This window comes from Neofelis nebulosa, chromosome 8 (genome assembly GCF_028018385.1).
Source record: "Neofelis nebulosa isolate mNeoNeb1 chromosome 8, mNeoNeb1.pri, whole genome shotgun sequence".
NCBI classification, from domain to species: Eukaryota; Metazoa; Chordata; class Mammalia; order Carnivora; family Felidae; genus Neofelis; species Neofelis nebulosa.
This window is the reverse complement of record NC_080789.1, coordinates 27,350,410-27,422,498: the sequence shown is the minus strand read 5'-3', so window position 1 is coordinate 27,422,498 and position 72,089 is coordinate 27,350,410. Positions and strand designations below refer to the sequence as shown.

The following is a 72,089-nucleotide window of genomic DNA, read 5'->3' as shown; positions in this document are numbered from 1 at the left end:
CATGTAGGGAGCATGAATAGGATATTAGAACTGTAATTCCACTTGGGTCTGATGTGTGGAATCTCAAGAATAAATATGGCAACGAGAATTTGGAAAGGGTTGTTATCTGGGGAGGAAAAATGAGGCACATTCTTTTTTTCTTTTTTAAATATTTTTAACGTTTATTTATTCTTGAGAGACACAGTGCAAGTGGGGGAGGGGCAGAGAGAAAGGGAGACACAGAATCTGGAGCAGGCTCCAGACTCTGAGCTGTCAGCATAGAGCCCCACATGGGGCTCGAACCCATGAACCACGGGGCAAGGACCTGAGCTGAAGTTAGATGCTCAACTGACTGAGCCACCCATTCACCCCAAAATAAGGCACATTCTTCTTTTTTTTTTTAATTTTTTTATTTACTTTTGAGAAAAAAAGAGCACAAGCAGGGGAGGGGCATAGAGAGAGGGAGACACAGAATCTGAAACAGGTTCCAGGCTCTGAGCTGTCAGCACAGAGCCCGATGCAGGGCTTGAACCCATGAACCATAAGATCATGAAGTGGGCCAAAGTCAGACGCTTAATGACAGAGCCAACCAGGCACCCCAAAACGAGGCACATTCTTAAGAAGAAATAGCAAAGATGTGAAGATGTCCAAATTAGAAAAGGGAATGGCCTTTCTCTTTCTGGGACAGACATGCAATCTGACTTGCTTATTTCAAAGAGAGTAGCACTTCTGCCTCTAATTTGCTGTATGCCCTGAGACAAAGTCCATACCTCCCTCCACCCCAGATTGTCTTTTCATAATATTGGAGAGGTTTCCTGTCTTGCTGATTGTAGCACTTAGACATAGTAAATTGACATCAATCTCACATCCATGCCTCTTATCTTGCCTGGTGTCCCCTGTTCTACTAGCTTCTCTACCAATGTCAGCTGCCTTCGATGGTTCAGGAATCTAGGGTTTGAGTAGACTTAGAGCAGAGGCAGTTGAGGGACCTCATTCAAACTTTTGTTCCTAGAGACCAGCTTGAAATTGCTGGTTACCTGGAGCAAAACACCAGCCAACAACTCCAAACCTGGATAGTATTTGATATTGTTATGAGAGTTACTACTTGCCACGTCTCTGCTGGTTAGAGGTGGGGGTAGTGCAGAGAAAAGTTCCAAAGGGTAGTTAATATTTGAAAAAGCACTTGTGCGATCCTCAGATGAAACTGCTTGCTATCCCCATTGGCCTGCTGGCCAGCTGTATTATCCACACTCTGTGGTTGAGCACTGATGGTTTCCTGACACAACCATGATTCAAGTCAGTCCGAGTGATGTCTTTTTAATACCACGGCTGGAGCTGACCTTGATCAATCTCCTGCTCCCTAACCATCTACTGTCCTCCATGGAATAAGCTCAAGAGAGTATGTTTGACAAGAATTTGCCCTAACCAGTAAATGGTCCAGTGTGAAGCACCATTTATTAGAAAGGCATGCCTATGTTTGCAGATGGTTTCATTTACACTGCCTAGCATGTTATCAGGATTCAGCCAGAAATGAGACTTTATTATAATCTCCTACATCAGGGAAAAGGCTGAATCTCACTCATCTTTGCATTCCCAGGATCTCATACAGGGCCTGGCCCCTGGTTACTCCTTGTCATCCTGTAGTTCATTCACTCATAAAGCTGATTGGGCTCACAATGTGAACAAGGCACTGTCCCGGGAAGGGGCGGGGCAGCAAAAGCAAAACACCAGACAATTCAGGCCCTGCCCTCAGGGCACTTCCAGCCTAGCAGAGCCTCACCTCTTGCAGGAAGCTTCCCTTTCCCCACCATCTCTCACTGATGCTCACTGAAGACCCAGTGCCCATCCAAGAGACCGCACTCACTACATTCTATCATAATTACTTGTATGGATTTCTCAAGTATAGGATTGGAAATTACTCATCTTTGTAACCCTACTACCTAAAGAAGCAATTGGTACTCTGCAAGTGCCCTACAGATGCTTGTTAATCATCGAACCCACGCTTCTGCTGACTTCCACTAAAATGCACAGAAGACTTGGGGCGCCTGGGTGGCGCAGTCGGTTAAGCGTCCGACTTCAGCCAGGTCACGATCTCGCGGTCCGTGAGTTCGAGCCCCGCGTCAGGCTCTGGGCTGATGGCTCGGAGCCTGGAGCCTGTTTCCGATTCTGTGTCTCCCTCTCTCTCTGCCCCTCCCCCGTTCATGCTCTGTCTCTCTCTGTCCCAAAAATAAATAAAAAATGTTGAAAAAAAAAAAAAAAAAAAAAAAAAAAAATGCACAGAAGACTTGCAGTATGGAATGCGGGATGTTGCCCTCTTGGCTTGTTTATCCCTTGTGCTAACCAGCTGCTTGGTAATTGCCCATTTACTAACCTGGTTACCCTACTAGACTATAAGTTCCCCAAGAGCAAGGAGCAGACCTTAAGCAAGGACCATACTTTGTCCCAACATACAGGAAAAAACCACGTCATAAATGTAAGATTGTTGAACACATAAGTTGAATTAGGAATAAAATGAGAGATGTTTAGATATAAAAGTAATGCCCAATTATATATAATGATAGCATCCTGAAGAGTGATTACCATCGTCCTAACATCTGTAATCCATTGTTGGAGTGATGGTAGTGGTGCTCCTAATTTACAGCAAAACCTCACCAGAGAGATGCAGAAATCTGTCAACAGTTGAACCACTATGGTTCCCATTATCACCTTATGCAGTGAAACACTTCAACCCATCTTTACTTAACCGACTTATCAGATTAAAACAGGTTGTAGTTTCCTCTCTAAAATACACTGATGTTTCACCATAGACCCACTGAAGTAGTACAGTTGGAAGGACTTCCATTTGTCTGAATGCTTCGACTCCTTTGAGCTCAGCTGTGTGCTTTCCAAGACTTAGTTGACCTTGTTCTTGCTCCTGTTTATGTCCAATGTATTTGCTATTATAATTTTGTATTTTAACTAAATACTGCTGATAAAAATAGGAATGCAAAATGAGTTATTTTCATAAAAATTATGTTGAATGTATTGGGAAAAGGTGATAAAACCCATCGTTAAAAATATTCTCAGATTAGATGTGAGTTGGTAAACTCTAAAAGTTTGGGGAGAGAAAAATCTAAGATTCCACCCTCAAAATTAGGAAATATAAATAATGCCTTATGGAAACAGTTTGTGCAAAAAGGATGAAGTAAAACTTGAATCAGATGACCCATACTGACACAAATCCTTAGTTTTGAGGTCTACAAAACTAGACAAATGAATGTACATTCTATATTGTGAATTACATAAAAAAATATTTAAGGTTTGAAGGCATTTTTTTTTAATGTTTATTTATTTTTGAGAGAGAGACAGACAGACAGAGTGCAAGTGGGGGAGGGGCACGGAGAAAGGGAGACATAGAATCCAAAGCAGGCTCCAGGCTCTAAGCCATCAGCACAGAGCCCAACACAGGGCTCGAACTCATGGACCACGAGATCATGACCTGAGCTGAAGTCGGATGCTGAACCAACTGAGCCACCCAGGCAACCCTATAGTCATATTCTTGATGATCATAAACTTTGACGGAGATTTTCAGTTTACTGATTCCTGGGCTATGGACATGGCAGAGATTTTTCTACTGCATGTTGGATTATTCAAAGGCTTCATCTGAAAATAGAAACGGACCAGGAAGGTCTCTGTAATCCCATCCTCTGGGCCTCCTAGCCTAATGATTAGAGTACTGTAGGATGGTTCTAGCCACATTTCAAGCGTCTCACTTTCTCTAAGCCCCGAATAAGGCAGTGAATGTAACCAACTAGAAGGTATTTAGATATCTATTACCATATCTTTCTAAAAGGTTTTTTACTCTGACATAGTGAAAACAAGAAACTAGTTTCTTTTTGTTTCTGTTTTTGTTTTTTTAATGTTTCTTTATTTTGGGGAGAGAGAGTGACAGAGCAAAAGGGAGAGGCAGAAAGACACAGAATCCAAAGCAGACTCCAGGCTCTGAGCTGTCAGCACAGAGTCCAACGCGGGGCTTGAACTCACTAACCGAGAGACCATGACCTGAGTTGAAATCAGACGTTTAACCAACTGAGCCCCCCAGGCACCCCAAGAAACTAGTTTCTTAAACAGAAGCTGTCTCTGGATTTTTTCAGGAAGGGAAAATGGGGAACTGATTTTGTTAAGTACCTTCTGAGAGCAGTTGGCTTTTCATACCTAATCTCATGTAATCATCACAAATACCCTGTGAGCTTGAGCTCACTGGCCTCATTTTACAGATGAGGAAACTGAGGACTCGAGAGGTGAAGCAAGGTCACACAATCAGTACTAGAGAAGTGGTATGTTACCCACTGTGAATCAATATACTTCCTAAGCCACCAAATTACCCCTGATGATTTGCCCCAGATCTGACATCCAATTTTTTTTTTTTTTTCAGACATAAAGCACTATTGTGGCTATGTAATGCTTCTTTCCAAGAAGTTCCAGCCACTTCAAGGGGATTTTTTCAGTTTCATTGTTGGTATGTGTCCAAGCTAAGCAGCTCCCCTCTCTCCTCCAATGCTGGCTGAAGCTGCCTAGGGCTTATAAAAAGCCTCATGCTATGCTATATTCCAGCTACTCTAGAAATTCTCCAGGCTACCTTCCACTCCTCCACTTTTCCCTTTCTCATTCTCTCTCTGTTGTGGGTTTGAATTCTGTGCCCCCAAAAGATACCCAACTCCTATGAATGTGACCTTATTTAGAAAATAGGATCTTTTGGGAACCTGGATGGCTCAGTCAGTTAAGCATCTGACTCTTGGTGTCGGCTCAGGTCACAATCTAATGGTTCTCAGGATCAAGCCCCACATCAGGTTCTGTGCTGACAGAACGGAGCCTGCTTGGGATTCTCTCTCTCTCTGCTCCTCCCTGCCTTTCTTTCTTTCTCTCTCTCTCTCAAAATAAATAAACTTAAAAAAATAATAATAATAAAGAAAGAAAATAGGATCCTTGCAGATAATCAAGTCAAAATGAGGTCATTAGAGTGGGCCCTGATCCATTGGTATCCTTATAAAAATGGCAAATTTGGACACAGAGATAGACACAGAGGTAAGTCAGTATGAAGACTCCAGGATGATGCCATCTACAAGCCAAGGAACACCTGAGGATACCAGAAGCTAAAAAAGGCATGGAACTGATTCTCAGTGACATCCCTCAAGTGGAACTACCCCTGATGACACGTTGATCTCAGACTTCTAAACTCTAGAACCATGAGATACTACATTTCTGTTGTTTAAGCCATCCAGTCTATGGTGCCTTGGGACAGCAGCTCTAGGCCTCCCCTCAAGCCTCTGTCTCTGCCTCTGGCCCAGTTTCCATGGATTACAATTCACCCCACCTTGAAGCACAATGCTGCCGCACCTCCCCCCTTCCCCGCTCTGGGACACTTGCTCTTTCCTGCCAATAAACCAAGCTCCAGCACACCAAGGTCCAACTCAGGCCTCCAGTTCAGAAGGGGTACACCAGGGGAAGTGATATTGAGCAGTATTAGAACGGTTATTTGTTTTTTGTTTTTGAACAGAATTATAATGCATGGCAGACACTACTGTATAGAATGTTCCTTTTTCACACAAGTTGACTATTATCGTGGCTATTCCTTGCTGACCAAATCTCTTCTATTTTGTGTCCTCTATTTTTATCACATGATCAGGCTCCAACAAGCCTTTCCCTGAAATTGTCAGGAGAATCACAAAATTAATCAAAAACTGCAAAGTACTCAAGTTTCTATTACAAAATTCTTTGGTGTCATCTTGACCGAATCCCTCAGACATTCTAACTGAAGTCAGGAGTGAGGCATAAATCATTGTCTCCACATTGTACCATATTGGGTTTTAGTATTTAATCACTTATCATTTGAAAGATGCCTGAAGGGGGGGGGGGGGTGGTTAATGCGTCTTTATAAACACATCAGAAATTCACATCCTTATTTGTTTTAAATGGGACCATACATAATTCCAGCTTAGTCACTTATCAAATATTAATCAAGTATCTACAAAACGACAGGCACTTTTTTAGGCACAGTGGCAAACAAGATAAAGCTCCTGTCCTCCTAGAGTTTATTATAGTTTCCTATCAGAGGTAGATGATAAATATATATGTATATATAATTGAATCTCAGGTCATTATAAATATTATGGAGAAAAATAAAACTATAATTATTTGTTCAACTGTCTTCCTTTTAGGTTATGATGACAATGGCCATGTCTGTCTCAGTGCTAGCTCATAGTAGGCATTTAAGAATACTTGTTAGGTGGATGGACAGATGGATGGATGGATGGATGGATGGATGGATGGATGGATGGGGAGGGGAGGGAGTTAGGGAGGGTGGTGCAAGAAAAGAGTCCCAAGGGAACTGAAACTTGAACTAAACCTTGAAGAGACTGTCAGTCAGGTCCAGACAAGGGATTCCAGGCACAGTGACCAGTACGGGCAGAGCATGAAGATAGGAAAGTTGAAGGACAGCAAGACAATCATTTGGTCGGATAGAAACAAAGGAATGGCCTCTGAGGCTGGAAAGTAAGGCAGGAGCCAAATGTTGATCTGTCTCATCTGCATATGTCAGCTCTTTCATTGCGGAAATCTGATGAGCTTATCAGACAGGTTCTAAAGGTCAGCAATGCTGAATGATTAGGGACATTGAAGTAGATAAATGAGTCGTTGCCTAGAAACCTCGTTTGGCACAGAAGCATCTTTTTTTCTCCCATGCACTGCTTTGTTTCCACCCTGGCGGGTGTCAGATTCTGTGTCCTCCTATGACTGAGAACCACAGACTGTTTCCCAGGCAGGCATAGGTGAGGCCACTCAAGTGGCCCATTTGTCCAATTGCAAGCGTGCTAATCCCAGATTCAAATCTGCTTGCCTGCGCTGCGCCTCACTGCCACAAACCTGCTCCACTGGTTTATGCTAGCTGCTTCCAGAAAGGAGAAACATTTAGTCACTCATTGGGGGAAGAGGGAGTGCTCTGCTGGTCTTTAATGAACTGCTTGCAGAGAAATGCTACCTACGGTATGTTGCTTTATACCTTACAATTCAAAAGAGGAAAACACGTCTTAATGAATTTTATTCATTACTTCATAACTTTACAAAGTTAATTGTGCCCCAGGATTTAAAAGAAAAAAAATTTTTAATAGTCATTTATTTTTGAGAGAGACAGAGAGAGCACAAGTGGGGGAGGGGCAGAGAGAGGGAGACACTGAATCTGGAACAGGTTCCAGGCTCTGAGCTGTCAGTGCAAAGCCCAAGAAGGAGCTCAAACTCTTGAACTGTGAGATCATGACCTGAGCCGAAGTCGGAAGCTTAACCATTGGAAATTAGAGGAAATACAGAGAATAAAGTTAAAATTACAGTAAAACAATTACTTAGAACACTTGTTAATATTTGGGAGTACTTCTTTCTAGTCTTTTTTCTATGAACACACATATACATACATATACACATAGAAATTTATCTCTCAGCACCTGCCACAGTGTCTGAAACATCTATGTGCTAATAAATGTTTGGTAAATAAATATTTTATTTTTACACATTTAGAACAATACTTATATGCAGTATGGAATTTTGCTTCTTAAAATTTTGCTCAGTGGGGCGCCTGGGTGGCTCAGTCAGTTAAGCATCCAACTTTGGTTCAGGTCATGATCTCACAGTTCATGAGTTCAAGCCCTGTATCGAGCTCCTCGCTAACAGTGTGGAGCCTTCCTGGGATTCTCTCTCCCTCTCTCTCTTTTCCTTCCCCACTTGGGCACACATTCTCTCTCTCCTCTCTCTCAAAATAAATATATACAAATACATACATACATACATTTAAAAATAAAATAAAATTTTGCTCAATATGGTGGGTGTATTTTTCTATGCCACTTTTAAAGCATTTTTTATGAATGCACAAATACTACTGTGTGGATAATGCTGACCTGAACATCCAGCACATAACCCTACATTTGCATCTCTGAAGACTTCCTTAGGCTAGATTCCTAGCTATGAAATTAACAGGTGAAAGAGAATCAATTTTTTAAGGTTGCTGCTGTCAGTCAGTGTTGAGCATTCCAAATTGAAGTGATGCTTCATATGAAAATGCAACCGGACCTCTGAAAGTGCTCTGGCGGTCTGCAAGTAGCTGCTTCTGCCTGCTAAAGGAATAACCCTCTCTGATGGTCTTTGGTCCCATAAATCCTCTCACATCCCAGATAACCTCCCTCTTCCAGCCCCCCAGGCCCATCCTGGGCTGGACCCTACTGGATTCAGCTCCAGCCCAGCTGCTCTGGTCCTCCACAAAGGTTCAAGGGACAAATCTAATATTCGGTATTGCATACCATTTAATTTTCACTTAAGGGTTGTCTTTACTATTTTCCTACTTTGTTCACTGTATCTATTCTGAACAAACTCTGCGTCGCAAAGCCACTTCTGTCTTTCTTTTTCCTGTATTGTATCTAGTTTCACTGGGGGGAATGAAATGGGTGGCTTTATCCTCCCTTAGTACAACATAACTTTGTACTTAAAAATATCATTTTAATTGTATTCTGGGTCTTTAGTGACACCATGATATATGCCATTCCAACTATGCTGTGACCTGGAAAGGATTTAAAAAAATTTTTTTTTAATGTTTATTTTATTTTTGAGGGAAAGAGAGAGACAGAGGGTGAGTGGGGGAGGTGCAGGGAGAGGGGGAGACACAGAATCTGAAGCAGGCTCCAGGCTCTGAGCTGTCAGCACAGAACCCAACGCGGGCTCGAACTCACAGACCTCATGACCTGAGCCGAAGTCGGATGCTCAACTGACTGAGCCACCCAGGTGCCCCAGGATTTTATTTTTTAATGATTAAATGTGTGCCTTACAGAACTCAGATCCACCACTATGATGTCTTGGCCCAACTGTTATTCCCCTGGGAGCCTTTCTTTACTATTCTATTTACGTCTACACTCTCCTTCGTCCTCTACTTAATTCTTTTCAAAGTAGTTGTCACCATCTCACCAACTGTACATCTTATTTGTCTTAACTGTACGTCTCATCCACTAGAAGCACAACCAGGACAAAGCAGTCCATTAACTAATTAATGAATTAATAATAAAAAATTCAGTATTTACAAAACACTTCTAGGTGTCTAGAATTGTGATAAGCATGGGGTTGGGGACAACAAAAACATCTAAGACTGCTTTCTAGGAGTTACAACTGAATTAGAAATACCAACCAGTTAAGCAAAGATCTAAAGCAAGTTGTAATCTTAAAACATTAAAATAAATGAGGCAGGACAAAGTAGGTGTGCTCTAGAAAAAGTGGGAAGAACAGACTGTGAAGTGAGGGTAAAAGCCAGTTAAGAGAAGATGAGGTTCAAAGGCAGGTTGGAGCTTGATGAGGAATTTACTGTAGAAACATTTGGCTCATCCTGTAAGCGGTGCAGGTTTTTGAGCGAGACAGTAGCATGATGAGATAGTTTATAAAAATGATCAGTGTACAGAGAGTGAAAATGAAAACGATGGTGACCGGCCAGACGAGGGGACACTGTTTGGAGAGATCAGTGGGGCCGAGGTGGGGAGGGACAAGAGGAAGGTGGTAAATGAGGAAGGATGAAAGGGTGGAGGGCAGCACCACAGAGGCACAGCTGAAGCACTCTGGCCTCCAGTCAGGCAGTTCTCAGAATGTCGAGATCACCAGCCACTCAAGAGGACCTCGTTCCTGGTGGCAGGAGACTGAGGCTGGCTGCCTAAAAGGGGAGGTGGAAGTGGAAGACAGCATACAGCACAGGACAGAGACAGCTGGGGTATTCTATGCAAAGTTAAACTGACTTACAGAGCCCAGATAAAGAGAATAAAAATGAGAAGAGGGAAAAAAATAAGAATCTCTATTTTAGATAAATCCCATATGGGTTATGCTCTTAATTTACTTAGAGCAGATGGCTGGACCTGGGACTGCCTAATTTATTACTGTCCTGCCATTCAGAGCCAGAGCTTTCCTTAGGTTCCTAAGCAACTCTGATGGAAATGTCAGATTGCATGAAATTTTCTGATTAGACCATGTGACCTAAGCACATTCCACAGAAAATGATTCAAATACTCAAATTCGCTTATCCTAGACCACAGCTGCCAGGTCTATTCCCTCCCAACTCACAGCAGATGGGGGGGTGGGCCTTCCACTATGTGCAGACAGTATGGTGGGAGTTCTAGGAATAAAAAAGACCAAAATAGAGGGTGGGAGAGGATTTGGAAGGAAGCTTAAGAATCTGGTATTTCAGATTCTCTCCTGTTATCCTATTGCTTTCCAAAATTTTCTGTAAGGAAAGGAAAGTAGCAAAGCACTTAAAAAGAAGCATTCAAATTTCTCAGGCAATTAAGCAGCCTCTGAGTCAGCAAACTCATCAACGAAACTGAGTAACATTTGAGACAGCATGAAGAGAATTAAAAAAGTATGAACAGAATCAGGAGCTAGGTTGGTTTACAACCTGAAAAGGAAAGCACAATGATTTTAAAAAGCTATAATTAACATTTTTGGAGGAAGAGTCACCATGTGCCAGGTTCTGTAGGAATTATTATTGCAGATGAGAAAAATGAGGATTTAAGTTCAGTCCTACAACCAGGAAGGGTACTGTTTCAGGCCAGTCCTATGGATCTGTCAGAACATAAGAAAGGAGTTGGCTAGAAAAGTGAAGGGCAGAAAGCCACAAATGCCAGAAATAAAGAATGCAAGGTGTTCCTCTGTGACATTTCTTTGGAGAAGAGCACACAGTTCAGGCTAACAGAAGTGACTGCTTAGGGCAGAAGAGAGCATTTGCCAAATGCAGCGGGGTACCCGGTATTGGATCCTGCAACAGAGAAAAGACATTAGAGAAATATGAAAAAAAGTCTGGGGTTTAATTAAGAGCAATGTACCAGTATTGGGTTCTTAGCAGTGATAAAGTTACCATAGTGATGGGAGATGCAGGTAAGGGATATAGAGGAACTCTCTGTACCATCTTGTAACTTTTCTGTAAATCTGACATAATTCTAAAATAAAATTAAAAGATTATTTAAATATATTTAGGGGGAAAAAAGAGTACTTGTGACATGTTTACATTTTTCAGAACAGTACCATTTTTTTCTTAAAGATTTTACTTTTAAGTAATCTCTACACCCAATGTGGGGCTCAAACTTAACAACCCTGAGATCAAGAGTTGCATGCTCCACTGACTGAGCCAACCAGGTGCCCCCCAGAACAGTGCCATTTACATGCAAGTGGCAACGGCAGCGTTTTTTGTGGCTGTTCATATTTCTTGGCAGACAAGATTATTACTAATGACAATCAGAATGACTAACATTTTGGAGCACTTATAATATCCAGCCTTTGTCCAGCAGACATTACACACATTCCCACATGTCATCTTCAAGACAATGCTTATAAACTAAGTAGGTGCTATTATCATCCTAACTTACAGATTAGAAAAGCCCTTAGAATAGTGCCTAGAATCTGGTAGTCAAAAATCAGGGATATCTATCTACCTATCCATCTATTTTTATTATAGAAGCTAAGAAACTGGCCAGCCTGAGAACAACACAGTAACAATTCAAACCAAACTCTAAAAGGCTTCCAATCCTGGCACAAAAACAGACACTCAGATCAATGGAACAGAATAGAGAACCCAGAAATGGACCCACAAACATATGGCCAACTAATCTTTGACAAAGCAGGAAAGAATATCCAATGGAATAGAGACAGTCTCTTCAGCAAATGGTGCTGGGAAAACTGGACAGCAACATGCAGAAAAATGAACCTGGACCACTTTCTTACACCATACACAAAAATAAACTCAAAATGGATGAAAGACCTCAATGTAAGACAGGAAGCCATCAAAATCCTAGAGGAGAAAGCAGGCAAAACCCTCTTTGATCTTGGCCACAGCAACTTCTTACTCAACAGTCTCCAGAGGCAAGGGAAATAAAGCAAAATGAACCATTGGGACCTCATCAAAATAAAAAGCTTCTGCACAGCGAAGGAAACAATCAGCAAAACTAAAAGGCAACCGACAGAATGGGAGAAGATATTTGCAAACAACATATCAGATAAAGGGTTAATATCCAAAATCTATAAAGAACTTACCAAACTCAACACCCAAAAAAAACAAATAATCCACTGAAGAAATGGGCAAAAGACATGACTAGACACTTCTCCAAAGAAGACATCCAGATGGCCAACCTACACATGAAAAAATGATCAACATCACTCATCATCAGGGAAATACAAATCAAAACCACAAGGAGATACCACCTTAGACCTGTCAGAATGGCTAACATTAACAACTCAAGCAACAACAGATGTTGGCGAGGATGCAGAGAAAGAGGATCTCTTTTGCACTGCTGGTGGGAATGCAAGCTGGTGCAGCCACTCTGGAAAACCGTATGGAGGTTCCTCAAATAATTAAAAATAGAACTACACTATGACCCAGCAACTGCACTACTAGGTATTTATCCACGGGATACAGGTGTGCTGTTTCGAAGGGACACATGCACCCCAATGTTTATAGCAGCACTATCCACAATAGCCAAAGTATGAAAAGAGCCCAAATGTCCATCAATGGATGAATGGATAAAGAAGATGTGGTATACACACACACACACACACACACACACACACACACACACACACACAAGAGTATTACTTGGCAATCAAAAATAATGAAATCTTCCCATTTGCAACTACATGGATGGAACTAGAGGGTATTATGCTAAGTGAAATTAGTCAGAGAAAGACAAATATCATATGACTTCACTAATATGGACTTTAAGACACAGAACACATGAACATAAGGGAAGCAAAAATAATATAAAAACAGGGAGGGGGACAAAACATAAGAGACTCTTAAATATGGAGAACAGAGGGTTACTGGAGGGGTTGTGGGAGCGGGGATGGGCTAAATGGGTAAGGGGCATTAAGGAATCTACTCTTGAAATCATTGTTGCACTATATGCTAACTAATTTGGATGTAAATTAAAAAAATAAAATTAAAAAAAATTTTAAAAGCTTCCAATCCCAACCTTGCCACTTACTAATGCTATGGTTTGGGCAAGTTTGTAAACAAAAGAAAGCTAATATCAGGGAGTGGATTTAAAGTTTTTTGAGAAATAACGAGTGTTGGTGAGGATGTGGATAAAAGGGAATGCTTCTGCACTGTTGGTGAGAATGTAAACTGGTGCATCCACTCTGGTAAACAATATGGAGGTTCCTCAAAAAAATTAAAAATACAACTACCATATGATCTAGTAATTGCACTCCTGGACGTTTATCCAAAAAGAACAAAAACACTAATTGAAAAGATTTATACACCCCTACATTCATTGCAGCATTATTAACAATAGTTAGATAAGGAAGTAACCCACTGATAGATGAATGAATAAAGAAGATACCATATACACACACACACACACACACACACACAAATACACCACACACACACACACACACACACACACACACACACGAATATTATACAGCCATAAAAAAGGATGAACTGTTGCCATTTGTGACAATATGAACAGACCTAGATGGTATTGCGCTAAGTGAAATAAGTCAGAGAAAGACAAATACCATAAGATTTCACTTATATGCAGAATGTGAAAAACAAATGAACAAACAAATAGAAACAAACTCATAAATATAGAGAACAAACTAGTGGTTGCCAGAGGGGAGGTGGGTAGGGGAATAGGCGAAATAGGTAAAGGGGACTAAGAGGAACAAACTTCCAGTTATAAAATAAGTAAGTCATGGGAATGAAAAGTATAGCATAGGGAATATTGTCAATAAAATTGTAATAACTTTGGGGGCACCTGGGTGGCTCAGTCGGTTAAGCGTCCAACTCAAGATTTTTGGCTCAGGTCATGACCTCATGGTTCGTGCAATTGAGCCCCATGTGGGGCTCTGCACTGATAGCACAGAGCCTGCTTGAGATTCTCTCTCTCTCTCCCTCTCTCTCTCTCTGCCCCTCCCCTGTTTGTGCACTATCTCTCTCAAAATAAATAAATAAACTTAAAAAATAATGAAGATAATTGTTTATTATATATTTTTAAATTTTTTATTAAACTTACTTGAATAATATGAAAACACCCAGGCTACTATAGTGTTGTCCTGGGGGGGTCAATAAAAAAATTCCATATATACCTTTCTTAAGAATCCTTGGCTACATCTCCAAATACAAGAACAAAATAAGAGCAAGCAGAGACAGTAAGGGAAACTATTAGCCCCCAGTAAGCACAGAAGCCACTAGGAAAAGAATGTTTGCAAATTTCTTTAGGGGTCAAATGCCTACAGTTCATTGGACCAGGCAGATTCCCATAACGACAAGCATTTCCTTAGGAGGGGAAAGTGGAAGAGGCAAATTATGAAGACAGTCTTGTGATGGCTGGGGTGGAAATGTCAGCAGGCAGAGGGGGAAGATTGGTTGGTGGTCAGCAGCCTTTGTTCATCTACATTTAATTCAACCCAACTGCTCTTTATTCAATATTTTTAGTGTCAGGATGATGTTAAACTCTGAGAAAGACACAAAGGTGAAAAAAGTAAAACAATGCCTAACTTCAGCAAGTTTACATCTAGTGGTATATTTCACCAGAAGAAAATAAGCAAACATGTGGCACAGGGGAATACCTTGAGTCTGAATCTTCTCTCCACCTCTCACTCCACACCTGGCCCAAGTTGTAGACTCTCTTCAGACCTCAGTAAGAATAATGTAATTAATACTTGCCTTGGAAGATGGTGAATACTGAAAAGGAGGAAAATGTCTATAATGTCTGACACAGAAAGAAGAGTTCCATCATAACTCAATATTTTTTTTTACCCAACAAAAAGAGACAAATCTCTTATACCCCCAGTCATCCAACTCTTCATTTCAAACTAGACCTTGTCTCAAATGACTAGAAAGGGAGGTCACAGCAGAGTGGTAAGAGAAGAATTTTTGGTTTCAGAGATTGTAGGAGCCCAGGTTCAAAGAGTATAAAGACTACTGAGTGGGGACAGTAGTTCAAGAACGGACTTTGGGGGGCACCTGGGTGGCTCAGCCGGTTGGGCGTCCAACGTAAGCTCAGGTCATGATCTCATGGTTTGTGTGTTCGAGCCCCACATTGGGCTCTGTGCTGACAGCTCAGAGCCTGGAGCCTCTTCGGATTCTGTGTCTCCTTCTCTCTCTGCCCCTCCTCCACTTGTGCTCTGTCTCTGTGTCTCAAAAATAAATAAATGTAAAAAAAAATTTTTTAAATGGACTTTGGAACCTTTCCACATTATTATGTTATCCATCTGCTCCCAACCTATCCCCAAAGATGGAGGTGCTGAGATCCAAACTATACATTGCTGACACAAAGCTGCTTACAAACTTAAAAAGTGCAAGCCCTTTCTAATCTATCTGCATAGAACTTCCCCACTCCCTTGCCTGCCTAAAATGTGATACCTAGCACTTCTGGACCCAAAACAGGTTGAGAAAACAACAAAACCCTAAGCCTGGAGGCATATAATTTATTCATTGATTCAACAAATATTTATTCAGCCACTACTGTGTGCTCTGGAACATTTTCTTCTCCCTGCATTCCTGGGGCTGCCTCTCTCTATTCTACCCTTGCTGACCCTGCAAACCTCTAGTTTATAATCTATTTACTGTTCCTTAGCCAATATCTCACCTCCTGACATGCGGGTTTACCATCCCTTTCTTCCACAATAGAATATTGTTCTATTACACTCCTGTCCCCCAGACTTTACTTCTTTCTTCCTGGCTTAATTCAAAGCTCTTAATCCCTTCATTATTCAGCTCCTCTTGGTTCTCTGCCTGGTCTCAAGTCACCCCTACCACAGCCCCTGAAAAGAGCAAATGGGGCTGTAATTCATTTGCTTGTGATGAGCCAACTCATGAGCAATCTAACTCAACAAATTCTGTAAAAGTAATAATAGTAACAATAATAGCCAGCACTTAAGACTGAGATTAGGAACAGGTTACAGTCATTAGTAATGACTAAGTCCAAGAACTAACTGTGGGAGTGAGTACATGAGGTAGGGTAGGGGCAAGGTCATTGGAGAAGGGGAATCTAAAGAAAACCAAGATAATGAAGAAATAACTTATGAGGATAAAACAATCATCAAGAAGTATGGCAGAAGTAGTGCAGGATGGAGGGATCTGGAGCTAAAATTTTAAGAAACAAGGGTGTGTGTTAGAAGAAGGAGGTAATAGAAGACTACAGGTAGGGTATAGCCTGATGACTTGAGAGTCAGAATTGGTTAGGAGCTCTGAGGGGTAAGGGGAATGTTCTGGAAGCAGTAATAAGGATAACCCCCTGTCTTAGTCCATTCACTCTGCTGTAACAAACTACCATTGACGTGGTGGCTTATAAACAACATTTATTTCTCATTGGAAATCCAAGATCAAGGCACTAGCAGATTCTGTGTCTGGTGAGAACTAGTTTCCTGGTCCATGGATGGCTATCTTCTTTGTCCTTATGAGGCAGAAGGGGCAAGGGAGCTCTCCAGAATCTCTTTAATAAGGGCACTAATCTCATTCATAAGGGCTTCACCCTTATGACCTAACCACCTACCAAGGGCCCCAGCTCCTAAGAACACCCCACTGGGGGCTAGGTTTCAACATTTGAATTTGGAGAGAGACAAAAACATCCAGTCTGCAGCACCCACCCTGCTTGTGGGCCCATGATATGAGGAGTGTGGGAGGAAAAAAAAAGCCATCAGGAAAGGAACCAGTGTTCTCAAGAGAGCCAGGTCACCACTGTAGCAAGAAGCTGAAGAGAGTATCCAAGAAGTGAGGTAGAGGGAGGATGCCATGAAGTCACTGTGGAAGGGTTTCAGAAGTTGGGGAGCAGTGAGACATGGCATCAGAAAAGGGGCATAGGAGGCCACGTGGAGATCAGAGTCCAAAGAATGAGAGATGACCTGGCAGACCAAGGCTGACATTAAGGGGAGAGAGGCATGATGGGATTAGTACAGGCCCCCAGGGCCAATAGCAGTGGCAAAGCTGTACATATTAGGGGCCAAGAGTGAGGGTTTGCCAGGAACACTCAGAGTTCTTGCCCAGTGCAAATTCATAATCTGTTAGGGGAGACCCATACATACTGACAGAAAAATGCACCCCAGATTACTTCTGGAATTCAAAGACTATGGAAGCCCATCAGAAGGCCACTCAACTCAGAGAAGGCCAAGGAAAATGAGATGGGGGGGGGGGGGGGGTGGAGAATGGAAAGACAATTCCATAAAACTACCACCACCACAAGAAAATAATTGAGATGCTCCTCCTATGGCAATGAGTGTACTGCACTTGATCTTAGCCAAAAGGCCAAGAAGTGGTGCAATGAGACTTTGTATAAATGGACCACAAGTTTAAAATGTAGTGCAATATTTTAGATTCACACTATTTGAATAATCTTTGATCTTGCAGATTGAAATTTATTGCTTTTGGATAGAGAACTCTGCAAGATTACACAGCAAAGGGTGAATATAATATTATCTTTAATGTAAGTTGTAAAATTCTACATAGATGGAAGTTAGAGATTTTCTGAGGGTAAAAAATAGGAAACACTTTAAAATTAAAAGTCTACTATATTCATTCCTATCTTTTTATTACTTAAGATGTCTGAAATTACCTCCAGTATTTGGGGTGATGGGAACAGGGGAAAAATTAAATTGATGGAACATTCCCTGACTCCCACATCTAAACTAGCCATACTCCTTTTATGTCAACATTTGTTGAATGCTCAGATGTATCTTATGTAACCCTCATAACCCAAAGATGATAATTTCCATTTTACTGACAAAAAATCTAATGCTTAGAAAGATAAAAACACTTGCCAGCGTCCCACAGTGAAGAGCTAAAGGAAATTCACAAGTCTGTTAAAACAACTGTACTTACCTTACACCATGATACAGTCACATTTTTAAGAGTTTTTAAGCTATCTGTGTTGTCAATACTAGTCACTGATTCACTTACCTCTTTCAGTAGTTTCAAGGAAGAACTCCAGTTGATTAGACCAGAAAAGCTTTTTACATAAAGTTGGATAAAATATAATGGGAAGAATCTTTCAGGAATTCTGCTGATTACAGGCTAGTTCAGCAAAGCGAAGTACAATTGTGTTCAGTAGAAGAAAAATATTGGAGACAGGCTGACAAGTTTGGCCAGCCAGAAAACCCTAATGGGAACACGTGTTATCACACCATGACTAGAGAGCTGATGTTGAAAATTGGCTTAGTCTGCATAGCATCCTCATTTAAAAAACAAACAAATAAAAAAGACATCAGTGGACCCAGAGAGATGGCCTACTATTCAAATGTAGAGCACTGGGACACCTGGATGGCTCAGTCCATTGAGTGTCTTGACTTCAGCTCCTGGGATCAAGCCCTCAGTCTGGCTCCATACTGAGCGTGATGCCTGCTTAAGATTCTTTCTCAATTTGTCTCTCTCTCCCCGTCCTTCTCCCCTGCTTGTGTGTGCTCTCTCTCTCTCTCTCTCTGAAAAAAAATGTAGAGTATTTACTCATGTTAGATCTATGAGAACATGTTTTACAAACACAAAAAAGTTCAATCAGGAGTGATGAGACAACCATATATCAATCTCCATCAACATTTATGGAATTCAGATAAAAAATCTGCAGAGGCCTAATGCAGGTCAGATGAACCCCAGGATTTTGTGAGACACACTTTAAACACCTAAATCAATTAAAAACTATTAGTATTCCTTTGCATGGCTATCCTATGTATTATTTAAATAATCCCCTACATGTGGGGAGTTTGGTTAGTTCTATTTTTCCCCAATGAAAATAACACTGTAATTAATACCCTTGTACATATATTTTGGCATAATTCGTTGTTTCCTTAGAAAAAATTCCTAGAAATGCTGGGTCAAAGCACAGATGTATTTTTGAACTTTTTGCTAGACATTGCCAAAATGCCCTCCACATATTCAAATACTGGGTTGAGATTTCTAGCTCAGTGAAAGGGATAAAAGGAAGAGATTAGCTTAGGGATCCTGGGTTTTAACCCTAGCTTCACCACTTGTTAGCTGTGTGGCCTTGGGCAAGTTATTTAACCATTCTGTGTCTCTGTTTCCTTACCTATAAATTGGGTATAATCAGTTCTCACCTCATAAAGTTGCTGTTAAGAATTAAATAAACTTGGGGCGCCTGGGTGGCGCAGTCGGTTAAGCGTCCGACTTCAGCCAGGTCACGATCTCGCGGTCCGTGAGTTCGAGCCCCGCGTCAGGCTCTGGGCTGATGGCTCAGAGCCTGGAGCCTGTTTCCGATTCTGTGTCTCCCTCTCTCTCTGCCCCTCCCCCGTTCATGCTCTGTCTCTCTCTGTCCCAAAAATAAATAAAAAAACATTGAAAAAAAAATTTTTTTTTAATAAAAAAAAAGAATTAAATAAACTAGGGGCGCCTGAGTGGCTCAGTCGGTTAAGCGTCCGACTTCGGCTCAGGTCATGATCTCACGGTCCGTGAGTTCAAGCCCCGCGTCGGGCTCTGTGCTGACAGCTCAGAGCCTGGAGCCTGCTTCAGATTCTGTGTCTCCCTCTCTCTCTGACCCTCCCCCATTCATGCTCTGTCTCTCTCTGTCTCAAAAATAAATAAAACATTTAAAAAAAAAGGAATTAAATAAACTAATGTGTATAAAGCTCTTAAAACAGAGACTGACTTATAGTATGCCTTACATAAGTGTTCACTATCATAATTATTCCTGGTTCTTAGACATTGGGATTTCAAAAGCCAATTAACAAAAAAAAGAATTTAAGGCAATCAATATGAGTTTGACTTTTTTTTTACTTTACCAAAATAAAAACATTTTTTAAATACCCAGTACATAAGCAATATTTCATAGAAAAAATATATCTTAATAACACTAAAAATTTAGGGAGAATACAGTATCAAAATAAATGACTTTTATTAATATATTTAGCTTTAACAAAGATTTTGTACATTATATTTATTTTTCTCATTTCTCTATGGAGCAGTGAACATGCTATTTGTTTACTGTTTGAGAACAAATGGACAGTCATATTTTCTAGAACTCTTACATTTCTATTTTTTACTCATTAATAGTTAAAAGTTTTTAATTTTTAGGAAAAAATAATCATAGAATTATTGACAGTAGCTTTTGTGAATTATGTGAACAAAAGATAATAGGATCCTAAGGTCAGCTTACTGGCTTTACAAGATGCAAATAACAGAGGAAAAGGAAACATTCTTTTAGATGGCTCTGAAAGAAAATAAAAGTGAAGCTTTTGGCCAAGAAACTTGACATCCCTACTTTTATTCTGATAGAGAAGTGCCTATAAAGCTGCTGAAGTGGAAATAAAATTCCTGAGTCCCTAAGGGCCACATCATTTATGGGGGAGCCAGGATTGGAATTAATTCCCAGCAAGACCCAAAAAAGAACACAAAAAACATGTGAACTGCACTAATGGCAAAGAAATTGATCAATGTGCAATTGTCTCCATCTTAAAAACCATTTGTTTGGGATGAATAATGAATGCTATTGCATTATTTGTTGACCAGTTTTCTAAGTCATTTGTTAATTGTCAGGCACACATTGAACAAATATCTAATTATAATCACTAGCATTTGATGAGAATTCACCAGGTGCCTTGCACTGTGTGTTGCATTCCCTCATTTCATCATGACAGCCATTCTCTAAGGGAGTATTGCTCTAACTTCCTTTTTGAAGGTGACAAACTGACATAGAGAAGCTAAATCAAAGCCTTGCTCTAAAGTTACACAGATGGAACCAGAACACAAACCTAGTCTAGCTGACACCAGAGGTCTCACTCTTAACCAGGGTGTCACATTACCATTCCAGACCTATTTTATCTTTTTGATTTGATTTTATTTTAATCTGGTATTTTATCATTTTTAAATGTTAAGGAGAAAATACGGTGTTTCTACCTAACAAGAAAAGAAAACACAGACTATCATCATTAGTAAGTATCCTGGATTAGACCTGAACTAAAAGGAATCTTCCATCCCAGGCTAGGTTCCCTACTTACTCTGTTGACCTTAGTAGATTCCAGCTTTAGCTTTCTAATCTCTTTTTTTGAAATGAGTGATATCTAAAGTTCTGTCAGCCAAGGAATTTTTAGGGGTAAAGATTCAATTGATTTCTTCTTTCCTTAAATTGAAAATTGGCTCTTGGGGTGCCTGGGTGGCTCAGTCGGTTGAGTGTCCGACTTTGGCTCAGGTCATGATTTCGCAGTCTGTGAGTTTGAGCTCCGCATCGGGGCTCTGTGCTGACAGCTCAGAGCCTGGAGCCTGCTTCAGATTCTGTGTCTCCCTCTCTCTCTGCCCCTTCCCCGCTCATGTTCTCTCTCTGTCAAAAATAAATAAACATTAAAAAATATTTTCAATTGAAAATTGGCTCTAGTTAACAATTTAGGTGGGGCATATGGTGGGAAATGAAGACAACACTAAGAATCTTAAGAATTATTTTGGAAGATTACTTAGTATTTAGTATTTTTAAAAGCTTCCTTTTTTTTTTTTTTAAGTTTATTTATTTATTTTGAGGGAGACTGAGAGCCCGAAAGCGGGAGAGGGACAGAGAGAGTCCTAAGCAGATTCCATGCTGTCGGCACAGAGCCTGACTTAGGGCTTAATCTCACGAACCATGAGATCATGACCTGAGCTGAAATCAAGAGTTGAACACTTAACTGACTAAGCCACCCAGGTGCCCCTAGTATTTAGTATTACTTAGAAGATCATTTCTTTTATTAGTTATACATCTAGGAAGGTCTTAACAATTACAGGCACACATAAAGAAGAAATTTGTCTATGAACTATGGTACTGAAAACTCTCAAGGACTATGAAGGCTCTGAGATTGTATCTTACTTGTAAATTAACCAGTAAGCCTACCACAGTTTTATGCACGCTGGTAAAAGACATGAGACTCCTGAGTCAGACACAAAGTATGTTATTACTCACATCAATGCCAGTAGCCAGAGTATCAGCACTCTCTTACACTGGTTCTCAGAGTCCCAATCCCCACAAGGTGACATGAAAGGGCCCAGATAACATCTGCACATGCACTGGTTTGCATTACAGGAAAGGAACGCTGAATCTTTTATAATAGGCAGCAAATAAACCTGTTCCTTTTCTCCAGAAGGAGACAGGACCTCTATTTTCCAAGACCATTCGCTATACAAACATCCTTGAAAGGATAGTCTAGAACGAATACAGTCAGTGCATCTGCTCACAAGATAGGCAGAAATGTGAGAGGCCCGTGGAAAATGTCTCCCAACACTGACCATTCTGCTTGTTAGAAGAATACATGTTTGGGGCGCCTGGGTGGCTCGGTCGGTTAAGCGTCCGACTTCAGCTCGGGTCATGATCTCACAGACTGTGAGTTCGAGCTCCGCGTCGGGCTCTGGGCCGATGGCTCAGAGCCTGGAGCCTGCTTCCGATTCTGTGTCTCCCTCTCTGTCTGCCCCTCCCCCATTCATGCTCTCTCTCTGTCTCAAAAATAAAAAAATAAAAAAATAAAAAAAAGAAGAATACATGTTTGAAGACTGTATCTTACTTAGAGCCATAGATTTTTATAAATGTTATAGAGGCGACAAATTATTCACCAGGATCTTGGATTATTCGTTTTCAAAAAAGTCAGTTGTGCCACTATGCCTGTCATATTTTCTACATATCCTAATGAGTCAATACAGATTTTTTTAAGTTTATTTATTGCTTTTGAGAGAGAGAGGGACCACATGTGCATGGGGGAGGGGCAGAGAGAGAATCCCAAGCAGACTCCATGCTGTCAGCACAGAGTCTGACATGGGGTTCAATCCCACAAACCCCAAGAGCATAACCTGAGCCAAGACCAAGAGTTGGGACACCTAACTGACTGAGCCATCCAGGTGCCCCCAATACAGATTTTAATAATAAAATTTTCACACAATGTAAAATGTGGTGTGGAAACTCACCCAGAGCATCCCAAAGTCAACACGCTCTAAATACACAACATGAGCATTTACACTAAGACTGCTGATTATAATATTCTAGAGCAAAATCATTTCAGTAAACAGCTATGAGGTTTTTTTTAAAGTCTGAATCTTAAAGCCTAGATTGGATGATACTGAATCCCCATTTACTCATTATCTCTTGTGAGAGATAAATTGAAAGGAGGAGAGTTCTCTCTTAGGGACAGTTTTCTTATAAGAATACAAAATTTTGAGCTACTTTCCTTCTGATCCATCAATACTGTCCTCACTCCTAAAATTGCACTAGTTCCTTCTTCCCAATGGCTCACAGGATTCTGAGTCTCACAGAACCACCTCTTAATAATTAAAAGCTAATATAATGAGATTCAGAGATCTGTGTTCAGAAAATGCCTTGTTAAGTATGCACTGTTAAGTATTTAACAGTAATGCTGAGTAGCAGCAAGTTACAAAAATTAAACTTAAAAGCAAACCATTCTGTTCCTCATATCCATGAGTTTATAGTTATAGTTTATCCATGCAAGCCATTTTCATTGCCTTTCCCCTATTTCCTTGAATGTTACTCTATTTATGTCTTACAGTTTCCCCATTTACTCCCACAAGCCAGTTCCATGCACCATTCATAAAACGAAACAGTAGCAAAGATTTGCTGCTTCAAAATGAGGACATATATCCTTTTCCCCAAATTTATTTCACCCAAGTATAAACACCCACTGACAAGAAGATGTGGAAAATATGGTGTGATCGAGAACTGCATCTCATATATTGTTTTTTTTTAAATAATATTTGTGTGGCAGAGTGTTATATATCTGTGTTTCTGTGGCTTTGGAAACACAACACTAGCAAATGTAAAATATAATTTTGTCTCCTAATTTCAATAAAGCTTGCTTTGGCAAATGTCTAGAAATAAACTCAAAATGTGATTGAAAGCCAATTTTTGTTGTTTTTAAAAAAATGTAACATTCAACCAAATCAGAGGTTGGTTTCAAAAGAAATGTCACTCTCCTTCTTTGAATGGCATAACACACACACACATACACACACACACACACACACACACAAATACACACGCCCTGGAGAATACTTAACAAGAGCTAAGCTCTAAAATTAAAGAATCTATAGAAAATACAATGATGCACCTGAAAATTATTTTCATTCTCTCCTTTGTGTGAAATTCAATCACATAGAAAGCAAACAAATGGAGCAAACAATGAAAATGGCACATGGGATTTTTTTCAATTACTATAAACTGCACTCTCTAACACAAAAAGACCACTTATGCAGCAATTGCATCTAATGATGTACATTGTTCTCCTGTCAGGCTATTTCTGATTTTAAAAATGCTGTTTCTTGGGACCTCATAACACTAAATCCAGTATTAACTCCTTTATAATAAGAAACTAACTCTTCCCAGAAATGCAAACTTAATATTGCTTTTATCATGATGTGTCAAAAAAAAAAAAAGCCCACAAAAAAAGAAACCTTGAAACTTTGACAATACGAAGAAAGACACAATATGGTATTTATATCTTTCTAGAAATATTTCATTGAGTCTACTGTGACCATTCTAAGGCAGCAAAAATGAAAAGTATGAAATTTCATTGCTTTAACTTAATTCTAACGTATTGCTTTAGAATTTAAAAAAAAAAATCTACTCTAATATATAAATGCAGCCCTTATAAAAATACCAAAACATACATTTAACAGATTAATCTTCTAGAAAATTAAAATACACAAAATTCTTCTTCGTACTCCCTTCAAAAGCAATCTCTTATATTTATAAGATGACTCAAGAACAATTAAAATTTTGCTCCAAAAAACAAACAAAAAAACTAATTTAACACATCTCCTCATAACACATATCCAGGAGAATGATACCAAGAGGCTGTCTTAATTAAAAAATATTTTATTGATATTAATATATATTTAATTATCTCTCTAGAACCACATTATGTGAAAGAATATGTTTATTAATGTTAATTAATATACATTTCTCTCTATATATAACTACACCATGGGAAAGGACTGCAACCTCAAGTTGAACTGGAGGATATTATATGAGGAATCTCATGCACATGCCCTCAGAAGAACAGAACTTAAGAACTGAGACACTGATTTCCCACAAACAGCTGATTTACAGAAGATGGGGCTTATCTCCTCATCAGTGAACATCCAACAAGAATCTCTCCCCATCCTCCAGCCAATGAACATACCACCCGGACTCTGGCTAGACTTTCCCATCTTTGCATTCCTTGTTCACAAGTCCACCCCAAACCCTTATAGCTCGCTACAGCATGAATTTCCAAATTGCAATTCCTCCCCTATTCCCAAATAAACTCAATTTCTGGTCCTTTGAGCTTGCCTCAGTTTACCTCTTTCTTTAGGCTGACATATGTGTCACATATATGTCACTTTGCAAACCTATGTCATTTGGGCTTGAATTGATAAGACATACAAGATGTAAATGACTTACTGCAGATGCCCTCCTCCTCCCAGATAGATTGAATTGCTTTAATGGGGAACAATCCCTTGAGCCAGAAGAAATTTAAACATCCATGACAGCTGGTGGTGACATTTCAAGCTCTTCTGCCACATTCAAAACAGACTCTACCACCCACCTGCTCTCATGCCTCAAAACGGTGATACCTATTGGTGAAAGCCTTGGAGTTCTACTCACACGCACCTGAGACGATGGGACAACCAGGTGACAGATCTCACCACCTGCCAGTCCTCTTTCTGGAGACAATGTAGTATGGTGGGAAGAGCACTGGGCTTTGGAGTCAGACAAACCTGGAATCCAAACCATTTGCTCCCCATATTGAGTCTTGGGCTAGTGGCTTTATAACTCTGAGTTTTAGGTGTCCTCAACCAGCCCTCAGGGTTGTAGTGAAGATTAGATAACATATGTAGAGCTTCAGGAAGAATGCATGACAGTGATAAGTAGGCATGAGGGAGCCCCTCCTGGTGGGGGAAGTAGGACAGGTTCCAAAATTTTGAAGGAGTTAAAGTATTTGTGAGATATATGAAAACTTGGGTCTTGGGCAAATCCTGAACATCACTATCAAGGATGGGAATTGTTTTGTTCATGCATTCCTTTATCCACTGCATACACATTTATTGAGCTTCTTATCTAGGCTAGTAAGGGAGACAGACTCATACATTACTCATTATTAAGGCACAGGTGCTATGACATAGGTTAGCTGAAGGAAGGGTTGGAAATGACAGTCAGTAAGGTCCTCAAAACAAAAGGGGACCTTCCAGGTCAAGTCACATATAGTCAGAGAGGATTTAGTAGAAGAACACTGCAGGGGAGTTTCAGGGCCACCGACGGTTCATACCTGTCTCTCTAGGAGTCTGTAATGGGGAGCAACTGCACACCTTCTAGTGACCTGCAGGGTGGTTTCTCTGTCACCACTGTGGCAGGGACTCACAAGGGGAGAGGTTATGAGTACATTCAGGCCACAAGGAGTTCCAGGCTTCCTTCCAGATCACTGGACCGTCACAAAGTGAATGGACTTCACTACCACCAATTTGAGAGAGCGGTTTAGTTACAAAGGAGAACCTGAGAGGCATAGAGAAGGTTTTCAGCTATTATATCCTTCCAGATGGGATGAGGGGATCAGATGCATTGTATACTTGATAATACAAATAACCAATCAAAAGTTTCAATATAAGTTAGAGTGGATTGATGAATAATGAAGTGACAGCTGCTTCTGCTTCTCTGATTCTATACATTCCTGATTGTGTTGATGATGACGATGATGATGATTATAAAAATAATAACAGCAGGTACCATATTCTGGATATTTCTTATGTATCAGGCAATGATTTGAGGTAGACAATTGTTATGCCCATTTACAAATGAGCAAGCTGAGAAACTGAGAGATTAAGTTAATTAGCTAAAGGCTACACAAATAGGAAGTGATGGAGCTGGATTTCAGACCCAAAACTGCCTACAACTCCAGAATCTGCATTCTACCCTACTGCCTACATGCTTATTGAATCTCTAAATGACTCTTTGGACATTCTCAAAATAAGAACTTACCAAAATGGTATTTATTAATCTCTATTATCATAAAAAATCTTACTTACATTTACTATAACAATGATACATTTCTCTATCTTAAGAGTTTTTGGTCCCAAAGAGACCTATGGGGTAAATTTAACCAATCCTCTCAATTCTACAAATAAGGAACTGAGCTATCCCAGGTTCAATTGAGCTACACTAAAACACCAATGGTTCTCTTAAAAATTTTAAAAAGGAACCTCTTTGCCTATACCCATTGATGATGCTGATAATCAAAGTTTGAAATAAAATTATGATATACTGAAAAGATGGTATAGACTTACCCGGGATTTGACACAAAAGGTTTGAATGTTTTCAAACCTCACTTACTAACTTTGTTGCTGGATAACTTGGAAAAAATCAAATGGCTTCCTAAACACTGGCTATTTCGCTCTCCCTTAATAATTCTTAAAATATCTAAGGTATGTCCTGGTTTAAACGTATCCTTAGTGGATTAATTTTATTTAAAAAACTAGTCATTCAAAACTGAAATTTAATTTTTTTTGCAAGCAGAAGTAAAACCTTTCTAAAAGTAACTGAAAACAAAAACACTGCCCGAAAAGCAAAAATTAGGCAAAATCAATTATAGAATAAGGCTAATATCAACCATTGGCTAAAAGTAACAGACAGAAAATTTGGCTTCTGGTTGTGTTCATTGGTTTACTTTTATCCTCATTCTTCAATAAGATTATTTTTTTCCATAATCAGCTAATGATCATTTGGATAAGTTTATTTATTTATTTTGAGAGAGAGAGAGAGAGAAAGGGAGAGAGAGAATCCCAAGCAGGCTCCACACTGTGAGTGTGGAACCCAACACGGTGCTTGAACCCATTAACTGTAAGATCATGACCTGAACCAAAATCAAGACTTGGACACTTAACCAACTGAGCCACCCAGGAGCCCCTGGAAAATTAATTTTTTTTAAAAAGACCAATTATTTCTACTGTAAAATGACAAATGGAAATGAAATCTTACTCAGAAGAAAAAGTCTTCAATCTCATTAAGAATAGTAAAAGAGGGGCGCCTGGGTGGCGCAGTCGGTTAAGCGTCCGACTTCAGCCAGGTCACAATCTCGCAGTCCGTGAGTTCGAGCCCCGCGTCAGGCTCTGGGCCGATGGCTCGGAGCCTGGAGCCTGTTTCCGATTCTGTGTCTCCCTCTCTCTCTGCCCCTCCCCCGTTCATGCTCTGTCTCTCTCTGTCCCAAAAATAAATTAAAAAAAAAAAAAAAAAGAATAGTAAAAGAAATACAGATTCACATGAAATATCAGGTTTACATTATGAAACTGAATAATATCAAAGATTTTCCCCCCAATTCTCAATGCTGGTGGGGGTTTGAGAAAACAAGTTTACATGATGTTTTGACAATACTAAGAAATAAACTAAGGCAGTCTTTTGGGAGATCATTTGACAATATCTCTTTAAATAAGACGCGTTTATTTGACACAGCAACTTCACTTCCAGGAATGTAACCTCACATTGCCTCACATGCAAAGGCTTGCCTATAATGATATTGATATGAGGGATGTTTATAATAACAAGGAAGAAAGGAAGGAAGGAAGGAAGGAAGGAAGGAAGGAAGGAAGGAAGGAAGGAAGGAAAGAAGGAAGGAAGAGGGGAAAAGAGGAAATTAAAGAAATCAAAATGTCCACTGATAGGAACTGGTTAAATAAATAAATATGATACACTGCATTCATAAAAAGCAGTATTATTTTTCCATTAAAAGTGATGCTGTGGATAAATACTACTGAGGTGGAAATCATTCACATGTGTTACCAGATTTAAAAAAAAAAAGTACAAAACTGTTTGCAATTGTATGTTTCCATTTATATGAGGTTTGAGAACAGGCAAAACCATCTGTAGCAACAGACATCAGAACAGAGGTTGCCTGGGAGGGTGGAGAGCAGGTGAAGACAGTAGAGACTGATTTGAAAAGAGGTAAGGGAAATTTCTAGAGTGATGGAAATGTTCTAATCTTGGAATATGGCTTGAGGGAGAGCTCAGGGACAGAGTGGGTATACATTTGCCAAAATTCATCAAAATGTACACTTAACATCTATACATTCCATTCTGTGTAAAGTATATATTAATTTATAAGGAACAAAACCCCTAAATGTACAACATGATTTATCATTAATAAAAATAATGTTTTGTACATGTACCTGCAGGAAAGGATTTGGGGTTTTTTAATTTATTAATTTAATTTTTGAGAGAGAGAGTGCATATACACATGCACATGAGTGGGGAGGGGCAGAGGGAAAGAGAGAATCCAAGCTGGGCATGGAGCCTGATGCAGGGCTCAATCTCATGACTGTAAAATCACGACCTGAGCCAAAATCAAGAGTTGCATGCTTAACCAACTAAGCCACCCAGGCACCCCTTTGGGTGGTGAAACTGCAGAATTTTCTTTTCACATTCTTTTTTTTTTAAAAACTTGTCAATGAGTATAATAACAGTTAAAATAAATACACAAATGTATCCGACTGTGTTTCAATGAACCTCTCTTACCTTTAATCTGGATATCCCCTCCCCCTTTCCCAAGGTAGCATGTGAATTACCCAAAGCATCATGGAGCCACACGAGGGTTCAGAGTGGTCTACATTCCCATGGAGGGATACCACTGCAGTCTCACCCTTTGTAAAGGTCCTTCGCAGGACTTCCTGGCCATACTCACTGGTCATTTGCCTCATTCTGCAGACAACTTCAAATGCCAAAATGACACAAGAATTTAGTCATTTGGAGGCATGAGTTGGGTAGATTTTATTTCTAGAACCCAGATTCCTCTCAGGTCCAGAGGAGAAAGCTTTAAATTACTGAGGACAATGCAAACACTTTGTTCCTTTGCATGTGTCCTGCCAAGCTTCTAAGAATGATTTTGCCATTAGTTCCAGCCCATAAGCAGCCCAGCCCGAGCCCCACCCCTGCAGGAGGCCTATTACAGATAAGTCAGTGTTCATGGGACAGGAAAGCCTTCTGTGCCAGGTGTGCTCCCCGGAAAGGCTGGGCGTCTGCCATCTCTTAATGGTAGTAGCTCATGTTCACATGCAGCCCACAAATGCTCTGCTGGGTGGTTAACCATGCAGGCACAATTACCTACTAACAATAACAGTACAAACAACCACGGGGCAGTTCCCTGATGGGTGGAAGAGAGAGGAAATAGGCACAAGAAGGTGAAACATAATTACATTCCTCTTCCTTAAAACCCCTGCAGGATGGATACAACCTGAGAATTAGGTAAATGGGAACAAATGAGAACAGAAATCAGGCTTTTCCTTGGGATACAGCCAAAGAAGGTGGAAAACAAATAGTGCTAAGAATAGCTCAACAACCCAACAACCAACCTGGTTCTAGACCATGGGGAAAGCCAAGTACCCACAGCATCTCTAGCCTGCTGAACAGTTTGCCAAAAATGCCCCACAGGACCATCAGACATACCTGGTCTCAAACTGAACGTCCTTTCATTGCTCCCACCTGTTACTTCGGTTGCAAAGCTCCCATCTCAGTGAATCACACTCCAATCTGCCCCTTTACCAGAGCCAGAACTTAGAAGCCATTTAAACCTCCTCCGTCTTCATCTGCCACATACAATTAACTATCAGGTCCTGTAGATTTTACCCTTCTAAATATCTTTCTGATCAGCCTTTCCCTCCAGTTCATGCCAACTGTCACAAAACCTATTCTCCAATTTACTGCCTGAATGACCTTCCTAAATTGCAAATCTGATCATGTCATTGATTTATTCCAGTCCTTCTGACTCTCCATTGCCTACCCAGATGTTTCTTGAGACAGTGTCAAGTGCCTTCACTACTAAGTATTTAAATACATGAAATCATGGGGTTTAATACAGCAAAGCAGGAGGCAGTATGGACCTGGAAAAGACCTGTCCCACTTAAAGGCACTCATTTTTATTTTTGAGAGAGAGAAAGGGAGCAAGGGAGGGTCAGAGAGGGAGAATCTTTTTTTTTAAGTTTATTTATTTATTTGTTTATTTTGAGAGAGAATGCAAACACAAGCAACAGTGGGGTAGAGAGAGAATCCCAAGCAGGTTTCACACCCTACAGTAAGCCCAAAGCAGGGCTCAATCTCACCACAGTGGTATCACAACCTGAGCCAAAATCAAAAATCCAATGCTTAACTGACTGAGCCACCCAGGCATGGGGAAAGGGAAGAAGGGAGAGAAGGAGGGGGGGAGAAAAAAGGGAGAGAGAGAGACAGAGGGAGAGACAGGGGGAGGGGGGAGAGAGGGAGAGAGGGAGAGAGGGGGAGAGAGGGAGAGAGGGAGAGAGAGGGAGAGAGAGAGAGAGAGGGAGAGAGGGAGAGAGAGAGAGAGAGGGAGAGAGGGAGAGAGAGAGAGAGAGGGAGAGAGGGGGAGAGAGGGAGAGAGAGAGAGAGAGGGAGAGAGAGAGAGAGAGAGAGAGAGAGAGAGAATCTTAACAAGTTTCCCACCCAAAGCGAAACCAACGTGGAGCTCAATCTCACAACCACAAGATCATACCCTGAGCCAAAATCAAGAGTCAGATGCTTAACCAACTGAGCCACCCAGGTGCCCCAACCTGAAATGGTTTTAAAACAGCTGTGCCAACCTAGTAAAACTCTTACTGAGATCACTTTGATACTCCCGGTCCTTACAGTAGACTCCAAACTCCCCAGCCTGTGATATGGCTGATGCCTGCTTCTTTGGCTTCATCTACAACTATTCTCAGCAAGTAGCTTTCCTTTTCCTGAGGATTCTCTTTCACACAGCAGTGCCTTTAAACTTGACCTTCCCTTAGCCTGGGCCCCTCTTCTTTCTCTGCTTTGACTGAAAACTCTCATTTCATGACCTCTGCTGTCAGCCTTCCTGGAGCCCTGGGGAGAGTTGTACCCTGGACATACAGCTCTTATAGTTCTTCTTTCTCAGCTTGTAAATATTTATTTTTTTCCCTGCGCTAGTTAGTACTTAGGGGACTTGTCCTATAATTGCACAAATTATATGTTACAAAAGGAACAGCAAGATTTCCTCCCCAACATTTTAAAAAGGACTGAGAAAATATTGTTTGCACCACAGAATACATTTTTACGCTATTGGTTTTGTTTGTTTGAGAGGGATAGTGAGAGAGACGGAGAGCGAGCGAGCACGTGAGTGGGGGGGGGGCAGAGAGCGAGCGAATCTTAAGCAGTCCCCACTCTCAGCGAGGAGGCCGACATAAGACTTGATCTGGCAACGGTGAAATCATGAACTGAGCTAAAATCAAGAGTCAGACCTTTAACTGACTGAGCCACCCAGGTGCCCCTCACAGAATACATTTTTTTTTAAAAACTTTTGGGGCGCCTGGGTGGCTCAGTTAAGCGTCTGACTTCAGCTCAAGTCACGATCTCATGGTTCATGAGTTCGAGCCCCGCGTTGGGCTCTGTGCTGACAGCTCGGAGCTTGGAGCCTGCTCAGGTTCTGTGTCTCCCTCTCTCTCTGCCCCTCCCCTGCTCACACTCTGTCTCTCTCTCAAAAATAAATAAACATTAAAAATTTTTTTTTAATATTTTTGCGTGTCCTTGGAGAGCTAATGGAGATTTTTACAGGACCTCCAAATATGTACCATGCTCTGTCTTTATGCAGTCTCTGCCTGCTAAACCTTTATTGAATATGATATTACAACACTCTTATGCCAGAAAAGCTGCTTTAGGTCTTAATCAATTTCACAAAATGTTAATGGGGTAATAATGATCATTACCATGAATTTTTAGTGTTAAAAAGAAAGAAAGGGAAAAAGACACTGCTACATGCTCCAGTGCCTTTTAAAAAGTCACTCTAAGAAATAAAAGGGAACTCAACTGCACTCCCACAATTGGGTCACAAGCTCCATTGGCTGAAGTAGTTGAGTGCTCAGTTACATGAAATAGTTCTGTTTCTCAGAACTTGTCCAAAAGGGATCTCCCCTGCCTGCAGAGATAGAAGTAAGGAAAAAAGAATCTTTCCTATACCTTTAAGTTTGACCTGCCCCATTTTCCCCTCCCTTCCTGTCCCTTGATTTAAGCCATTGGGGAGGTATGGAAATAAAATGGGAAGCTGGCAAGGGACGAGATTTTGAAGGATGAAGGGGAGGGCAGTGGTGGGGACTTACGAGGTACGTATGTCTGTTGTGGCCAAGGTTACATGAAGTCAACCGCAAAGCTCCAGTAATCTCACCACTTCCTACTTTACACAGTAACAGGCTGAGCTCAGGCTGGACTTAAAATTGAGTGGTCTGTAGTGAACTCACCTGTTATACACCAGTTTCTCCCAGAATAATATATATATTTTTATCATTATTGTTGAGATTTTAAGTGTGTTTATTCTTATTAACCAATGTGAAAACAATTTACTTAGTACTGGGCTGGAAAAAAAAACCCACAAACAGACTCCATTCTAATATAAAAATGAGCATGCTCATGATAGAAAATTGGAAAAATACAGCTAAATGTAAAGAAAAAAAATTCACCTATATTCAAAGATCTTTATATAATTGGGGCTCTATTAGATTTACTTTTAACACTTAAAAAACTAACTTTGTAACAAGCTCTTGCCTTGTTTTTAGAAGCTACTTAAGCATTGTTTTTTATAGCTACACAGTACTCTTGGAAGTGGATATATTGTAGTTTATATAACCATGTCTCTACTACTAGGCAATAAGCTTGTATCAAATTTATTTTGGATTAATAATATGGATTTAAACCTTTCAATAGCTGTCAATACCAGCAATGAATAAATGAGAACTCTCCAAACAAGGTGGAGGCAGCAGGAGGGGAACAGATCAGGAAGCATTTTAGTCACTGGTTTCCTTTAGTCAAAAAAAAAAACAAACAAAAAACAAAACAAAAAAAAAACAAAAACAAAAACAAAAACAGGTACAATATCACTGAATTCTAAACAAAAGCAGGAAGTAACTCTGAAATTTCCTCAAGAATAAAGTATTTCATAAGCTTCTGTTGACTTGAAGGTGGGACCAGTTCTAGGAAGGCTTTGGGGGAAGAGAGGAGTGTTGGATAAGGAGCACAAATACACGAAAGATGGTATAAAGACATGAAGTTGGGAAAAAGAACACTAGTTCTTAACAGGACACTGTTAACTCTTAGCAGACTTTTCCACCCATTATGGCTTTTAATGGGGACTAGACTCTGAGAAGCTTGCCACAAGTCCTTAAATCTCGGAAGAACACTGGGGCACATGGGTGGCTCAGTGGGTTAAGTTTCTGACTCCTGATGTCAGCTCAGGTTATGATCTCATGGTTCATGGGATCAAGCCTTACATTAGGCTCCAAGCTGACAGCACGGAGCCTGCTTGAGATTCTCTCTCTCCCCTTCTCTCTTCCTCTCCCCCCACCAAAATAAATAAATAAACTTAAAAAGAAAAAAATTTTTATATCTTGGACACTTTCTTTAACACAAATTTTAACAGCCATTTGTTAACAGTGATCCCCTACCTACCCTACGTGTCTTTTCACCACATCACTCACCTTTTCCATGCCCCCCAGACTTTACCAGAAACAGATTCAACAAGGCGCTGGAATCACCACTGTGGAATGCTTTTAAAGTGAAATAGAATTTAAAGTCTTCCTAAAACCCAATTTCCCCAGACCTTTGTGTCAATCTAGGGAAAATGAAATGCTATGTATCATTATATTTTTATTTAATTTTTACTTAAATCAATTTTTTCTTAAAAAGTTATCTTAAAATTTTGAATTCACTCTACATGCTTTGCCCAAAATGTTTCCAATTATTTATTGTCACACTCTGTCTTCACAAAACCCTGAGAGATGGACAGGGCAGGTATTATTACCTATATTTCAGAAATAAGAAAACAGATGAAGAGAGTAAAGATGCTGCCACCAGAACCCAGATGTGTTGTCTTCTGGCCCAGGGTATCTTTTCCTACACAATATACTGTCACAGTGGCTTTGGCAGAGAGCATTGTTGGAGAGTCTGTGGAGACATGATTTGTGTTTCTGTGATCAGATATCTCAAAGCAGTTTTGTTCTTATTTCAAACCTGACATAAAAACCCTGAGTTTTTCCTGAGGCATATATAGATGTATTCTGTTTTAAAATATCTCCAAGCTTCTTCAAATCTGGCTTTTAAAAAATTTTTACCTAATTAAGCCACATAGAGGTAGGAACCAAAGATAATTTTAGCATTCATTTTTCCAAATAGTTAACAGGGATAAAGATAAATCTTTACATAAGTAACATACTTGAAAGACTATGTTGAGGGGCACCTGGGTGGCTTAGTCAGTTGAGCCTTGATTTCAGCTCAGGTCATGGCCTCGCGGTTTGTAAGATTGAGCCCTGCATCGGGCTCTGCGGTGACAGCCTGCTCTCTCCCTCTGCCCCTCTCCCCACTGGTGCTCTCCTTCTCTCTCTAAAACAACAACAACAACAAAAACTATTTTGAGGTTTAAAATGACAAAACTAGGAAATGCAAATGTGTCTCTTAAAAGCAGAAAAATCTACACTATTTGTGGTTTAAATTAAATAAGTGAGTATTTATCTTAGTGTACCAAGTTCTGTTAAATAAGGGAGAACAGTTCTTTTCTTCCTTCCTTTCTTCCTCTTTCCTTTTATCCTCTTTTCTTTCTTTCTCATTCTTTTTCTTTCTTTTTTTAAATAACCAGTTTTATAAAGGCTCAGCCTAAAAAATTCATCAATAGGAAATGCATCTATATGCATGTGTAAGGCTGCTTGCCTTTTAAAATAATGACTTTTTTATAAAGCTGGAATGTTAAAAGAGTCTTGAAGAACACACAACTGAAATAGAACATATTTTCTATATATCATACTTTAATGTATCATTGATTTTCTTTTTAAAAATGAAAGGAAAAGTGATATTGCAAGCTTCTTTCATTAGGGATGAGGAGGTCTGTGTGTGTGTACATATGTATACACATGTTCATGTCTGTTGTTGAAGAGCAGTTTCCAAGACCCCTCAACTCTCCTCTGAATTGGTTACATTTAGCACTTGACCACATTGAATTTAACTCTTTACTCCAGACTGGACTTGTATTGTTCATATTTCCTGAAAAACCTGTAATATCTTAAGGTTAAGAAGCCTGTCTTCTATTTCTTTTGTATCCTCCACAGTGCCTGCCACAATGTTTGTATTAGGTTTAAAGATGGGGCATCTGGGGGTGCCTGGGTGGCTCAGTCAGTTAAGCGTCCAACTTCAGCTCAGATCATGATCTCACGGTCTGTGAGTTTGAGCTCCGTGTCGGGCTCTGGGCTGACAGCTCAGAGCCTGGAGCCTGCTTTGCATTCTGTGTCTCCCTCTCTCTCTGTCCTGCCCCTGCTCATGGTCTGTCTCTCTCTGTCTCAAAAATAAAAACATTAAAAAAATTGTTTTTTAAAAGATGGGGCGTCTGGCTGGCTCAGTTGGTGGAGCTCGCAACTCTTGATATCAGGGTTGTGAGTTCAAGCCCCACATTGGGTATGGAGATTGCTTAAATATCAAATCTTTTTTAGGGCACATGGATGCCTCAGTCGGTTGAGTGTTCGACTCTTGATTTCGGTTCAGGTCATCATCTCATGGTTAATGGGATCAAGCTCCGCATCAGTCTCTGCACTGATGGCATGGAGCCTGCTTGGGATTCTCTCTCTCCCTCTTTCTCTGCCCCTCCTCCAACTTGCTCTCTTTCTCTCAAAATAAATAAATAAACTTAAAATCATTCTTTTTTTTGAAAGAAAGAAATGCACCCAATGTTCCATGAGAACCAGTCCTATTAACCATCCAATCTTTGAAATAAATTGTTTTCATTCTCTAACTATAAAACTAAATGCTAATATTATTTTGTGGAACATCTTGACACCATAATAATCTGCATTTATATGATATGGTTGCAAATATTATTATTGTGAAAAATACTATTTTTGTGCTTGCTCTCTGGATATTTTAAGGTCTCAGACATAATTTTATAAATGTAGTAAACAGGAGTAAGTAAGTAATAGCATAGAGTCCACCATCCCCGAATCTCTAGTAGATTGCATTTAAGGGTATGGAGAGACCCCCCAGGAGGGAGAGTTGCAGACATCATAGGGTCATCTGGGAACTCAGACACTTTAACTCATACCAGAATATAGCACTGCTACAGAGAAACCTCTTGTCTTAGCCAAGGCTAAAATCAATTCCTTTCGAAGCAACAGGTATTTACTAAAACTACTTTTGTTGTATTCTTTCTTTCCCTCTTTCCTAATTCCAGGCAGTTTCCGCCCCTACATCTGGATTCTGATTTACAACCTTATGACCAGCTCATGACTGGTAATAATCTTATTCTTGAGCCCTGCACCTGGATTATTGACCAGGCCACCTGATTCCAACTTTGCCTCTAACTTTCTAACAGCAGATCCAGATGCCGATTGCCCTTGTCTGGGATTTATAGGTGGGTCCATTTCATGAGGCAGTTCTTAATATTTTTGAGGGGTTCCTTGAGAATGTATGAAAACTATGAACTCATCCACTCCAAAAAAAAAATGTACATTCATACACACACAAAGATTTGCATACAATTTCAAGAGGTTCATGATCCTACAGAAGCCACTTTCAAGGGGCTTCTGTTGGTAGTAACCTGCAGTGTAAAAAAAAAATAATAATAATAACCTATAAAACAATGCAATCTGGGGGCGCCTGGGTGGCTCAGTCGGTTAAGCATCCGACTTCGGCTCAGGTCACAATCTCGCAGTCCGTGAGTTTGAGCCCCGCATCAGGCTCTGGGCTGATGGCTCAGAGCCTGGAGCCTGTTTCCGATTCTGTGTCTTCCTCTCTCTCTGCCCCTCCCCCGTTCATGCTCTGTCTCTCTCTGTCTCAAAAATAAATAAACGTTAAAAAAAAAAAAATTAGAAAAAAAAAATGCAATCTGTATAATAAAGGATCAATTTTTATGCCCACCAATGAATAACTTCCTTTCAACTTTTAGATAGAAGGGAGAAGGAGATAAATACAGCTATCCAGAACTAAATTAATAAACTTCTATGGTTCTTTCTAACCCTGATAAACTAAGTTTCTAAACAGCCACAAAAATTCAAAGCCCTCCTCTGTTTCAGTCACCATAAACAGATGGAATTAATTCTGGGTGGAGTTTGAGAAAAGCTAGCACTTGTCTTTATCACTTCCAAGATTTTTCTTCTAAAAAATCACCAAGTAATATATGTACATTGAAGAAACGTTGGAGAGTGAGGAAGAGCATCAATAAGAGTTTTAAGTCACTCACAATCCTAGCACTAAAGATACCTAATTGTCAATATTTTAATGTACAAATTTCCAGTCTTTTTTTATTCATATTTGTTAGACTGCCAGGACACCTTTCCTTAAAGTTCTCCTTCCAGTTCAAGTTCTCCTTTTATAGAAGGACCTGTTGTGTGTTCAAAGATTTAGTGCAATCTTTAGGGATGTAAGACACTTCTAGACTACCTAAGACGCCCGAGGCCTATACATGTCTGCACTCTGACTACAGATTCACCCACCAGTCTCTTCATTTATACACAGTGTGGACTCTAGCTGAAGGCAAGGATCTATCAGAGATTGATATCGTGTCTTATGATTATTAGGTCTGCCATCAATGTTTGTCATTGTGATGATAATTAGTTTTGAAATTCTATTGACTGAGTTGAACATTTGGCTCCACTACCACCTTCTAGTCTTGTGAACTGGGCAAGTTATATAACTCATCTGTGCCTCAATATTCTCATCTGTAAAATGGGCACATTGGTGGAGAATAAATGAGTTCATACCTATAAAGTATGATGACACAGGGTGTCACCTAGGAAGCACTCAGGAGATGCTATCATTTCTATTCTTTCTATATTATTGTTATCATTATCATGAGGTTTTCTGGTTTGTTAGTTCTGCTCTGTCACTGTTGGTCCAGTCATCTAGTCTACTCTACCCTAGCAAACTCTCCGTAGACCTCAATGATTTTGCCTCAGAGTTTTTCAAGCACATTCCTTTATTCAGTTGATACTTTTTGAGAATGACTATGTGCAGGCCCTACAACTGGCTTTAGATACACCAAAGACCTGTCCTTGGAGTCTCTTAGGAGCAACAGATAAGTAACATAACATAACATAACATAACATAACATAACACAACACAACATAACATAACATAAAAATAACATAACAAAAATAACATAACATAAAACAAAACAAAGTAGATGGGGGGGAGAGGAGAAAGTAGGGAGGAGGGCACTTGTTGGGATGAGTACTGGATGTTGTATGGAAACCAATTGACAATAAATTGTATTTTTAAAAATTAAAGTAAAATAAAACAAAACAAAGTAAAATAAAATTAAATTAAATAAGTATTTTAATTCCAAGTGATGAGTGTGACCACGGAAGTAGTACAGGGGACCTAAATAAGGATGGCAACCAGACTTTGCAGGAGGAGGGAGGTAATGCCTAATCCCTCTCTAAATTGAGTCCTGAAGCAGGAGTTAGCCAAAGAGGTGACAACCAGAGAGAGAGGTTATGGTTGGAAAATAAGAGATTGGACTATGAGCTCTAAGATCACTTCCAGTTCAAAACTGTAGGACTCTGCTGTCCACCCCGTGTGGAAACCCACTTGACCCTTCCTGCTACTTGCCTAAACCCCTGCCAAATGTGATTTTAGCTTCAGGCAACAAAAGGGATATTTGGGGAAAGCATGAGCTGCCATTAATGCTCACTAAAGCAGCCACGCTTTTTTTCTTTTATATGTACAACTGATATATTCTCAGCATTATGTTAAATGCTATAAAAACTGTGCTTCTAAAAAGTCCCCTCTTCCAACCGAACCACCAGCCCTAAGTCCCACCTAAAAAGAAATTCCACAGTGATGTCTCTGGTACTTTGTGGTCCTTGCAACATTTCACTCACAGAGTCCCCCTTAGAATCTCTTGTAGGGCTGGTTTAATGGTGATGAATTCCTTCAGTTTTTGTTTGTTTGGGAAAACCTTTATCTCTCCTTCTATTCTGAATGATAGACTTGCTGCTTGGCTGCATATTTTTTCTGTTCATCACATTGAAGATTTCCTACCATTCTTTTCTGGCCTGCCAATTTTCAGTAGATAGGTCTGCTACTAGCCTTATGTGTCTACCTTTGTATGTTAGGGCCTGTTTATCCCTAGCTGCTCTCAGAATTCTCTCTTTATCCTTGTATTTTGCCAGTTCCACCGTGATATGTCGTGCAGAAGATCGATACGAGTCACATCTGAATGGAGTTCCCTGTGCCTCTTGGATTTCAATGCCTGTTTCCTTCCCAAGATCAGGGAAGTTCAAAGGCATCAAAATTAGCAAAGATGAGGTCAAGCTTTCACTTTTTGCAGATGACATGATATTATACATGGAAAACCCGACAGACTCTACCAAAAGTCTGCTAGAACTGATACACAAATTCAGCAAAGTCACAGGATAAAAAATTAAAGTACAGAAACCAGTTGCATTCTTATACACTAATAATGAAGCAACAGAAAGACAAATAGAGAAACTGATCCCATTCACAACTGCACCAAGAATCATAAAATACCTAGGAATAAACCTAACCAAAGACGTAAAAGATCTGTATGCTGAAAACTATAGAAAGCTTATGAAGAAAATTGAAGAAGATACAAAGAAATGGAAAAACATTCTGTGCTCATGGATTGGAAGAATACTGTTAAAATGTCAATACTACCCAAAGCTATCTACACATTCAATGCAGTCCCAATAAAAATTGCACCAGCATTCTTCTTGAAGCTAGAACAAGCAATCCAGAAATTTGTATGGAACCACAGAAGACCCCGAATAGCCAAAGTGATATTGAAGAAGATACCAAAGTGGGAGGCATCACAATCCCAGACTTTAGCCTCTACTACAAAGCTGTAATCATCAAGACAGCATGGTATTGGCACAAAAACAGACACACAGACCAATGGAATAGAATAGAGACTCCAGAATTGGACCCACAAAAGTACGGCCAAATAATCTTTGACAAAAAGCAGGAAAGAATACCCAATGGAAAAAAGACAGTCTCTTTAACAAATGGTGCTGGGAGAACTGGACAGCAACATGCAGAAGAATGAAACTAGACCACTTTCTTACACCATTCACAAAAATAAACTCAAAATGGATGAAGGACCTGAATGTGAGACAGGAAACCATCAAAACCCTAGAGGAGAAAGCAGGAAAAAACCTTTCTGACCTCAGCCACAGCAATTTCTTACTTGACACATCCCCAAAGGCAAGGGAATTAAAAGTAAAAATGAACTACTGGGACCTCAGATAAAAAGCTTCTGCACTGCAAAGAAAACAATCAACAAAACTAAAAGGCAACCTACAGAATGGGAAAAGATATTTGCAAATGACATATCAGACAAAGGGCTAGTATCCAAAATCTATAAAGAACTCACCAAACTCCACACCCAAAAAACAAATAATCCAGTGAAGAAATGGGCAGAAAATATGAATGGACACTTCTCTAAAGAAGACATCCAGATGGCCAACATGCACATGAAAAGATGTTCAACGTCCCCCCTCATCAGGGAAATACAAACCAAAACCACACTGATATATCACCTGATGCCAGGTGGCTAAAAAGAACAAATCAGGAAACTATAGGTGCTGGAGAGGATGTGGAGAAACGGGAGCCCTCTTGCACTGTTGGTGGGAATGCAAACTGGTGCAGCCACTCTGGAAAATAGGGTGGAGGTTCCTCAAAAAATTAAAAATAGATCTACCCTATGACCCAGCAATAGCACTGCTAGGAATTTACCCAAGGGATACAGGAGTGCTGATGCACAGGGGCACTTGTATCCCAATGTTTATAGCAGCACTCTCAACAATAGCCAAATTATGGAAAGAGCCTAAATGTTCATCAACTGATGAATGGATAAAGAAGTTGTGGTTTATGTATACAATGGAATACTACTTGGCAATGAGAAAGAATGAAATATGGCCTTTTGTAGCAACGTGGATGGAACTGGAGAGTGTTATCCTAAGTGAAATAAGTCATACAAAGACAGATACCATATGTTTTCACTCTTATGTGGATCCTGAGAAACTTAACAGAAGACCATGGGGGAGGGGAAGGGGAAAAAAAAAGTTAGAGAGGGAGGAAGGCAAACCATAACAGACTCTTGAAAACTGAGAATAAACTGAGGGTTGATGGGGGGGGGGGGGGGTGGGAGGGAAGGGAAAGTGGGTGATGGGCATTGAGGAGGGCACCTGTTGGGATGAGCACTGGGTGTTGTATGGAAACCAATTTGACAATAAATTTCATATTAAAAAACATTTTTTTAAGCGAAAAAAAAAGAAAAGAAATTCCACAGTCCTTTGTGTAGCTACCTGCTATAGACTGAATGTTTGTGTCACTCTAAAATTCATGTTAAAATCCTAACTCCCAACGTTGATAGTATTAAAAAATGTGCCTTTATGAGAAAGAATGAAATATGGCCCTTTGTAGCAACGTGGACAGAACTGGAGAGTGTTATGGTAAGTGAAATAAGCCATACAGAGAAAGACAGATACCATATGTTTTCACACTTATGTGGATCCTGAGAAACTTAACAAAAACCTGTGGGGGAGGGGAAGGAAAAAAAAAAAAAAAAAAGAGGTTAGAGTGGGAGAGAGCCAAAGTATAAGAGACTCTTAAAAAATGAGAACAGGGTCACCTGGGTGGCTCAGTCGGTTAAGCGTCCAACTTCGGCTCAGGTAATGATCTCACGGCTGGTGAGTTCAAGCCCTGCGTCAGGCTCTGTGCTGACAGCTCAGAGCCTGGAGCCTGCTTCGGATTCTGTGTCTCCCTCTCTCTCTGACCCTCCCCTGTTCATGCTCTGTCTCTCTGTCTCAAAAATAAATAAACATTAAAAAAAATTTTTTTTTAAAAAAATGAGAACAAACTGAGGGCTGATGGGGGGGTGGGAGGGTGGGGAGGGTGGGTGATGGGTATTGAAGAGGGCATCTTTTGGGATGAGCACTGGGTGTTGTATGGAAACCAATCTGACAATAAATTTCATATATTTAAATAAATAAATAAATAAATAAATAAATAAATAAATAAATAAAAATAAAAATAAAAAGTGTGCCTTTAAGGGGCACCTGGGTGGCTCAGTCAGTTAAGCCTCTGACTTTGGTTTCAGCTCAGGTCATGATCTCACAGTTCTTGAGATAGAGCCTTGCACTGGGCTCTGTGCTGGCAATGTGGAGCCTTCTTGGGATTCTCTCTCTCCCTCTCTCTGCCTCTCCCCACTCATGCTGTCTCTCTCTCAAAATAAATAAATATAAATTTTTAAAAAACATTAAAAAAAAAGTGTGCCTTTAAGAGATGATTAAGTCACAAGGGTAGAGCCCACATTAATGGGATTAGTGCCCTTAAGAGACTAAGGGGTGCTCCTCCGCCCTTTCCACCTTGTGAGGACACAAGGAACCAGGAAACATCTATGAATGAGGAAGTGAGTTCTCACCAGACACTGAATCTGCCAGCACCTTGATCTTGGACTTTCCAGTCTCCAGAACTGTGAGAAATAAATGTCTGCAATTTACATGCCACCTGGTTTATAGTATTCTGTTACAGCCGCCCAAATAGACTAAGACAGCCACGTTTCATCATTGATCCTTGAGAGGCCCCAATTATTTATGTCCCTTTGTCCTCATAGCTCACTCCAAATCCCCTCCTCACAAACAGCAGCTATACTTCTGGGTAAATGTATAGATCCTTTGTTCTTACCTACTACTACAAACTATGTCTTGTTTCATACAGATTTATTTGTAACTTATGTAAATGATAATATACCTTATTCTCCTTCTTAGGTTTCTCAAAAGGATTCTGTCCTTAAGATCTACCCATGTTGCTTTTTTTTTTTTTAAACCCGTGTTGCTTTATGTACTTCTAATTGGTCCTTATGTTACCTGAACCTTAGCAGTGAGTACCTACCCATTTGACTTCTGAACATAGAAGTCAAAATCCTCCTAAGCCACATCAACACACACAAAACAAAAGGCTGATGCAAGTCCTTAAGTCCTTTCTCTAACTCCAAACAAGTGGCACTTTGAGTAATGCTTTACTGCTACTGCAAAGAAGGCAGGATTCTTGTAATATTTTAATGGGAAAGTTAAGTAATACTCCCTCTTTATTTGGACATGTGTTGCTTTTTCTCTTCTGTTTGGGAATCCTTCACTGAGGAAGGAGAAAGCCAACCTCATTAGCTAGAAAACAGAATCTACAGGAAATAACTAAACACATTTTAGTCACTGGGTGACAAAACTAAGATATGTGATTTGCATAAATTAAAAATACATCTACATAAAACAATATATGATTTACAATAATATACAAGAGCAAAATATATATATATTTACTCTGAGGAATATGATCAATTCAATCCTCAGAAGCTGAAGTCCCCAAACCAAAACAATAAACAAAAATCAAGGACAGATTTAAAAATCAGCATAAATAGCCAGAGAGAGAGAGAGACAGATTATCTGCATTTTCTATAGCGGAATATGATACATGATATAGTTACTATGCCAACAAGCCCATCTATGGATTGCCTCACAGCCTGTAACTTATTTGTAACACAAAGGTATCACTGGATCACCTGGGTTTCTGCACTCCTAGGACTTGTGATCTAGTTATAAGAATGAAATCTTGCTTCCCAAGTCAGGGTGAACGCTAATAACCAAATCAGTCACCATTAAATTTTCACATAGAAATGACCATTATAAGTTTTTCAATTCATGGAATAATATTGGCTAAAATTTTTTTGCATAGTGAGTAATTTTTGTCATACCTTCTTATTTTATAAACATATTGCATATTTCACAAACTCCATTTTTTTTTTTTTAATTTTTTTTTTTCAACATTTTTTATTTATTTTTGGGACAGAGAGAGACAGAGCATGAACGGGGGAGGGGCAGAGAGAGAGGGAGACACAGAATCGGAAACAGGCTCCAGGTTCTGAGCTGGCAGCACAGAGCCCAATGTGGGGTCAAACTCACAAACCGCGAGATCATGACCTGAGCCAAGTCAGACACTTAACTGACTGAGCCACCCAGGCGCCCTGCAAACTGCACTTTTGGTTATTCTAATCATTCTAGACTCTAATATTTGTATCGTGAATGTATACAACTTCTTTCTAACAACGTAGATTTATTTCCACACCCCATGAAATATAAAACATTTCTCTTCTCCTTTCTCTTTCCTTCCTCTCCTCCATTTTCCTAATGGCTTACAAATTCAACAACAATCAGCTCAGGGCCTATCTAGTTTCCTCCACACTCCCAACCCATCTTCCCTGTTCCAACAGCCCAGATTATTTTGAAGGCAATCTCAGAAAGCATATCATTTCAGTTCTAAATACCTGTAAGAGGTAAGGAGTTCCCTTTTTAAACATCATCATACCCCCCCATAACAATAGTTGCTTAATATCATAAAATGTTCATTGTCCACATTCCCTAGTTGTCCTAAAAATGTCTTTTTTCTCGTTTATTTTTAGTTTGTTTTAATCTATGTCAAAACAAGGTCCATACGTTATAATTAACATGTCTCTTATATCAAACATTCTTTTTTTAGCCTTTTTCCTCAAACAAAAATGCAGTATTTTTATGTAGCAAAAATAAGCAATTCTGAATGAGGCAGAAGTTTAAAATGCTGTCCTGAAGAAGGTGGTGAAAATGTCAAGTCATTGCCTTTGCAGAGGAGATAAACACTTGGCATATACCTTTCCCTGAATGATAAAGAAGGAGAAAGGGGAGCTGTGCTTCCGGGAAACATTTTTATCAGCCCTCCAAAACAGCACATACAGGTGATGCCTGTACAGTTAAATAGGAATTGAGGAAATAGGAGCTGTAAGTCTGAAAATCATTTCTTTACTTCAGTGAAGGGAAGCTTATAAACAGCCAAACCAGTCTCTTAAAGTTTTGCAAATGCTAGTTGCATTCAACCTTTTTAGGATTTCAATCCTAAAGTTTTAGTTTAATTTAATTTAAGCCTTTTGAATTTTCAACTATTGCTTATTCCATTCTACTCTGTGCCTTTCGTAAAAGAAAGAAAATCATTTTAGATGACATGAAATTGTAATCAAGACTTCCATTTTGCACTGTAAGGGTTTCTGTTACCATCCCACCTTAAACAAAGCTCCTTTTTAATTTTAAAATGGAAAAAAAATCCCAGTGTCAGAACACAACAAATACAAAATAAATACCAGGGAATAGAAGAGGCAAGACAAGCTTACAGTGAGTTAAGCAGGAGTTAAGAATACGGGCTACAAAGACAGAAGGCTGCCCCTGTTTCTTTGCCTGTAAAATGGGGACAATAAATACTGCTGCTGCTGGGATTATTCAAATGTGATCATGAAAAGCACCCAGCACTGAGTGATGTTCGGTAATGACTAGCTATGATTATCACTGGAAAGACATAGGAAGGGATCATTTGTCATGATCAGTTTTACCTTGAGAGACAGAACTTACTTTATGATAATACTGTGAGTCAGCTATAAGGGAAGTCAGCAAGCTCCCTGAACCACACCCCTATTCCACTGCCTCCCATGAAAAGACTGAGGGAAAAGAAATACCCTGCAGAGGGAAAGTTGGTTCCCCTCTCTGATGGCTCCAAATATTTGAAAATAGTACAAGAAATAGCTCGTGTACTATTAGTTCTAGGTAAGACAAGACTGTGCTCAGTGAACTAAACAGATTAACCTGAAATTGGACTCTGATCCCCAAGGAAACAGGCTGGTATAGCCCAGTCCTTACTGGCCCTGCAGAGGAAAAACACCATGTGTCTATCTCAACTGTGATCTGGTTGGATATGATCTAAGCTCTGAACAGTGCCTAAGCGCATTTCAGGTGCATAATACCTGTTAGACAATACTAAGCAGGGAGCTTTAGGGAGGGGGGAGGCTGCACCCTAATACTGAAGAAATACTGAGGAACTGACACCAGAAATGAAGATCCAGCATTGTAATTCTGCCTTCCTCTATTCCATCATTTTAGTCAGACAAATTTCCTTTTCTCTTAGCTGTTTCTCAAATAATTACAAAAACTAACTCAATAAATTAACTAACAAAAAAGTAAGGGGTGGTTATTTATATGATAGAATTCTTCCATTCAAATCATTTGTTGCAAAATTCCTTTTAAAATAAAACCCTTCCCTCACAGTGTGAAAATTCACAGCCCTTCCCAAGCACCCGGCCCTCTCCATTACTCCTCTAACTACTTGAGGAAAAGAGCAGGAAAGGAGCAGGAGGGCAGACCTCCAATGAAAACTTCCTTGTTAATAATATTTCATGTTTGTTTAAGTGCTTTATAGTTTTAATGCACTCTCAGATCCACTGTGGTCTTTTATGAAATGGTATAAACGATACTATACCTATTTGACAGATGAGAAAAGTGACATATAGTGATCGGTGCAGTAAGACCTGAACCCAAGATCTTTTCAACCAAATGCAATGGTCTGGGACCTGACACGAGTGGTCCCAGGTTCATGCTCACCAGTTTTCTGTGCAGTTTTTTCCTCCCTTCAGTGAGTCAGTTCCAGGCATCCTCCTCCTTCCTCCTCAGTTAATTCTGATTCATGCCTCACCTCATGTAATTACTAAATGGGAAAGATTTGAGTAAACCAACATCCAATCAACTAATATTCACTGAACACAAACTAGAAGCCAGACCTTTGAATTTTTTTTTTTTTTTTTTTTTTTATTTATTTTTGGGACAGAGAGAGACAGAGCATGAGCGGGGGAGGGGCAGAGAGAGAGGGAGACACAGAATCGGAAACAGGCTCCAGGCTCCGAGCCATCAGCCCAGAGCCCGACGCGGGGCTCGAACTCACAGACCGCAAGATCGTGACCTGGCTGAAGTCGGACGCTTAACCGACTGCGCCACCCAGGCGCCCCCAGACCTTTGAATTTTTAAGCAAAGGGAAACTTAATCTTCTCTATCATTCAGAAAGACTATGGTGAGATTAATCACTTTATCAATTTTTAGAACCAACTATCTAAAATAATATTTGCATATTGGCCAAAATGGAGTCCCTAGCTAGATGTGTTCAGTCCCTGTTTATAAATCTGGAAACACACTTCAAGTGGCTTCTGTAAGAAAGTAAGGCTTGGACAATGTCTCTGCATAGACTTGATAAGATTTCCAAGTGTGCCATGGTAAAAATCTCATTTCTTAAATCACTCATTCAACATTAGCTTACTGTACAAACTTGCTTGTGCTTGGTTCTGGAGTTAAGAAAGTGATAAAGTTAGTTGCAGCAGTCATGAACCTGAAGGAGGTTAGAATCTAGAACAGGAAGACCAGTGCCCTACTCTGGACTCACCAAGGGTCCCCAGGTTCTGAATGGTCAGGCCTCACAACCCTCTGGGCCAAAGGTGGAACCCAGCTACCCCCACCCCGTCTGCAGCCACATGGGCCTTCTCTCATTTCTATGAACTCTCCTGGCTCCTTCTCCCACTGGACTCTATAGAAGTCCCAGTTTCCTCAGCTTTGAAGTTCACCAGGCTCTTGGTGGCCTTAGCTCCACTTCCTCCTTCAGCCGTGAGCTCCTGACTTGCTGCCCTCAGGAAGCCTTTTCTGACTTGCAGGTCTGGTCATATCTGCCTCTGAAACCCTCTACCACCTTCAACCTAATCACATTTGTAGTTTTACATGTACTTGTGTGATTGTTTGATATTTGACTGTCTGCTCTCAGGTGCTTAAGATCCTGACAGGGCTGGGACTGGTTTTAGATGCCAATGCCTGGCACACAGTAGGCCCTCTAGGAATGAAAACGGAACAGTCAAGTATGTGTGGAACTAAGTAGCCTGGGCTCTGTGGAGGGGTCAGGGTGGACTGGGTTAGCTTCTTAAACACTGGGCCTCCCAGTTCCTATCTTAACCCTTGAATGACACTCTGAAATGGAAAGATTGTTTGTCCCAAGTCCCCAGAAGACTTTAAACTCCTGGACAGCAGAAATCCCATTATATTTAGTGTTGTGGCCCCAGTACCTAGCTGCCTGTCACTGAGCATGAAATACACGTGCAAAACACTTCATAAATATTAGTCATTGCCAGTATTAATGAATACATTCCAGAGGGTGGGACAAAGTGGAAGATGTTATCCACAGCTTCAAAGAAATATTTAAGACTGAATGGACTCTCGCAAGACTACAAACGGGGCGGGGGGGGGGGGGCAGGGGGCATCTGCGCGGTTCAGTCGGTTGAGCTTCCGGCTCAGGACATGAGCTTCCGGTTGGTGAATTAGAGCAGCAGGCCCTTCACTGGCAGCGTAGAGTCTGCTTGGGGTTCTCTCTCTCTCTCTCTCTCTCTCTCTCTCTCTCTCTCTGTCTCTCTCTCTATCTCTCTCTCTGCCCCTCTCCAGCTCTCTAAGTAAATAAACTTAAAAAAAATACAAACGACCCCCTAACCAAAGTGTTTTTTTTTTAAGGAAAAAAAAAAAGGAAATTTGCCTGCCCTCTTTTCTCTGGAAAGCAAACAAAACCCCCAAAGCAACACCTCCCCCCCCCCCAAACGAAAACCTCTCAACCAACGTCTTCCCCTTTCCGGGCCTTCACCTTCGTGTCTCCCCGCACTTCATGAGCGAGCTCTGGGCGTCAGTCACTGCGGAGACTGCAATCGCTGCGGTGCAGCCAGGCATTTCCTGACCCGGGTGCAACTTTGTGAGGATGTACGTAGTTGGACCTCCTCTCCTGGAGGTGGCATTTATGGGAGATGGGAAAGTGGTGGTGTTTATAAACAGGCAGGGAGGGGTCTTTGCCTCTTAGCTGACATTTTAGCCGGCCACCTCCATCCCGCGTTTGGAAGCGGCAGCCCCAGCCCGCAGGTACCGCGGACCACTGGACGCCACGCGGCCGAGGCCCCTCCCCCGCCGCAACGGTCCTGGCACGCAGGCGCGGTGGCGCGCGCGGGGCGGGACGCGCAGGGGCGGGGCTGCGCGGGCTCACTTAAATACAGAGCCGGTGGGGGCGGTGCGAAGCTGCCGCGGCGTTGCTGCCCGGTTGCCGCGAGTCCTCGCAACTGCCTTCTTGGGGCGTGAGCTTCCAGCCTCGCTCTTCCCCCGGCGGCGGCGGTGGCGGCAGCAGGAGGAGGAGGGAGCGGAGGCGAGCGGGCGGCGGGCTCCATGGAGAGCGGCGGACGCTCGGGCAGAGGCGGCTCTTCCTCTCCGACACCCGGGCAGCAGTGACCGGCGCTTGCGCCCTCCTCCGCGTCGAAGCGGCCGCCGGCTCCGGGACCGACCGGCCTCGCTGTCACTCCCCGCGCCGCCGCCTCGCCTCCCGGCGCCCCTGCGCCCCGACTCGCCCGCGCCCCAACTCCCCGGCGGGGTGGCGGCAGCCGGGCCCCCGCGGCGGCGGCCGGAGCAGCAGCGGCAGCAAGAGCCCGCCTCTATGATGAAGTTCAAGCCCAACCAGACGCGGACCTATGACCGCGAGGGCTTCAAGAAGCGGGCGGCGTGCCTGTGCTTCCGGAGTGAGCAGGAGGACGAGGTGAGGGCGACCAGCACGCTCTGCGCCTCCCGCGGCGGCACCGGGACAGGCTGGGGGGTGGGGGCCAGGGCCGGTCGGGGTGGGGGTCTTAGCCCTTCACCTTGCTCGCCCGACCCTTCGTCTGGCCACCAGGCTAGGAGGGATTAGCCCCCTCCTTCTTTCCCTCCCGCCCTTCCTCCCTCCTTCCTTCCTTTCTCTGGGTTGATAGAGGAGACAAAGGAGCTCGCCCAGCCCAGTGTTCTGCCGGGCCATGGTGAGGACCTGAGGCCGAGTCGCCTCCTGGCCGGCGGGAAGGTCCCGGGCCGTATAGGTCGCTTCGGGCGGGAGTCACCATTTTAACTAGCGAATTGAGTAAAGCCAGATAAACCTTGAGTGCTAACGGAGGCGGCAGAAATGGCGTGAGTGTTGCAGCCCAAGCCCTTCTGCCTGTGTTACATTTCCCTTCCATGTTACGGCAATTTGCGGTTTCAGATTAAATCTAGGGATGTTTGTGGAATAGCCAGGCAATCCCCGTGCTTTAAAATAAAACCCCATTCGGTCTAGTTTTCTCAATCCCACTCTTAAGTGGACCTTTTAACTCGCAAGCACTTGGCATAATTTTATATATATATATATATATATATATATATATATATATATATACACACACACACACACACACACATATATATTTAAAGGCCTCTTTTTAAAGTTTTCTGACTGTAGAAAGATGGCTAGTGAAAAATGTGGAATAATGCCTGAGGAAGAAGATGGACTAGAGGTGGGCAGAGTTGCCATTTTCAGACCATAACCTCTAGCTCTCAGCATATTTATCAAGGCTTCTTAACTTTGCTGTATTTGGCTTGACATCTGGAGACGAGCAGCCTTTCTTTTTCTGAGAGTAAGCAGCCAGTCTTTAATTTACCTTTCTTCATTGGGTTGATAGTGAGGCTCTCAAGGTTTTCCTGGAGAACAGTTTTTCCTTGTTTCAGTTCCATTTAATTTAAAATGGTTCACTGTTTTAAATTTACTTAAAGCAAGGTGGCCAAGAAAATATTTTATAAAGCATTGCCACTCCTCTCAGTTGGATAAGCATCTGACTTCGACTCACGGTTGGTGGGTTTGAGCCCCGCGTTTGGCTCTGTGCTGACAGCTCAGAGCCTGGAGCCGGCTTCGGATTCTGTGTCTCCCTCTCTCTCTGCCCATCCCCTGCTCATGCTCTGCCCCTCCCCCCCCCCAAATAAACATTAAATTTATTTTAGGGGTGTCTGGGTGGTTTAGTTAAGTGTCAGACTCTTGGTTTCGGCTCAGGTCATGATCCCACAGTTTATGGGTTCAAGCCCCACATTGGGGTCCGTGATGGCAGTGTGGAGCCTGCTTGGGATTCTCTCTCTCTCTCTCTCTCTCTCTCTCTCTGCCCCTCCCCTGCCTCTCTCTCAAAAATAAATGGATAAACTTAAAAAAATTTTTTTTTCCTTTTTTAAAGCATTGCCACTCCTAAAATGATTAGACCTGGAAAAAATTAATCTGAATTCTGCTTCCATAACCAACTGTGTCCAATAAAGTACAGGCTAAAACTGGAGACAGGAATTTAATGGCTTCCTTATTGCTAATCCCTGCAGTTAGGATGAATATGACATAGTGTACACTCAGTGGTGTAGTCGTTCTTACTCTATGACCTGAGGCCACTTAGGAGAGCTAGAAACTGGAAGGAGATAGGTTTTTGTGGGGTTGTTTTGTTTTGTTTTTAACATTTACAGAGTAACAGTCAATAAGCATTAAGTGCATCGAGGCCCCGTTAGGAAAAAACAAACTTTGAATATAGAAGCATATAATAGCCCAGAGTGATCAAGATAGGTCAAGGATCTTGTCTAATTTGCTCACTATTGTGTAATCACATTCTTAGTTGAGTGTTTTTACTGTGTGGGACTTGCCTGAAGACCTTTTAAGTTTGCTGCATTTAATCCTCTTTGTGCTGGTCTGTAGGTGAGGAGAGGGTTGCAGGGCCTAAGTACTTTGCCCAAATGACATAATTAGGAAGTGGTAGAGTCGGAATTCAGGATCCAGTCCCTGTTTCTGATGCTGGGCTCTTGGCACAGGGCTCCATGGCAATTGGGTGCACACTATTTGCTGAATGAGAGATTTTGTGAGGCTGAGCTTGGAAGGCTTTCTGGAAGTGATGACTTTGAAGTCTTGCCATAACCTGAACTTGGAATTCAGGCTTTAAAAACGGTTCCCAGGGGAAGATATAGGAAATAGGAAATTGAAATGATCTGCATTGTGTGAATGGTAAAGCAAAGCCTGAAGAACACTTCAGAAATTCCTGTAGCAGATAAAGGAGTTATTTCTGTGCTTGGAAATTGTTCCTACTGTAATAAATGCTAAATTCCTAGCCTCGAGTTGAGTCCACAGACTAGTGCCATTAGATAAAATGAAGTAAGGAGCAAGCTCTGGAGCATTTATTAGAGAAATCTGTTATGTAAATAAATCTGGTACCGTGCAGGTTGAGAAACCAAGTCAGTTGGTTAGAGAATACGCTGTGAGGGAAGGCTCTGGAATTCTCTAAGTAAAATGCACAGCCAACTTTAATGTGTGGTCTAGGATCTTCATTTTTGTAGTTGTATATAGTTGAGGCTCCTTCTATTATATAATAGTGACAGAGATGAACCTGTTAGCTTTCCTGAACATCTTGCTATTTTGCTGTGAATTTGATTTCACTCTTTTGAAATTACGTTGGTAGCCTTCCAAGGATAAGATACAAAACAGCCTGAATCCACCTCTTTAGCTAATAGATGAGACTTTTTCCCCCTCCTGGGTTAATAACACCTAGATCCCTGTTGGGAGATTTAAATGTATGCTTTATTTATTTAAGGACGAAATGTTTATAAGTATAAATTGAAATAAAATAAGAATTGCTGTTTGACCACAAAAAGTTATGCAGTGCTCCAGGATGGCTCTCCTTGTACTGAAGGATTTCTCAGTAACCCTTAGTTGAGAACAGATTGTTTTAGGGAAGAAACAGCAGTCTATGTTCTCTTGGGGGTGGTTTTATTATTTGCCCATTTTATCTTCCCCGCGAGGTAAATAAGCATTAGGATTTGTATAGTAAGAAATTAGGCAGCAGAGTTAACTTGTCCCAAGATCATGGAAGCTGGCAGATCTTTTTGAGCCCAGGTCCTTTATTTCTAAATCTCCTGTTCATTTGATCCTCTCTCTGGTTCTGTAGGGAACCACCCTTAGTTTTGGTGGTTGGGCTTCCACACAAGCCCACAAATAAGCATCCCATAGAGTAGCTGGGATACTGTGTTTGTACAATGAAAAGAGGACAGTACATTCACAAAAGGTAGCCAGAAATGGATTCTGTTCAACACATTTGCATATAACTGAACAGGGATGCAGAGATGAAAAGTATCAGCTCCTAAGAAACATAGGAGTAAACATAGGAGAAACATTCTGTAGTGTTTGGACAGACAGAAACTGACATAAAGGGAAATCAAGTAGGGGAAGAGTATCATCAGGTACTGACAGCAGGGTTAAGATCACTGGAGCTGGATTTCAGTGAGTGAGAGAGGAAGGACCAAGCATCACAAACAGAGCAAGACTTGGGGCTGTGGACTAGTTGAACTGCAACTTGGGATGGCATTGAACACATAATGGTTGAAAAAGAGCACCTTAATATATAAGGCTAAGGAGTTGCTAGGCAAGACAGGAACATTTACATTTTAAATGTATTCAAGCTTGAGGATGATCTAGCAGCAATATAAGATAGAGTGCTGAAAAGAGAAATAGAAGTGACTTTGATTCTGGGTGGAATCCAGGCACAGTTGTGAGAAACACTAACAAAACTGTCTTAAGAACTGCCTATTACTCTTTCACTTGGACTTACTGCCCTAATTAGCTTTTAAGCTCCTTGAGCCAGGGACTGCATTCTACCACCTGCCAAATGCCAAATGTGTATTAACTAAAATGTCTGAATTCTACAAAATCATGCACTAAGACTTGGTTGGGAAAAGCGGTCTTAAAACCTGTGAGACTCTAAAACCAGAGCTCTAATAAAAACAATCTTAATAAGAAATGCTAGTACAGTATTTGTACGTATGTGTATATGTACTAACATTTGTATGCTTGGGGTAAACAGGCAGTCTGCCTTTTCAGATAAACACTCTGGGGCTCATCTGCAGAAGTCCTTTTAGATTTAAGGCTCTGAAGATACTTGCTTCAAGTGGAGACCACTTTCTAATGAAAATTAAATAACTATCTGAAGGCAATCTTTTCTAAACGGAGGGAAATACAATCTATGCCTGCAGCTCTCCTAGACATAAAGGGCTTCTTGGGCCACTTAAGCAGCCACCTCCTTCAAGGGAAGGCATTTTTGTACAATTTGCATCTGTTTTAGGCTCTTGGTATATATCACGAAGGCTTTCTCCAGTGTGTGTAAAAGCTAAGCCCATCATTTCAAAACATTGATGTGCTACAAGAAAATGTCATGATCAGTCCAATTTAGCATTCTTCTATCTACCAATCCCATAAGGATGGTCCCTGATTTACAATGATTCAACTTGTGATTTTTCAACTTTATGATGGTATAAAAGCAATACGCATTCAAGAGAAACTGTACTCGAATTTGGAATTTTGATCTTTTCTTGTCTAGCAATAATCTGAGTTAAACATATTTTCCCAAAATGAGCTGTTATTTCTGACCCTCCTATACAACTGTGCCTCAATAGTCCAAAAAATAGGACTATTAACTTGTTTAATAGTAGCAGTAGGTAGCTGGTTAATGGATACAGTAACCACTGCCGTAACTTAAGATCTTTTAAAATGTCTGTGCATACTGGGTGTTCCTAATAATATACTGCTTGCTGGCCTAATTTTGATTAAGAGCCCCTAATACAGTTAACTGTGGTAAAGTAGTTTTAAACCATTCATGCACCCTGGTTCATGATAACATGTGAAGAAAGAACAAAAACCCCAATACAGCTTCTAAATAGCTACAGTTTAAAACTCTTCATTCCTAATTTAGGGATCACTTGAGGGGTTTTCCGGATAGCCTTTTTTTTTTTTTTTTTTTTCCTGGGAAAGAAATAGTCATTTGTAGTGACTAGTTGTTCCCAGAAGCAAGCTGTGACCAAGAACAGTTATAAGAGTGAAAGCTGAAACACAAATGGCATTTGGGGGCCACTTGGTGTATAGAGCTAAGAATTTAATTTACCTCCGTGCTCAAATCTTGAACAGCATTTTTTTAGTTTACAAGCTCTTACACACCTCCAGTGAGGAGGACTTACTAGGTGATAGTAGGGTTTTGAATCTATACTGTAGATTATTCCAATTCATAGACAAACTGTTGTCTAGTAAGACTCAGGGCTGGTTCCAAGTAGACCATTATCACTACACTACTGCTACTTAAAGTGAGAAGTACTTATATAACAAATGCTTAAAACATTAGGAATCGAAGAAAAAGACAAGTGTGGGAAATGGCTTCTTAACAATGACAGGGGAATGGTGTTTTATGTTGAATGTTGGATACACATGGAAGGAAGGTTGAGGTCAGATAGTATAGTAGCAGGAATGCTTATATGAAGGTGGGCAACAGCACTGGCTTTGAGGTTGACTCTGATTCAAGTCTAATTCTGCAGCCTGGTGGATTGACTAACCTTTTTGTAAATCTTTCCTTTGGACTCAGCTCTGGCCTATCTGGAAAGTTGAATGCCTGCTTTCCTCTCCATCACCTTGTCACTAATGTGGCAGACTGTCATCTTGTTGGATACACAAAATGTAATATACCTACACAGGTAGTTGAGAAGGAATTTAAAACCTATGAACAACCAGGTCTGGATTTGTCAGCTATTGGTGTATCCCTTACTAAGATTTTATAACCTAAATAATGTTTTTAGAGCATTACCAAGCATGCTAAAGTACAGATCTAGTAGATTGGGGATGTTGTAGAAATGTTTAGATGGCTTCCCCCCCCCCCCCCTCCCCGAGGATATGGAATAATAATGATTTGTGATACAGTTCTTCTAACATGTAGTAGGGATTTTAATGGTCTTTGCTTATGCTATTCAAATTCATTTCTTCTACCCTGCTAGGTAATCACCACCACTCCCTACTCCATAAACAAACAACAAACATAATGTGGCCTTGACCTCACTTGAACTTCAAATGAAGTACTCTAGATGAGTAGGCAAATTCATAATGAAACATACTGGTTTTCAAATCTGTTTCATTACCAAAGGCTCATTATCAAATGTTTTAAACTAGTAGTTTAGATGCTGATCATTCTATACTACAGGTGTTAATTACTCATTTATTTTGGAAAGATACATTTGAAGTTAATGGTTTGATCAAATTTAATCATTTTGGAATCTCAGGGGATTCTTGCACGATAAGGTCTCAGTTTCTGCTAAATCATTTGTCCAAAACCATACAGATCTGTTTTCATGAGGCTTTAGAAAAAGTAATTTATGAAGGGAACTGTGGAAGCATGTAGGGATTTCCTGTCACTGACTTTTGGAAGACGAGTTCAGTCATATGTGAATTATGTCCTGTAGGCTGCAGATTAAAGATTTGATTTCAATTAAAAGCATAAGTGTTCAGAAAAGCAGGCACAGACTATACTAATGGGTATTCAACATTATTAACCTTATATAATTTATCTCTTAAATACTATCTTGGGACAGATGGGAATTATCATTGACCTAGATATATGACACTGAATTTCATTTTTTCAGGACTCCAACTTTATGAATATTGATGGTTTTGAAATTCCTTGTTTACTAAATAAATAAGAATGTAGTTTTCCAGTTAGCAAGCCCCTGCAGTGTCATGTCCCATTATGAAGGTAATCAAGGAAGTTGGAATTGGGTAGTTAAGAATTTCATCCAACCTACTCGGCAATGAAAAAGAATGAAATCTTGCCATTTGCAACAACATGGATGGACCTATGCTAAGTGAAATAAGTCAGAGAAAAACAGATACATGTTCTCACTCATATGTGGAATTTGAGAAACTTAACAAAGGGAAGAAAAGGAAAGGAAAAAAAATAGTTACAAACTGAGGGAGTCAAACCATAAGAAACTCTTAAATACAGAGAACAAACAGGGTTGATGGGGGGATGGGGAGAGGGAGAATGGGTGAGGGGCGTTGAGGAGGGCACTTGTTGGGATGAGCACCGGTTGTTGTATGTAAGTAATGAATCATGGGAATCTACTCTCGAAGTCAAGAGCACACCAAATAACTGTATGTTAGCTAACTTGACAAGAAATTATATTTAAAAAAAAATAATAAGAATTTCACCCAGGCAATAAAAACTAGATTGTCTGTAACCCACACCTAGTGACCAGGAAAAGAAGCCTCCAACTCTGCAGTCAGAAACAGTACAGTTTACTTTTCCCTTGATGCAAGACATATGCTTTTATACCTTAAGCATTTTTTATTTTAACTTAAAAACTTACACTTGCCAATCTCAATATATAGGCCAAAGCCTTGGAATACCATAGATATTTGGTAAGCTTCCTTTTTGAGTAAAACAAAAGATGAAATCTGATTCGCAGTCTCACTTTGTTTAAAGAATTTTAATTGAACTTTGAAGACTTGCAGGCTCTTTCTGGATTTTTAAATTTCCTTTTTACAGTAGTCTCATCCATATTTAATTTGATAGCAGTTTTTAATAATAACCTACCTTTAATCTTTGCAAAGTCTTTTTTGATAATTCCTTTTTGCCCTCATTTCATCACTAATTCTCAATAATTATAAAACGAATGCAACTGGCAAAATTTGGGGGAAAAGCCTAGTGCTTGGTAGGCTGATGCAATTCAATTAGTAGGAAAGCAGAAGAGCTAGTAATGGCCAACATCGAGTGCTTAGGCCAGGATATAAGGTATTTAAGTCTCATAAACACTCAGTAATTCTACAAGGATAGGTGCTTGGAGGAAACTGGTGTACTGAATGGTAGATTATCAGCCCATCATTGGGTGCATCAAGGAATGAAATACATCTTGGGTATGATCTGTACAGTTGCAAAACATCTTTGAGTTTAAACCAGTATTTTCTAATTCTTGCTAGATTTGTTTATTCTGGCCCTTTAGTTTCTAATTTTGATATGTAAGCCCCGTTTGCTAATACTTTAAATTTAAAGCTGTTTTATGTTTCATTTGACCAAAATTGCTATATTTGGACTTGGTGGTACCCTCACAGTCAGCCATTCATATTTTAGCAAAGGCTTTATCAGCTGTTGTTAATTTACAGTGCTTTCTCTGGATTTGCATTGTTTTGCCAGTTATTCGTTTGAAGGAATGAAGCTGGCAGAAGCAATGGAGTCCTGTCCAGGTAAAGGATGAGAGAAACAACACTCAGACCCCTTGAGCATTAACTGATCACTGCTCTGCAATGATGGTGTGTCCATAGGCAAAAGTGTGCTGCTTTGTTTTCAGATTGAGGGGATAGGTGCCTGAATAGACGTTCCCTTATCTTCCAACTCAGTGTGTTCAAGGCTGGGGGAAAGGTGGGAGTTGCTGAACTCCGGGAGTTACTGTCATCCTGGGGGAAGGCTGAGTTTCTGGCAGCCTCCTCAGGTGGGAGGTGAATCCTTGTGCTGGCTATGAACTCTCAAGTGCCAGCAGTTCCTGCGGCAGGAGAGTGGGAGCTGGGCAGATAGGACCCGTGGCGTGTCAGAAGACCAGTACACATCAGGGATCATACTTTGCTCTGAATTGATTGATTTATCTGGAAAGAATGTTCTTTGTTTACTTAGAGATAATATACTAAGGGAATTTTGTAACCATTTTTGTTCAAGTTGGTTAAGACACCTGTTACTTCATATAAACATCCTTTGCTTATTTATCATAGTAGCCAAGCCTTTGTTGCTGTTTTAAGTTGGGTGCATTTCAACCTAACCTAGCCCACAAATTTTCATGTAGAAGATGGGTATATAATACTTGTTTCAGGTACTGTTTAAGTAGTGAACCTCTAGGATACTCTGTGGTAATGTTTGTTTTTTAAAAAGCATTTGCAAATTTAAAGGTTAATGCTATTCTCGATTGGGGTCTGCAGACTTTTCTTATAAAGGGCCAGATAGTATTTTAGGCTTTGTGGACCATGCAGTCTCTGTCACAGCTACCTAACTCTGCTGTTACAGCATCAAAGCAGCCATAGGCAACATGTGAAAAATGAATGAGTGTGGCTGGATTCTCATAAAATTTTATCTATGAACAGTGGAATTTGAATTTCATATAATTAAAAATATAAAAACCATTTTTAGCTCACAGACTGTACAAAACAAGCAATGCACTCAACTGTAGCTTGCCGTCTCTCCTAGATCATAAAGTATAGCTGCCTGATACCAAAAGAAGTGACTCTTACCCATTTATAGAAGTTTGGAATATGAAGGGTACTTCTTCCCACCTAATCATAAGTGTAAAAATAACAAGAACTCTCTATATACCGGGCATTGACTTAATGAATTCCCCTATTCCTTTTTCACAGTATCTGTTATCTTTTAAGTATCCTTACTCTTTATAGGTAAGAACAGGGTGACCTGCCTAGGGTCACATATCCTTAAATTTGGAGCAGAAGAATAAGATTCTGTAACTCACGAATAGCAGATACAACCACAAACCTAAGTGCACGCAGTTCTGGGGCTAGTAAACCCAAGTATCCACTTTTATCTTTCATTGGTATCCATGATTTAGAGAATTTTACTAATTGAATCTGGTAGTTGAAGTGATTTCATTAGGTTCAGAATGATTTCGTGGTGTGATTACATTATTGTTGAATTCTGAATTCCAAGAGTGTTTACAAAGGCTGTCAACTGCGCTTTCTTGTGGTATAATGTGTACACCTAATAATTTTAATGAAATTACAAATGGGCTAATCAGGAAGGGCTTTCCAGCCTTGTAAAGGGTTGAGAATGTTACGTCCGTAGTGCTTCGCAGGCTGTGGGGCCTACACTCGCGGTTGGTCTTGCAGGTGCTGTTGGTGAGCAGCAGTCGGTACCCAGACCAATGGATCGTCCCTGGAGGAGGAATGGAGCCAGAGGAGGAACCTGGTGGTGCTGCCGTCAGGGAAGTTTATGAAGAGGTGAGACGAGTAGTAGCTTATTTGCTCTCCTTTCACACACACCGTATTTTGAGATTTTACGGTGTGTTCCCTGTGGCACTTTGGCTACGTGCACTGAGAAGAAGGCAAGGCAGGTCACATGAGTGCTCTTTTTGTTGTCTGACTGAAGATTTTTAAGCGGGTGACCATAGCTAGCATTTTGTTAAGCAGGTATTTGTTAAGCCTGGTAAAAGAGAGCTAAAAATGAATGTAGAAGTCCCCCAGAATTGTGTAACATGCAATTGTATAACAGGCGGTAAGCCTGATCAGTGATCAGTGTAGAACAGGATGGCCCTGTCTCAGAGCAAGGTTAATAAATATTACACTGCAATGCACTGCAAGAATGCTCAGAGACATTAATCATGTGCTGTAATTTTTTCAAATGAGTAAGAAGCAAATTGCTTTTATTCTACTCGTTTTGTCATAAAGTTCAGTAAAAAGTGGTGCGCACGCACATGCACAGAAGCATACACGGCCTGCTTGTCTTCTTATAGTTGATGATAGAACTTGCTTTCTACTCAGAGACAAAACAGCATATTAAGTGCCATAAGAGTTATTGAACAGCAGTGAGGGTATAAATGGGAAGCAAATGCTAATGCTCCCATTGGGTCTTGGTGTGTAGCTGGAAAGGTTTCAGAGAGATGGGTCTCGAAGGATGAGCAGCTTTCTGAGGGAAGAGCGCGTCCCTAGATAGAGGCAGCAGCGGGCACTGATGCAGTGTGGATCGGCATGGGCTAACACTGCAGTTCCCGTCAGTCTGTTACCTGTCCCAGTCCCGGTAAAGTAATGAGGACTGCAGTAGGAGAGTAACCTAGAGGAAGAATTGTACCTCCTAAGCCATGTGAAAAAAGCAAGCAATAAAGACAGTCCTTTAAGTAAGAAGGGGATTGATCAGTTGGTTCAGAAAAAAAGTCTGTTTTCATTCGTGAAGCTTGTCCCAGATTGGTAGAAAGTCTAATTTTTGGTCAATCCCTGTCATTTCTTACAAAATAAATGACAACAAATCTGATCAGTCTGAACTTGTATATGGAATAAATTAAACCATGTTGTATAGCAAACCATAGGTCATGAATCTTGGCATAGCCAAAAAACCTTCACAGAGGCAGGGTTGGTATGGAAGGGCCTATTGTGTTTAGATCCTTGAGTTGAAATAGCTAGAAAATAACGTTCGTGTAACCTTTCTTATGAAAGCTAACAGTTTTACATTGCATCTTTTTTATAATAGGCTGGAGTCAAAGGAAAATTAGGCAGACTCCTGGGCATATTTGAGGTGAGTTACAAAAGTAATCCTTGCTGATAACAGAATTAATGATTCTTTCCTAACTGGCCAGATAATCTGGCAGCAGCCCAAGTTAGACATTCCTTTTATCAGTAAGCAAGTAAGTTATAAGGATTAGGGGGAAGGGAAGTAAAAGTTACCTAACTTTGATGTGCCATCAGTTTTATGCAGCATTACAATTACTTTTATATATGACAATACAGTGGAGCTGATAGAGAAAGATCTCTCGGTTCACTGTATATTGTTTAGGTATAAACTTTTTAGGAGGTACAGTGTCCTCAGTATCACCGAAGGACTTAGGTCTCTTGTGGATACTGTCTGGGAATGTACCCTGTGCCTTTAGTGCATAACATGTAGATGATACACAAATAATGACTTAATCCTTAGAGGACTGTATGAAGGTAGAAAACTCAAGATACAAAGAATAGATGCTAACAGCATAGAATTCTCCTGTATAAACTATTATTACTGAAGGCAGAATGGAATTTGTGGAAGGAATTTGGAATTGGCAGGTATTCTGTGGAAGGTAAGGAGAAATGTAGTCAGGTCATGAGACCCAAACTATTCTCAAATGTATTTTCTTCCAAGAGTCAGACATAGATACATGGTATACCTGTATACCTGACACATCGTGACATATTTTTTCAAGATAATATTTAAGGGTTCGTTCAGTCCTTCTGGTAGAACCATATAAATTTGACTTTTAAGGCTTTTTACAGAATTCAGAAATTCAGATTGTGGAGCACTTGGTAGAATTGATGACTCCCAGAATACAATGTTAGTAGTGAAGTTCTTAATATTCAGACTTTCCCAGAATTCAGCACTTGCCTTACCCAATTGAACAGCACCATCTCCTGGTTGAAATGAAAAATACATTGAAGATTTTCTGTAATTCAGAATAGCCATGGTACAAATAGCACATTGTCAATATGCTGGTAAGATTTTTGAAGAAAACGTCTCACATTATAAATAAAGCTTATATAACATAGAAAGATAATAGTATTGACTGCCTTACAAGTGCTATTTACATTTCATAGAATCTGAACAGAAAATAGTAACCAACGTACCTTTCTCCTTAGAAGATATAAGGGAAAATTAGAATTGTCCTGCCTATTCACTCTGGTGATTTCAATGAATTTTTGAACATAGAATAATAAATGTATTTATTTTCCAGAGACAGAGATAAGACAATGGGTTCTTAATAATAATGACTAGTAATTTTTTGTTAACGTTTTTCTTTATTTTTGACAGAGAGAGAGAAACAGAGCATGAATGGGGGAGGGTCAGAGAGAGAGGGAGACACAGAATCTGAAAAGACTCCAGGCTCTGAGCTGTCAGCACAGAGCCCGACACGGGGCTCAAATTCACGGACCAAGAGATCACGACCTGAGCCAAAGTCGGACGCTTAACCGACTGAGCCACACGGGCGCCCCAACTAGTAATGTTTTATGTGAGAGATGCCTCTCATTTTTTGCTGTTCCTATTCCTTCCCAAAGACCTAATACGCTATTTGAATTGAGTGTATTACTCAGGTTGTCTGTGGTGGAAAAAATCGGGGCAATTATCAGGCAACCTGGCTGCCTCAGTCAGTAGAGCACGTGACTCTTGATCTCAGGGCCATGAGTTCAAGCCCCACGTAGGATGTAGAAAGTTTACCTTAAAAGGGGGGGGGGGGGGGTACCTGTGTGGTTCAGTTGGTTAAGGTCTGACTCTTGATTTGAGCTCAGGTCATGATCTTGCAGCTTGTAAAATGGAGCCCGCGTCAGCCTCTGCACTGACAGCCAGGAGCCTGCTTGAGATTCTCTCTCCCTCTATCTCTGCCCCTCCTGGCTCTCCCCCCTCAAAATAAATAAACATTTAAAAAGGAAATTAAAAAACTCAGACAACAATCTGAAGTCCTAGACTATAGTAAATGAGGCTAACTTAAATCAAGATGATAGTGAGCCCCTTCATTTTAAGACCAACTCATGTTTAATTTTCACAAGGTGGCAGTTTTAATATGGGTAAAAAATTGAGTTTCAGCATATAGGACTAAAACATTCCAGAAATGACTAGCCCATTCTCAACCTTGGTTGTGCATAGTTCACCTGGCAGCTTTTAAACTGCCAATACTTAATTGAATTAGTCTCTTAAAAAACACATACGTTGAAATCAAAGGTGCTAAATGTTTCCTGTGGGGAGCTAATTTCAGCATTTTAAATGTTTTGTGTTACAGAAAACTCCCTTCTGTACTGGGTTAAACAACCATGTATGCTTGACTATGTGCTAGTCAGCAGTATGCCACAACTGAATTTTTCTCCTCGGAAATGTGTAATGGCTAGTTCCTGTAGATTAAAATGCTTTTCTTTTTATATTCAAGCAGAACCAAGACCGAAAGCACAGAACGTATGTATATGTTCTTACTGTCACTGAAATCTTAGAAGATTGGGAAGATTCTGTTAATATAGGTAAGTTCCCTTTCCTTTTGCCATCCAGAGTCTTAATTCTGCTATTATGTGCTTGTAGAGTTTTCGTCTTAAATTATTTTGGGTTACCTTTTTTTAATAAGATCAGTATGTCCACATTTGAATTACATCAAAATTCTTCCCCCAACATATTATTTATTGTCTAAGCCATTCCAAAAAACAATAAAGCTATTATTTGTAGGGGAGGAATGAGGGGCACTGTCAAAGGATGTGGCTTATTAGTTTTTTTAAGTGACTTTACTATATACTGACCAATGTCATACTGTTTTCTAGGAAGGAAGAGAGAATGGTTCAAAGTAGAAGATGCCATCAAAGTTCTCCAGTGTCATAAGCCTGTACATGCAGAGTATCTGGAAAAACTAAAGCTGGGTTGTTCTCCAACCAATGGAAATTCCACGGTCCCTTCCCTTCCAGATAACAACACCTTGTTTGTGACTGCTGCACAGACCTCTGGGTTGCCATCCAGTGTAAGATAGAATGGGGAGGGCCTCCCATGTGCAGTCTCACGGGGAGAGGTCTGTATTTTCCTTGGCAAACATCTGAATGACGCCTGCAAACTGTCTGAATTTGCCATGCAGGATTTTCAAACAATTTGCATGTTTTTCAGATGTTTTCAAATCTTTTAAAAAAAAAAAAAGTGTAAAATATTTTAATAAGCCAAAGCCATGTGTAATTTTTTTTAGATGCCTTAACTATGCCCCCGGCCCCACCCCACCCCCCATTTTAGTTGTCATTTTTTCACAACATTTTGTTCAGTTTTTTTGTCCATTTGATGTCAGTCTGTGGTTTTTGCCAGATCACCTTACTTGTGGGTATATTTTTCCCTCTAAGTTATTTTCTCATTCACAGCATTAAGGTATTCAACAAATTCTGTTGTGGAGATTTATGAAAATAATTCTTGATATTAAACGAATCTGCTGGTCCGTAAACTTGTTTCATAGGATCACAGTTTTAATTCATAAATTCCAGACTTGGACTTTATGGTTCAATAACTGTTTTGACAAAGGACTTAATTTACTATTTTCAGAAATTTAACTCATTTGTCTGTTTTCACAACTGGTATTATGTCACTAGCTACCCAATATGGCCAATTCCTGCCCCCCCCCCCCGCCCCGCCCAATAACTCAATAGTCCTTTAACACAAAGTTTAACTATATAGAGTGGTTTTTAGAGAGGTGTTGTAAGAAAAATGCACGCAGTAAATACATCTTATCATGAAAAACTGTGTTCATGGAACTTGAGTTAGCATGCTAGGTTGCCAATTCCTTTTATCTGTAATCTCTTTACACAGAATACTTGATTGAGAACCAGAATACCCTTGATGTAAATTCCTTTTAAAGATACATTTCCAGTTTTTGAACTTACTGACCCCTCTTCAGTTAAACTTGCTGGTACTACTAACCACAGGATTAGAGTCTAACCTCAAATGCTGATCAGTGGTGACTGCATCACAATTGAGTAAAATGGCCTTCTTACTGTTCAGCTGTTACACACTTAGATATTAGGACACCTCAGAATGTCTCATCTTTTATAGATTGCCAATAAGTACTGTTTATCCTGTAACTTTTGGGGGCACTGGAACATACCTGAGCTAAGAATTTCGTCTTAACACTTGTCTTTATACTCACTCACCACCAAGAATCCTATTGAAAAACACGTAAGGTACCCTGTCTGAAACTCCTGTACTCGCCGACCACCAAGTCACAAATGAGATGGGAGGAAAACAAACTTTGAATAAGACATGGGGTTGGGGGGCAAGTGAAAGATCTATGTAGATGTTAGCCTTGTAAATATTGTAACTGGTGAGTATAGAGTAGAAAGTAAGTATGGTTGTACATTTGTTCCACAAATTGTTAACCTTTATAATTGCTGCTAAATAGTGCTGTTACACTTAAGAAAAATCAGTGCCATTGTTCTGAAAAAGATCTTGTGCCATAAATGCAGCTGAAATATAAGCATTAGTTCACAAATTAATGCTGTCAGAGGAATGAGCAAAGTAGAAAAACTTTTAACCAATGACATTTCATTTGAAATTATGTAGTGTGATCAAACATGATCATCCAGAGTTTTTATATTTTTCTTTGTACAGAGGTTATCCATTCTGGGTGTTTTTAAAAGAAACATTTTAAATCCACAGATTGACACTTTCTATCACTCTTCAGTGGACTAGGATTTTTTTTCAGTAATCTGAAATTTCTTTAAATTACATACCTTAACACAGCAGAGAAACTGGATTTTGTATATAAAACTGTCCACCTGAAATGCTGTCACAAGTACTGGGGGAGGGAGGTTTCTTGTACATGATATTCTTAGAGGTAATAATGCATGAACTTATTTTATAAACTCTTGGACTATGTATTTGACATGTAAAATATGTACAGTATTAATGTCCGCCACCTCTTAAAAAGTGAGCCTATAAATATTGTTGTATAATTTTCTTTGGTCAAAAGCATTTGGACTAAGTAGTGCCACTCGGGTCAGGATTTTCTTCAGTGCCATTTAGCAAACCAACTGTCTTTAGTCTATGCAACTAGCAAAAATTGGTATGACACAACAGAATACAGTTGTTACACTTCGAATTTCACATGAGGGATTCTTTACTATTCTACTGGAACCCAGTCTAGCAAAATTAGAGGAAAGGCCCTAAGATTTCTGTGAAGAGAAAAAGCCAACATTGTCAGGCTCAACAGTTGAATCTACTACACATAACAAATAGTGTCTACTATCTCAACCCTCCAAAGTTTACACTGTTGGGAATCATTTGTGCTTTCTGTGGGGTAGTTGGATGAAATTGGCAGCTAAATTTTTCAGTCCCATGTGCCTCCTAAATAAAATAACTAGGTTACAAGTTGACTTGCAGACACAAAGTAGCAACTATCCTGAATAATTGTTGGGGAGTTTTGTGTGTGTGGCTTTTTTTTTTTTAAATAAACAGGTGAAATATTCCAAACGGGCACATGCCATTCAATTTTCTGTCAATCACAGTTGTATAAAGTAGCAAAACTGAAGGGGTGGGGGTGGGGGGTGGAGATGACTGTTGTATACACTCTAAATTGCCTTGCATGGTCTCATTTGAGATGATTGGTGTAAGAATCTTGACTTTTTTTATATTTGGAAACCAAATAAAAATGGAAATAAATTATCTTTTTTTTTTTTTATTTTTTTTTTTTTAACATAACTGAACATCGTCCAAGTGGAAAACTTGTTTGGCATTCCATTGTAAAAATGTTACTGTTCTCTCGTTGATGGGTCGTAAAGGTCATCTCTCAGTTTATACTTTATACACTTCCCACTTCCTAACTGGGTTTAAAGGAACTTCCTGCCAGTCAGGTGTTACCTGCCATTACTCTCCCAAATGGATATTTGTCTTACTAGATACCATTCTCGTGGTGCCATGCTATGGTTGTCTTATTTATTGCCATTTCTGTTCCTCTGTAGATTTTGTTTCTTAATAATTTTCAAGTTCTTCTAGACTTTATTCCATAAGTACTCTGCTATAACATGCTGCAGATAACTTTATATACTACCATCACCTGGCTGTTTTAGAAGGGTAAATGGCTAGTCACCTTGTCCACCATTGTATTTCCCCAAAATACTGTTTGCCCAAGACCAACTTAAGAATCCTCATGTAAAAGTTCCATTCAAACCTCATTTGGCTTTTGACTAGGACTATTGCGGGGCGGGAGGGGGGGGGACCTGGCATCTTCCAATACTGTCTTCACACTGGGATACAAGAATTCTCTGCAGGTACCTCTCAGCTGAACTTCGTAGACAAACCCTAAACCCTAGTCAAGTTTATTAATCTCCACAAAATGGTTGAAAGCGGGAATGCCCTAAGTGGATTCTGTCTCAAATGAAGTTTCCAGCTAACACTTTGTTTCATAAGTTCTTGGTGTTTATCAGAAGCTGTGCAATAATCAGCATCTGCTTTATGCCCAGCATTGTTGCTTATATAGCACAAAGTTTGCCCTCAAGAAGCTTATAGTCCAGTGGAGTAGAGATAAGTGACTTATCTAGGTGTTTACATAAGTTCCTAAAACGTCTTTCAAGGTGTTACTTTCTTAAGCAACATTTTATTTAATAATGCAACCCCCCCCCCAGTACTTAGCAACATTTTATGTCGCGCTATAAAAAAAAAAAAAAAAAAAAAACTGGTTGAAAATGATCTCCCTGGTGCTACCTTCCCCCCTGACTTTTAATACCTTCCTGACTAGTGCCATTGGCTAAACAGCAGTAAGGTGAGAAGGCCCCTAAGGCCTGTCTTATTATTAGCATTGCATTATACAAAAACCCAAATTTATTCAAAGGCTCAATTGTCTTTTTGCCAGATGCCAGTCTTAATTTCTCTACTTTGCTATGATTCCAACTAATTATGAGCCCCAAAGCTACTCTTACCAGTATATGGAATACTAACTACCCCCTGGAGATACTTCCTGGTTATTAAAACACCAATGCCAGTATTGTAAACCTGGTTTTCTCAAAAATTTTCTTAATGTTTGAGAGAGGAGAGCAGGGAAAAGGGCAGAGAAGGGAGGAAGAGAATCCCAAGCAGAATCCAGAGACCATGACCTGAGCTGAAATCAAGAGTCAGGCACTTAACTGAGTCACCCAGGTGCCTATTTTTCTCAATTTTTAATAAAACTCATTCCTTGAAAGAATTAAAATGAAGTTAAAAGAATACTTCGACCATTAATGTGTATCAAGAACCTTAAAAACATATCTCTTGATCAAATTATTACACTAGGAATCCAACTTCTGTCCAAGAATGCCGACAAAGATTTCTGTACCAAGTTTAGGCAACTCAAGTGAGACAGGGAAATAACATACTCATGCCTAAAGGGGCAGTGGTTAACTAATAAGTAATATGTCTATGTAAGGAAATATTATGCAGACATAAATGACAATGCGGGTCAGGTAAGGATCTGCGCATGTAATCAGTATAGCCTTCTGGAGAACAGCTGAGTAGTACCTATCAAAATTTTAAATGCATATGAACCTTTCACCCAACAGCTCCACTTCTGGGAATCTAGTCAACAGAAATAGACAAGATGCACAAAATATGATTAAAGATGCATATTGCAGACTTTGTAAAACTGACATCAATTTAAATGTGCAAATGGGGGGGCTCCTAGGTGGTTCAGTTAAATGTCCAACTTCAGCTCAGGTCATGATCTCATGGTCGAGTTTGAGCCCTACGTCGGACTCTGGGCTGACAAGCTCAGAGCTTGGAGCCTTCTTTGGATTCTTTCTCTTTCTCTCTTTCTCTCCCTCCCTCTCCCTCTCTCTCTATGCCCCTCCCCCACTCATTCTCCCTCTCCCTCAAAAATAACCATTAAAAAAATTTTAATGTGCAAATGGGATTAAATTAGGATCAACAGATACTATACGGATACCAAGGAAATACAATGCCACAGTGTAAACATTCAAGAACACATTTCAAAAAGCACAACTATGCAGCATTACCTGCTAAAGGTCACTGTTTTAAAAACCCAGATTTATTTAAAAACCAGTAGGATTTTAATTTTAAAATTAGCATTCCAAGAAATTTTAAATGTGAAAATGTTCAATAATCTTGCATGAAAAAACTAGGTTTGATAAATGCTCAATCTGTATATAAATTTTATCAAAATATGTACATATGAACAGCAAAATGGGAAAAAGAAACCTGTACCATCTTTGTTACTGGAACAACAGTAATGTATCACTTTTTAGAGGAGGAGGGGGTTGGAGAGACACAACATTTGGTTCTAATACAAGAGCAGTGAATAATCAGTCACTGCCTAGTGTGAGGCGGGAGTAACTCGGCCTACAGGCCAAACCTAGCCCCCCACCTATTTTGGTACAGCTTGCAAACTCGGTTTTTTTGTTGCTGTTTCCCGCAATTTCAGTAGTTGGAAATATTTTGTGACATGTGAAAATTAACGTTATATCACAGCATATAGCATGTCCAATCATTTAAAATGCTCTATGGATGCTTTCTCACAACAATGGCAGAGGTGAGTAATTTGGTTGGACAGACCTATGGCCACAAAGCCCCCAATATTTTCTTGTAGAAGGAAAAAATGGATTGTAAGACTTTGGTCCTTCTTCATTCCCTTGGTTACTCACTGTCCTAATGCTTTCTGCCAAAACAAGGAAAACAGCACCAAGTTCAAATCTAGTGCAACCAATCTACCATGTCTAAACTGCTTTTCTCAGGTCTTGAGTAGTCTACTCTTGAATTCAAGCCAGAATACTTTGTTTACTTATGGGGGTGGGGGTGGGGGCACAAAAAAGGGAAGGGGGAGAGAGAGAAAATCCCAAGCAGGCTCTGGGCTGTCAGTGCAGAGCCTGACGTGGGGCTCAATCTCAGAATCCGTGCAACCATGACCTGAACCAAAATCAAGAGTTGGACGTTTGATTGACTGAGCTCCCCAGGTCCCCCAATCATGGAACCATTTCATGGAATATGGCGGGTGAGAATGGATCAGAGTATGCAAAAAGGAAACCTGCTAGTTATTCTACATGGCAGGAAGATGAGGTGAGGTTATCAATCTTCTCTGATTTCTAAGACCTGTTTTACCCCATAGATACAAATGATTAGCAAGGGAGAAGTGTTAAAAGCTCCTTAATGAACACGATGAAATGAACTTTCAAATGAAAATGAGACTTCAGTTGCTGCTCTGCTACAAGAGACAATAAGCAAGGTCTAAATATTCAAGCAATTAGTCTATTACAACATATCAGACCCTTGAAACAATTACATCAAATCAGGAGAGGCTTGGCAGTGTAGCAAGTCTACATTCAGACAACTGAAACACCACACCAAGAGGCACAGATGAAATAAGACCAGCTGAAGGAGGCCAAAGTTGTAACTGGGAAGGAAGACCTGAACTCTTCACGCTGAGCTCTACACTTACCAGGAAAGCTGTAGCCCAACTTCTAGTTTTGCAGCCAGGGGAAATTTACCCAATTTGTAGTAAGCTGTAGCAAAGCTAACCCTTGGAACAAATCCTCCTAATTTCCAACATCAATGAGAAATGAAATTAACACATGGGAGTGTGGCCAAAGTATCAAACAAAGTGTCATCAGTCTGGGTGGAAGGTTACAGGTTTTTATTCTTTATATTTTTTTCAAGTTATTACATTCAACAGGTTTTGCTTTTGTGATCATCAAATCATTTAAAAAATAAACCCCCGATATAATCCCTTAAACTAAGCAGCATGCTAAATAGCTAAATGTTATTACCCCCAGCCCAAAAATACATTATTCCAATGAAATATTACATTTTCCTTAAATAGGCTGATGAATTAGCTGCCCTATAATCATGGCATTTCAATTGTTTTTTGGCCAGCTTTGCGAGATAAGGCTACTTTTCTAAACCTTTGCTGCTGCAACTAACAAAAATCGGTATGGCTAGCATAGCCAAGAGATTCCTGAATCATCAAATAGAAAAATAATGCCAATTCCTAGGACACCAATACTTCCATTTCGCTAAAATTGTTTATGATGTCTTGCAGAATACCAGATTTCCTCCCCTATTCTTGAACAGTGCTAAACTATACAGCACCTGTAGCTATCCTGGCTTGTATTTAAGCTTATTTTAAATTACTTCTGTAGGGGGCAGGGCAGGGAATAAAATAAAATGCTTCTGCAATTTTGTATTGCAGTATGTTCTTGGTCTAGAGCAGGGTTTAAGTTCTATACACTTCAGATCTAAGATCTTATCAGGCAGGACCAAGAATAACTAGTGTGGAAACAACAAAGCAGTACAACAAAACAAAAAATCAAATAAAAAAACATAAAAGCTCTTATGAATGCCTCAGGATTTCAGAAAAGCTCCTCCTAACAGGCAGAATCGATTTTTAAGAAGCCACTTACATATTCAGATTCTTT

At 40.2% G+C, this 72,089-nt stretch overlaps 1 protein-coding gene and 1 long non-coding RNA gene across 3 annotated transcripts; one reads left to right on the top strand and one right to left on the bottom strand.

The window, feature by feature from the left end:
* Positions 1-24,736: 24,736 nt before the first annotated feature.
* On the bottom strand, positions 24,737-49,879 carry LOC131519097 (uncharacterized). The gene is made up of 4 exons (XR_009265454.1): positions 49,467-49,879; positions 47,405-47,507; positions 34,756-34,898; positions 24,737-26,462 (listed from the first exon to the last, which is right to left on the bottom strand). It is a non-coding gene; the product is annotated as an uncharacterized LOC131519097 (long non-coding RNA).
* A 26-nt stretch (positions 49,880-49,905) lies between these two features.
* Positions 49,906-67,356, top strand: NUDT4 (nudix hydrolase 4). 2 transcript variants are annotated; one of them, XM_058741808.1, is made up of 5 exons: positions 49,906-50,396; positions 60,342-60,452; positions 61,696-61,740; positions 64,112-64,196; positions 64,488-67,356. In XM_058741808.1, exons 1-5 carry the CDS (start codon positions 50,298-50,300, stop codon positions 64,688-64,690), a joined length of 543 nt encoding a protein of 180 aa, XP_058597791.1. In that variant the 5' UTR covers positions 49,906-50,297; the 3' UTR covers positions 64,691-67,356. The 2 variants fall into 2 exon arrangements, with proteins under 2 accessions (XP_058597791.1, XP_058597790.1); XM_058741807.1 differs by having other exon boundaries at positions 64,109-64,196.
* The last annotated feature ends 4,733 nt before the right edge of the window (positions 67,357-72,089 follow it).

What these genes read in the sequence shown, in the direction of transcription:
- NUDT4 (XM_058741807.1), top strand. Translation starts at nt 50,298, where the DNA reads ATGATGAAGTTCAAGCCCAACCAGACGCGGACCTATGACCGCGAGGGC. An exon ending in TCAGGGAAGTTTATGAAGAG is followed by an intron (nt 60,453 to 61,695) that starts GTGAGACGAGTA and finishes TTTTTATAATAG; the next exon opens with GCTGGAGTCAAAGGAAAATT. An exon ending in GACTCCTGGGCATATTTGAG is followed by an intron (nt 61,741 to 64,108) that starts GTGAGTTACAAA and finishes TTTATATTCAAG; the next exon opens with CAGAACCAAGACCGAAAGCA.